Source organism: Pogoniulus pusillus, chromosome 23 (assembly GCF_015220805.1).
Source record: "Pogoniulus pusillus isolate bPogPus1 chromosome 23, bPogPus1.pri, whole genome shotgun sequence".
Lineage (NCBI taxonomy): Eukaryota > Metazoa > Chordata > Aves > Piciformes > Lybiidae > Pogoniulus > Pogoniulus pusillus.
The window spans coordinates 14958563-15030297 of NC_087286.1; the positions used below are offsets into that span (position 1 = coordinate 14958563).

The 71735-nt window shown below is 42.2% G+C and overlaps 1 protein-coding gene across 3 annotated transcripts; it reads left to right on the top strand.

Moving 5' to 3' along the window:
- Positions 1-9227: 9227 nt before the first annotated feature.
- ZNF438 (zinc finger protein 438) lies at positions 9228-55416 on the top strand. Of its 3 annotated transcripts, none has more exons than XM_064162638.1 (7): positions 9228-9300; positions 11451-11532; positions 16037-16140; positions 36582-36639; positions 45242-45346; positions 50032-51889; positions 53400-55416. In XM_064162638.1, exons 4-7 carry the CDS (start codon positions 36612-36614, stop codon positions 54010-54012), a joined length of 2604 nt encoding a protein of 867 aa, XP_064018708.1. In that variant the 5' UTR covers positions 9228-9300; positions 11451-11532; positions 16037-16140; positions 36582-36611; the 3' UTR covers positions 54013-55416. The 3 variants fall into 3 exon arrangements, with proteins under 3 accessions (XP_064018708.1, XP_064018710.1, XP_064018709.1); XM_064162639.1 differs by lacking the exon at positions 9228-9300 and adding an exon at positions 9329-9933; XM_064162640.1 differs by lacking the exon at positions 45242-45346.
- Positions 55417-71735: the final 16319 nt, after the last annotated feature.

Consider the following 71735-nt stretch of genomic DNA (forward strand, 5'->3'; position numbering starts at 1 on the left):
AACAGCAGAAGATCTGTGCCTCGCTAATCCTCACAGACAGACCTGCTCGCAGCAGAGAAGCTGACTATTCAAATCCAGCGGCAGAGCTGGGCTTTAGCTGTACGACTTGCAGGGCTCGATTCCTTTTGGCCTCGTCTTAATGTAGGAGCCAGAAAAGCTTTCCCTGTGAGACCTCGAGGTAGATCTTTGCCAAGGCCATGGGTCACTTGACTGCATCCAGAAGTTTCCTCTAACCTTAGCTGGTGATGTGTCAATGTGATGAGGTTTCAGCAGGTGATACTTGATAGTGACTGAAGCTGGTTCTCCTGATTTTTTTGTTAATTCAGTTGAGGGTAGGAGTATATAAAATCCAAATACAATGTCCAGGTTTTTATTCCATGTAACAGTTTCCCATGCAAGCATGTATGAGGACCTTTGATCACAGGCTCACAGGATGTCAGGGGTTGGAAGGGACCCAAAAAGATCATCTAGTCCAACCCCCCTGCCACAGCAGGACCATACAATCTAGCTCAGGTCACAGTGGAACACATCCAGACAGGCCTTGAAAGGCCCCAGAGAAGGAGACTCCACAACCGCTCTGGGCAGCCTGTGCCAGTGCTCTGTGGCACTTACAGTAAAGAAGTTCCCTCTTGTGTTGAGGTGGAAACTCCTGTGCTGCAGCTTGCATCCATTGCTCCTTGTCCTATCCCAGGGAGCAAGTGAGCAGAGTCTGCTCTCCTGACCCCCAGCCTTCAGATAGCTATAAACATTGATTAAATCCCCTCTCAGTCTTCTCTTCTCCAAACTAAACAGCCCCAGGGCCCTCAGCATCTCCTCATCAGGCAGTGCTCCAGTCCCCCAGTCATCCTCGCAGCCCTCCACTGAACTTTCTCCATCAGATCCCTGTCCCTTTTAAACTGGGGAGCCCAAAACTGATTTCTCAGTTCTATCTGCAGGCCACAGAGTTACTACTCATGGAATCAAAACCTAAAACTGCCATACAGATGCACTGCTATGAAAAAAAAAAATGACATGACTAATTAAATGTGGAGTGACTATGATAAAACCTCTTGGTAATGTGCCCAGCCACTGTGGGACAAGAGGTCATGCTTCACGTGCCAAGAATGACAGCGTGGTGCTAGTGGGGTTTGAGAACCAGTCAGAGAGACAGTTCTCTAGTTCAATGACCTTACTTCAGTGGGAGCTCTATAAACACAGAAATCAACCAAACAGCTTCAGATGTATTTATAACTCTCCTGTTTAGTGAAGTGCACTGAAGACAAGAGATGAAGAAATTACAGATTGCCAGTAATGGTAAAAGAAAACAACAATAAACACAACTTTAAATATGTACTATATAGAATAGACAAGAAAAAGCCCTCAAACTTTCCAGGAAAGACTGCCAAGAGCTGGTGACACTAGCTCTTCCACACTAGGATCCTTTTCCAGTCTGGTCTGCCTCCAAGAGGAGCCTCCATCTTATACAAGTCTGGGCAGAACAGATTGGCTGGGGTCCTCTGAGAAACCTTGCAGTAACTTTAAGGCTTCCTCACCTCAGAGTCTAACCAGAGAAAAAGAATACACTTTCCTCGTTGACTGGGTATCATATTGAGTGAGTATTCTAAAATGGGGGTGGTGGAACACTGCAACAGGTTGCTCAGGGAGGTAGTTGAGGCCCCATCCCTGGAGATACTCAAGGTCAGGCTCTCAGCAACCTAATCTAGTGAATGATGTCCCTGTTCACCGCAGGGATTTTGGACTAGATGACCAGTGGAGGTCTCTTCCAACCCAAGCCATTCTATGATTCTATGATCACTTGGTGTTGAAAGGAGGGTTGTGTATGCAGGGTCCCTGTTTCAGTCACTCTCTTGAAAGGTCTCTCTGTGAGCTGCAAGCTTTGTTCAATGCTTTTTTCCTTAGATGAAGCATCTTGTGATGGTTTAGGTATTACCTGCCCCTCCATTCTTACAAAATCACCCAGACCAGACTCAGCCGAGCTGGAAATTGAGAATGTAGCTATATTTACAGCTTAGCACAATATACAACCATATATACACAAATATATACACTTATATACAAATTTAAAGTAACACAGAAACACAGTACCCCTCCCAGAAACAACTGAAATCCCCAGGAGGGCTCCCGACCCAAACCTTCTTCCCCCTCCCTCTTTCCCTCCCTTCAGACATAACCAGATCAACCCATGTATATCTCATGTGATAAATCTGGAGATCTGAGGTGAGATGTGCAAAAAAAAATGATGACAAGGAGGTTAGAGGGAAAAGGGGTTAGATGGATTAGAGAGTTAAAGGCAGAGGTCAGCCACAAAGACCAGACTGCCAGAAAGAAGGCACAGCCAGAAGTGAGAGCTAAGAAGTGTGTGAGAAGTGACTGTCTCAGCTCTATTTTGGCTAGTTGTGTTTCTCAGTAGAAAACCGAGGGATATAGATTACTGTTTTTTTTTTTTCCTTTCTTCTCACAGCTAAGGATTTAATTTCTCTCAGTAAAAATTAGCCTCAAACCAGCACACATCTCTTTACAGTTGGCTTCATGAACTCTAAGCAAAACTAATGTCACCCTTCAGCCTCTGAAGCACAACATCCTCTCTGGCTAGACAGTATTTCTACAGTAAGATATATAGTAGTAAAGTATTATCTCCTGAACTGCAGCTAAAAAGGACATTCTGTGCTTTCTGTAGAAGAAGAGGCCATACTTGACTTTTCCCAGCCATCTAGTAGTTGTCCCTGTTTCCAGGCTCCATTGACAGTGCTACAGGAAGTGCCGTAGCCGATTCCCTTTCTCCCCTAGGATGTGGAGCAGCTGGGCTGGCTGATGAGACTTACAACTCTGCACATTTTCCCAGCGTTTCCTTCACTGCTTTTTAGGAACAGCTATTTTTATAAACCTTTTGTTACTTCTAAATTGCCCAACCTTTATGGAAACTTATTTCTCAATGAACACTAAACAGCCTCTGCACTGCTTCTGCATCATTCATTTCTGTCCTTCCCATTTAATCTCATGCTTAAGTTTGTTTTCTTCTTCCTCTTTATTCTGGTAGCAAAAAGTTACTTTCCCCATATTTTTAACTATCACTTCATTTTTTTTCTACCCTCTCATTTGAAAAATATATCTATTTATGTACTTGTATCTCTTATCTTTCCATTTCCAAAACATTCTGCCTTTTTTGGGTTTGCCTCCTTCTCCTCCCTTTCTCCTTCTCCTCCCTTTCTCCTTCTCCTCCTCCTTCTTTTCCTCCTTCTCCTTTTTCTTCTCCTCCTCCTTCTCCTTCCTCTTCTCCTTCACCTTCTCCTCTTCTCCCTCTCCTCTTCTTCTTCTCTTCCTTCTCCTTTCCCTTCCCCTTCTCCTCCTTCTTTCTCTTTCTTCTTCTCTCTCCTTCTTCTCCTTCTTTCCCTTTCTCCTTCTCTTTCTCCTTCTTTCTCCTTCTTCTCCTTCTCCTTTCTCCTTCTTCTCCTTCTCCTTTTCCTCCTGCTTCGCTTCTCCTTTTCCTCCTGCTTCTCCTTTTCCTCCTTCTCTTTCTCCCTCTACCATTCTCCTTCCCCTTCCCCTTCTCCTTCTTCTCCTCCTTCTCCTTCTCCTTCTCCCTCTACCCTTCTCCTTCCCCTTCTCCTCCTTCTCCTTCTCTTTCTCCTTCTTCTTCTCCTTCTCCTTTTCCTCCTCCTTCTCCTTCTCTTTCTCCCTCTACCATTCTCCTTCCCCTTCCCCTTCTCCTTCTTCTCCTTCACCTTCTCCCTCTACCCTTCTCCTCCTCCTTCTCTTTCTCCTTCTTCTCCTTCTCCTCCTTCTCCTTCCCCTCCTCCTTCTCCCTCTCCTCCTTCTTGTTGTTATTTTGCTTCCCATTACCACAGTTCTTTGTACAGCAGTAGTAAAAAAAAATCTCTGTGATGCTAAGAGAAGTGAATTTGCCTCTTCCTGCTTGCAAGCCTGCAGGTTTCCTCTCAGTCATGTGGGTTTCCTTGGCTTCTCATTAAGAAAAACAGACACACACACAAAGAGAGACAAGAACTATGTGTTCTCAGCTTGTCACAGTATTTTATTACCTCAAAGGACAGAGATCAACTTGTTGGGCATAAAATAAAAAACTTTAGAGCAAACAGCTTGTTTTTTTAAAGAATAATTTTCCTTTGGCATCAGCAGTCAGGCCTCTCACGTTGCTGAAATCTATTGCTGCCTTTGAAAAATCACTCATCCTAAGCTGCTACAAGATCAGCTCAAAAGAGAGATTTTTCTTGCTTTATGATTTCTTAGAAGCTTTTGCAAATGTCACCTCAAAAGAAGGGTAATAAATACTTAAAATATGTTCCTACCTTCTTCCATGAAGCAATAACAATGGATATAAATTCTGGCCTTCCACATATCACAACATAAAAGCTGTGCTGAAAGAATATTAGGAGGTTGAGAAATCACACCCTGAGAAGTCAGGAAATGCCACCCAGCACTATTTTGTCTTTTGTGCACTTAGGCCTAATCCTTAGTTATGTTGTGTCTACCTTTAAACAGAACAAAAGGTTCCCTAAGTCAGCGATTACTGTGTATTTGCTCTCTTCTTAGGGCTGGATGGTGATCTGCCATACAGACCTCTACAGTTTTGGCTGCTGAGCTGACCACTAGCAGTGGTGGCTTCCCATAGAATCAAAGAATGTCACGGGCTGGAAGGGACATGTGGTCCAGCCCCTCTGCCAGAGCAGGATCACCTAGAGCAGATCACACTGGAACACATCTACATGGTTCTTGAATATCTCCAGAGAGGGAGACTCCACAGCCTCCCTGGGCAGCCTGTTCCAGTGCTCTGTCACCCTCACAGTGAAAAAAATCTTCTTCCACTTCACATGGAACCTCCTATGCCTTAACTCCCACCCACTGCCCCTTGTCCTGTCACTGGGCATCACCAAGAAGAGGCTGGCTCCATCCTCCTGGCACTCATCCCTTCCATGCAGATGAAGCAGGTGTGTAGTTCTTACTTTTAGTCTGTAAATACATGTTAGGTGAAATATAAAAATTAAGCATCTTGGATCCACTGCAGGATTTGGATTGGGATGTACTCTTGTGTGCAAGCCTCCAAGTCTATCTTTTCACAGTTCAGCAGATCAAAGTCTATCACCTGCTTCACTTCGGGCCTTCTGCCCAGCCTTAGTCTTCTTGTGCAGTCAGTTCCAAGCTAAGATCAAAACTATTACCTGAAAACCTCCGTTCAGCCATCCCCTGACACTGGAGCTACCTGAATTCCGAACAGCTGAGATTCATCTGTTTGAGCTACTTGCTGTAAGCTCCACTCAACAGTCAGAGAAGAAACAAGAATTCACCAGGTGCCATAGATCCAGGTGAGACTTCAGTAGGTAAACTCCTGCCCAGACTTCTCCAACACATTGTCTTAACACCCATTTGCTCCGAACGCTATGCAAAGGTGTTTCCTAGTAACACACTGACTGCCCTTTCAATTGCTGGCAGCAGCTGTTTCGGAATTTATCCTAACGTTTTTCTCAACTCTACCTCTTTTTTTTTTCCAGATCTGCTCTGTTCCTTGAACTTTTTAACTCACATTTATTTTACTTTCTTGCCCTGCTTAGTTCATCTGGATCTTGACTTCTTTATTATCTTAACTGGCATTTCTGGTCTTCTTTTCCAAGAGCAGTGTTTCAGCATTTAAAGGTTTGACAGGTTAATGAAGACAAAAAGGAATATACTTAAACCTCATTATATTTTTTGACTTCAAAGAGTTTTCCTCATATTTATTAATGTATCCTCACAACATTTAAGTCAGAATTATCACCTCTGTTTCAAAGCTAGGGGTACTGAGATGCAGACATTAAAGCCTAACTATCTTCTATACTTAACAGGTATGGCTAGCCAGCAGGAGGCCTAATCTGTGGGAAGCAGGAGAAGCTGGGTCTTCAGAGGTTTTTCAAAGCTTGTGTTTGGTATTGTCCAAGTTTTTCAAACTCTTTTGAGTCAGTGCTCTGGTGCAGTGAATTTAAACATGGTAACCATCTTTTTAAAACCCCATAGCATTCTCAAGGGCTGCTGTAGTACTCCAAACAGAACTATAAACCAGAACTTAACCAAATCCTTTCTACGTGGGTCTAAACCAAACTTTACTATGAAGTAATATCTTACTACCCGAGCCTGGATGTAAATTCTTCCATGTACACCAAAGTGCAAGAGAGAACAGCAGACTAACAAATAATGCTCTAAACCCTCAGGGATTATGTGACGGAGGGAAGTATTACAGCTGTCTGTCCAAGCTGCTCTCCTCATAAAGGCTTCAGCTCAAAGCACCACCAAGGACAGTCGTTCACTACTTTATTGCCATGTATTGGCATTTCCACTTGTGCTGATGCATGGCAAAAGCATTACTGTGCAAACATCTCTATTGATCTGACTCTGAAAATATACTACGTTGCTAAACACAAAAAAATTAATGTGGGCTTTAATACTATGAAATATTTTTAGCCAGTTTATTACTCTGAACTACTAACACTGAAGTAGTGCATGTTAACACATCACAAAATCATTAACTATGAAGGCAAACTCTTCAGTTTATTCTACAGGACAGTCCACTACCGCTCTTAGAATTTACAGATGGTGAAGAATCATCTCCACATATTTAATCTATCAATATCTGAGGGGTAGGTGTTAAGTGGATGGGGTCAGTAGTGGTGCCCAGTAATAAGACATGGAACAAGGAACAATGGATATAAAATGGAACATAGAGAGTTTCACCTCAACATGAGGAGAAACTTCTTTACAGTGAGGGTGACAGAGCACTGCAGCAGGCTGCTCAGAGAGGTTGTGGAGTTTCCTTCTCTGGAGACGCTCAAAACCCAGCTGGATGCATTCCTGGGCAGACTACCCTAGGTGATCCTGCGCTGGCAGGAGGGTGGGACTTGATATCTGTAGGTCCCTTCCAACCTCCAGCATTCTGTGATTCTGTAACTGGCATCCTCACCAATGTCCCCAGCACAAGAAGGACATCAAACTGTTGGAGCCAGTCCAGAGGAGGCCATGAAGATGATCAGAGGGCTGCAGCAGCTCTGCTATGAGGACAGGCTACAAGAGTTGAGGCTCTGCAGCCTGGAGAAGAGAAGGCTTTGAGGAGACCTTGTAGTAGCCTTCCAGTATCTGAATGGGGCCTACAGGAGGGCTGGGGAGGGACTATGGACAACGTCTTGTAATGACAGGATGAGGAGTAATGGGTTTAAACTGACAGAGGGGAGATTTAAACTAGATGTTAAGAAAGGGTTCTTTCCAGTGAGGGTGGTGAGACACTGGCACAGGCTGCCCAGGGAGGCTGTGGCTGCTCCTTCCCTGAAGATGTTCAAGGCCAGGATAGATGAGGCCTTGAGCGACCTGTTCTAGTGGGAGGTGTCCCTGCCTATGGCAAGGCACTGGAACTGGATGATCTTTGAAGTCCCTTCCAACCTAAACCATTCTATGATTCTATGACCACTGCTACAAAGTTTCTATAGTTTACTGTGAATGAGGTTTGAGCAAAATTCATAAACTCTGTTTGAAATAAAACTGATCCTTCCTGAGAATACTGCAAACAAACTACAATGGAAGATTCTATTGCCAGCAAATCTCTCTTTTTTTTTTTTCACCACCTACTACATTCATTGTAGTATTTTACTGTATTCTTAAATGAAAACTAGTAGCTAGTAAAGGCACAAACAGATTTGCACACCAGAGAATTAATTCTGCATCTCTCCAAGTGGCATGAAAGCTATCAAGAACCATTGTATGCTAACCATGCCTCACCCATGGTTCCGAAACACAGTGTGCATACTGAGTACAGCAACGGAATGATAATTATTCAAAGCCACTTGGAGGATTCTCATTCAAAATAATTGTATTTCACAGGTTCTGTAACTGCAAAACACTTCAGCTTTAATAGGCACAAAAGGGCGAATGATAAGTATGTTTATTTTTAAACTTCAGCTCCTGCTGAAGTTTTAAATGACTTTTAAGTGAAGTATACTGAGCACACAGGCACTCTGGAGCGGGAGGGCCAGGCTACAGAAGTGAGGCTGGTCTTGGCCTCTTCTTCCCAAGTAACCAGCGATAGGGCCAGAGAAAGTGGGTTCGGGTTGTGCCAGGGGAGGTTTAGACTGGACATTAGGAAAAACTTCTTTACTCAGAGTGGTGAGGCGTTGGAACAGGATGCCCAGGGAGGTGTGGGGAGTTGTCATCCCTGGAGGTGTTCTAGAAGCTGGAGATGTGGTGCTTCAGGATATAGCGCCCGTGGCAGACGGGTTATGGCTAGACTCAATGATTTTAAAGGTCTTTTCCAACCTTAATGATTCTCTGATTCTATTCTACTTCTGTTCTGAAATAACCCATCTTGCCTGTCAAGAGGAAGTGCCTGTGCTCATAAACATTCCCCCTTCCCAGAATCACTGAGGTTGGAAAAGACCCTTGAGACTAACCTTTAACCTAACACATGTCCCTAACTGCCACATTGTCACATCTTTTAAGTACCTTCCTGCATGGTGACCCTACCACTTCCCCAGACGCCTTGTTCCAATGCTTGACAACCATTTTGGTCATGACTTCTTTTCTTAATACCCATTCTGCACCTTCTCTGATGCACCAAGGCCAATTCCTTTCATCCTATTGCCTGCTACTTGGGGAAAAAAGAGAGAGACTGACTCCCATCTGGCTACAACTCCTTTCAGATAGATGTAGGGAGCAGCTCTCCCTCAAGTCTCCTTATCCCCAGGCTAATAAACCTCAGCTCCCCCAGCTACTCCTCATATGACTTTTCTCCAGACTCTTCATCAGCACCGCTGCTGCTCTCTGGACCTGCTTCATGTTCGCCCAACTGCGCTTGGCTTTGATGCTTGCAGGTCCCTTACGGCCATTGCCCAGAACAATTCCTGTACTTTTCAGAGCCTCTTATTTCTAGTTTGCCTCCCTGAACCTGCTCTACAGTTGCGCTCTGTGTCAGGACGGGGTAGGAGCCCATCTACCCCCACACCACAGGCTAGTTGGGCAGGGAAGGAGACCTCACTAAAGCACAGCGGTCTGTGGAGACTCAGCCACGTAACCCTGCGTGCCAGGGGCAGAGGATCTGATGCCCAAGGGCAGCAACGGCAGCAGCTTTTCCCGCCCCACACCCGGCAACCCACCACAGCAACAGCAACCCCACCGCCGGCACCCCGGCCAGCAGCTCTGCGCCTGCGCCGCGGACGGCGCGGATCAAGCCGCCCCACGCACACTGCCTCCGCGGGTGTGACGCCACGCGGCGGCGGCGCCGTCGCCGTGACGTGGCGGAGGCGTGACGCGAGCACGCAGAGGGGCGCGTTCGTAAGTTCCCTTCCCCCCGCGGCGTGGGGGCTGCGGCCCGGGGCGGGCGCGGCTGATCTCGCTCCTTCCCTCCCTCCGGGTGGCGGAGCCGGGTTGGGGAGGCTGCCCCGCTAGCGGCCGGTAAAAAGGGGGCAGTAGGGCGGCGGCTCCTGGCGGCAGCGTCGGGAGGAAGCGGGCTCCATCCCTGGCGATGCCGAGGGGACCTTTGTAGGGCCCTGTGGCTAGGGATCCGCGCCGCAGAGGCCCCTGATTCACCCAGTCACGAGAAGAATGCTCTTCAGCCCCGCGGTTCAGCCGCGCTTAACGGCCGGCGGAGGGAAGCCTTGGTCCCTGCAGCGGGGCTGGCCGGCAGCCCGCTCGCTGGCCGGCCAGTTGCATGCAAGTCCCATTCCCTCCCCGCCGCCGGAGCCTGGGAGCGGCGGGGCGCGGCCTGCTGAGCGTCTGTGGCACCGGGCCTTGGGGGCCGTTGTGGCGGCGGCCCGACGCTGTGCGAGCCCCCTGCTGACACAGCCACCCGAGACCCCGGCTTCGCGTGGTGCCAGCCCTCTGCAAACGCAGCAGGAGCGAGCGGCTGTGACGGGAACTATCGAATGTTGTAATAAAGATCTGCGGAAAGGCTGCGTATTGCTGCAGGTCACAGAAGTTGCACAGTGCACTACACTTTTTCAGTACACGTGGCCATAAAACGTTGCATATGTGAGGGGTGGCAGCCCGCAGGGTTTGTGGAGACGCTGAAGCACTTGGCTGGTGTGAAATGCCCCTGCCAGCATGAGTCAGAGCTCTGTGTGGACCACAGCGTTGTTTCATAAACCTTGCTGCTGCTTCCATAAAAGTACAAATATTATGCACAGTCCTCTTGGGCTCCTTAGGTTCTGGAAGGAACCTGCGAGCCGAAGGGTGTTCATTTATTCTCTCCGCGGTACCGGAGTGTAATGTTCGTGCCTAAGTGGCGCGGGAGCCTGCCGGCTTGTGAACCCATTAGAGCATTTTGCGCCGCTGACAACGTATCGCAGATTCTCGATGATCTGATGCGGCTGGCCTTGGCAGAATCAGGAGCGAAGTGTTTGAAAGCAGAGTTTTGAGAAGACTTTAGTCATGTCTGCAGTGTGACACATGACAAACAATATCAGAGATAGGCTTCTTTCAATTTCTTTCGCCCCCAAATCATGCTTTATTAAATTACCTATGCCTGAATTAGAATAGCTGTGGTACATCTTACCTTTTATTGGTTGTCTTTTGCCCTTCACGTCATGCTGCCTTGTGCTCAGTTCCCTTTACTCCATGTTAACTGTGCAGCACTTAACTCTACAACGCATGCTTTTTAATGCATCTGTTGAAGCCTCAGTCTACAGTCTAACCTTTAAATGCTGTATAGTTTGGCTGGCTTAGTTTAGAAATTGTTGTCTTGAATTTACTTGCACTGATTTACTGAAACTTGCACCATTAAAATAGTCTTTAACATTATTATTCCTTAATAAGGAAAGAGGAGAATAACATAAGGTAAATGCACAGCTCCCTTGGATTGCAGCAGTTTCTATGGGTAGATCTTTTTCCCCAGGGCCATTCTGCAACTAAAATACTGCACTGCTTCTAATTTTGTTTAATCTTATTGGACATAGTTATTTTTAGTAATGATTTAAATTAAACTTTTTATAAAGTTATTTTTAGGCAAAGTACATAGTTCAGGGATGAATGTGTGATTTTTTTTCCTGCTTCAGCAGCTAGAAGAATAGGGTTTTGAATATTTTTTCTGGTCAAAAATCGAAGGAAAAAGAAGGAAATGAGCTTATGGCAGTTGTGTGTATTTAAAGGAATTTTTGTGGTGATCTGTTATGCTGTTTAAATTTAGAGTTGAATAAATACTGGGTAACTCTAGGATCAAAAGAAAAACTAGCACTATAGTATGGTTCAAATGTTTTTAAACTTTTGGGCAGCCTATTAAAGTAGTGGATTGTGAGCTAACTAAAATTTTGTAATTAAAATGTTTTTCAAAGCATCCATAAAGCAAATATTAGTTTCATGGATATCGTTTACATCTCATTTATGAGACCATCAGAACTAGCAGTGACAGTGACAGCATATGATGAGGTATTTCTGACATGGAAATTTAGATGCATGTAATGATTGCCATACATGTTTTTGATGTACAGGTTCAACGACTGTGCTGCATTAAACACAAGGAGTGTGCTTCATCTGAGGCATGGAACTTCTGGGGGATTGCTGTGTGCAGAGGTAATATGCTACTTGTGGAAGAGATTTGGTGTTTTAAATGTCTCTCTGAAACTGATGATGGTTTTATGTATTTGTTTTCACCTAACTGGTAGGTGTCAGATCAAAGTGAAATGGTCAAAGGGTTTGAGTACAACTTTGTTCTGAGGTTGCCTGTAGATATTACTGCAGTTCTCATTATTGCAACTTGAAGAGTTTTAAAAGTACATGGTAAAATCCAGAATGTGTGGTCTTTATCAGTTATTTTAACAATATTTATTCAGATGCAATTGCTATTTCACATCTGAAGTACTGTTAATGTATGGTAAGCCGCAGAGGAGATACCTTTGTACCCTGGATAAACATGTTTTTGTAGACTTCATTTTTATTTATCACTTTCTAAAATGCATGCCTCTGATTTTGCTTAATTTTCTGTCCTTTGCTACATACATTTCCTGACATATGGGGACTTTTTGTTTTGGTTTTGGTTTTTAATTTCATTTTCCTTGAAATAGGAATTAAAGTGGGCGGAAAGTTTTAATGCAGTGTGTTTGCATGATGTTGTTATCTAAGTTGTAGGAAATGCAAAGTTCTTCACAGTCTAATGATGAAAAAAATTGCATGTGGTACAGATTCTTAATGTTTTAAGTTTTTAAATTTGAAAATGAAGTTGTGAAAATGCTTTGATTTTTTGATTCTATGCCAGGGTTTTTTTTTTTTGCTTGTCTTATTTGCTCTGTGTTGCTATTGATCTTGTTACCTTTCAGGCAAACAGAGCAACTGGCTAAAGACCATCCTATTCTTCATGTGATATTTGCTAATTAAGTGTGGCTTTTACTTACTACAGTGCTATATTTGCAGATATTGCTTGGTCTTTAAGATGATTAGGCCTAATAGAAATAGTAGTCAAGTTTGTGGTTTTTTTTTAAGGACTGATTCCATGAGTATTTATAGTGTAATTAAATGTTGTAGGAAATGTTATCATGGCTTGTGCAGCAATACATCTTCATCTGATAATTCTTTCTAATTAATATAAAAATGTAATCAAAACACCATAAACCTAAATGTGGTACAACTGTAATGTGCATTAAACAAGGATGGGAAAGTGCATGAATTAAAGAGAGACTATTTTTGGTTTGTCACTTCAGTCTTTACTTCAGCTAAACTGTGAACTATTCTTTTTGTCATAGAACCTTTCTTACATCTTTCTGAGGGGCATGCAGTACTGAAAGCCTTGTTTGAAGGGAGGCTAGACAGTATCCTGGTGCCAGAACAGGCTTAGTATGCAGCTGTCAGGATACTCTCAACTGTTGCACAAATGGAAATGTAATATAATGTGTAGCTTGATGCAGCTTTCAGAGTTGTTATGCATTGTTGGTCACTTCATTTCTGCTTAAGCTTTTTATTAAACAGAATCATCAGGGCTTGGTTTTTTTTCATTAGATTATATTGTCCTGTGCAACTTGCTGTAAGTGAACCTGGTCTGGCAACAAGGTTGGGCTAGATGATCTCCAGAGATCCTTTCCAACTCCTGTCATTCTGAGTTATCCCCAGAGTGGGGTCATTTACCCAGTGTGCAGCAGTCAATGTACAGAGCAGAGAGGTTTTATTTATCTGGAGTTTGCTCGATGCTAGGAGCTAGGTGGCATTCCACAAAGCTAGCTTCAACCTAATTACAAAGTTTCATATATTTATACAAATTCATATACTGCTCCTTCCTTTGTGTATTTATTGTTATTCTGCTCGACTGACTTACAGCTTCTTCAGTTAAAACATCAGTGTCTACGAGGTCAATAGCACATGGCTCTGAGAAGGGTGGTGTTGTAGGCAAGGGGCTTCTCAGCTCAAGGAGCTGTATTTTATTAACAATGACGTGTTAATGACTAAAGTTCACTCTTTAGGAACAACAGTTTTACATCTTCAAGGTTTGCTGATAAAAGCTGCTTCTTCTGGCAGTTTCTTGTTTCTTTAGGTCTTGGCATCCTTGGTGTCTTCTTACAGCCTTTTTTTTAACTTTAATTGGAATTTCCAGTACAACCTAGGCATCATCAATCTGGGAACTCTTCTTTATGCATATGATCCCTAGCAAGGCATGTATTGTTTATGGAAAGTCACCAGCTTTACATTCCTTGGAAGACCAATGCAGTAGAGTTAAACCGGCTTAGGCATTTACTCAAATGGTTTCATGTAGATAACAGTGTAGGGAGTGAAATGATGCAGTATTGAGTAATGAACATGTTATTTTTTTAAAGAGAGATTTTTTATTTTAGAGGCTGCTATAGAGTATTAATTTCTCGGTTTGTGAGCTGTAGTTTTGTTTTGTGATTTAATCCTTTAGTGTTTTTCCAAAAGTCTAAGACCAAGATTTGTGGTTTGGTATAACTGTCATGGTAAATGCCAAGAAGCGGTCATGTGTGGAGATAAACTTTAGACCCAGACCATCCCAGCCCCACTGAAATGCCTTGTTCACAGCACTGAGGAGGCAGGGAGGTGGGAGTATTCTTGTGACTTGCTTGGGTATTTGCCAGGAGCAGCAGGTGCAAAAGAGACAGAAAGGCAGCTTGGAAAATCTATCTGATAGGTATAGTAGCTGTGGAGGGAAAAAACACTTCTGACAAGCTTACTAGGAGCTATCAGTGTAAGTGGTTTGAGCTATTAAGTGGCTTCTAGGTTCTGATTTTATGGAGAACTTTTGATGTTTGTTTAAGTTTGGCAAAACAAAGTGTTTCTGTACAGCCTAATGCATGAAGCCCTGTGTTATGAGTAACTGAAGATTGATATGTCTGTAGGAACTGTTCAAAGGTTTTACCTGACCCCAAAGCAGAAAACAAACCCTAAAGGTGCTTCAGTCATCTGTTGTAAGGGACAATTGCGAGGGACTCTTTGGTCTGTTCTGAAGACCTTTCTGTAGGGATGGTGTTCTGAGAATGATGCATGGTGACAATTTGCAGCTTAGACCGATGTGATTTCTGTTGTACTCATGCTTCTTTGCCACTTTTTCATATGGTTGGGGTTCTTTTGGATGAACCATGGAAAACAAGGATGTTCCTGATCTGTATAGTTTCACACTTCAGTCTTCCGCGTATCATTGATTTTAAACTGTAATGATACAAAACTGAACTTTTTTTTTTTTTTATGGCTATCCTTGACTGCTTAGCCTCCCTATGTGAGGTTGCTGAATAGGTGATGAAGAAATGAGGTAGATCTATGCTTTAGAAACCAAGATAGTAAACTTGAAGTACTAGCATTCAGTCCAGCATCAGTCACTGCTGGTAATAGGTGAAAAATGGGAACTCCAAAATACTTCTAGGGAATCCAAAAGGATCATAGTTCCATTATGTATATAGATGTGTTCTGTGTATGGTGAATAAAGATTGGACTAGATGATCCTTGAGGTCCCTTCCAACTTGGTATTCTATGAGTGGAAAGCACTTTGAATTTATCAGTCTATTAGTAAAATGTCCTGAAATAGTAATACAGATCTTCAGTGGGGTTTATCGCATCTGTCATTGCCACATTTTGAGGCTTTACTGAAAGAAGGGAAACAAATTGGTATTGGATTTAGACAGAAGGGACTGGTCTGTATTAGAGGACTGCAACTGAGACCACCCAAATGCCTTCAGCTGGTTTTTGTTATTTTCACAAATAGTTTGTTCTTTAGCAGAGTGTTAAAGAGCAGAAAGTTGGGTCAATCGCTCTGGCATGTTTTTCCCTACATGGCAATATTAAACTAACTTTGCAGTACTGTTCAGGGTTGAGAAAAAAAAATATCTTAGACTTTGGATTCTCTTGGGTTTTTTTTTTTTAGCTTCCAGGGGAAAATAATGATAAGCAATTGTGATTCAGACCTTCAAATGCACCTTTTTCTTGGAAACTTTAGTCTTGTTATGGCTGGGTGTTCCACCCCTTCAGGGTCAGTGTTGATTTCCAGTACCTGAAAAGGGCCTACAAGAAAGCCAGGAAGGGACGTTTTACAAGAGTTTGTAGTGATAGGAGGAGGGGCAACGGCTTTAAGCTTGAGGAAGACAGATTTAGACTAATTCTTAGGAAGAAATTATTTATAGGCTTTCTGTCCTGGGAGTCTGTGGATGCCCTCTTCCTGGAGGTGTTCAGTGCCAAGTTATGTGGGACTTTTAGCAGCCTGGTCTAGTGGAAGGTATCCCTGCCCAAGGCCAAAGGGCTGGAACTAGATGATCTTTAAGGTGCTTTCCAACCTAAACCATTCTATGATTCTATAAATGTGTCATATTCACAATATTTTAGTCAGTTTATTCAGGCATGGTTTAGATTTTTCTGTTGTCTATGCAGGATAAGCAGAATGTAGAATGTTCTTGCCTTCCATAGGTAGATGCATTATGTTCTCTAGTGAAGCCTTAGTTTTACAGAGGGCAGATGTGCTGTATTACATCACAGACTTGTTCTGCTGAGGCATACTTGGAACTTCATTGAAGGTGAAAGGTCCACATATCTGCAGGTTAGGGCAGTTACTTTTGCTTGTTTTAAACCAATGATTTTATTTATTTTCTAGCACAATACCCTGATGTTTATATGAGAAAGACTTGCAGATGCTAATGGGTGAGATACAAGGAAGTCCAGAAGTACAAAAAAGCAAAGACTACCTGGCCTGAAATGGTAAGTCTTCATGTATTCAAAGTAGGGTGGCTGTGTGTTGTGAGTCTTAATTCTGAGAGCGCTGTTAATTTCTGATACCTGTGTCTGTACTTGCAGTCAGAGTGAGCAAAGTGTGGCGGAGAATAGCATGAGAAATAAAAGGCTATGGAAAAAGTCAGTGCCATCCCAATGTGTGTGGTGCTGGATGCCTTCTCTGTAGAAGAGGAGATTTGGAAAAAAGCCTAAAAGTGGTCTAAGGGGTTGGGAATTTGCTTGTATAAAGAAAAAGTCAGATTGTGTAGGCTTTGAAAAGTAGAAAATATGAAGTATAACACAAGTACACAGAATGCTGAGTGCACTGAGAAAAGCAAGAGCTTTTGTGTTGTTGGTTCTGTTCTGTTGGCTGTAAGAGGAAGGGGACATTCTGTGAAGTTAGAGTGGCAAACTGGGTGTATTTTATAGGGGAGCACAGCTCACTGTCTTAGCAACAAGTCTAGAAGTAATTTAGGAATGTTTGAATGGAAATTGGATAATTTACAGTGCAATAGTGTTTACACAGCCTTGGGTTACCTTTTATCCTGCAGGCTGCCTTCGTTCCTGAGACAATATAATCCCTCAGCTTTTTTGTCATTTCAGTTTTTTTAAAATAACGATTTTTAATAAAGCTCAACTAAAAAATATATTGACGGTGAGAGTAAAGAAATCTGAGTTTGTTCCTAGTTTGTTTGTGAGCAAAACAGGCTCATGAATTTGTTTGCTGTCTGTCCCTGTGTTAGGATAAATCTAGGTGAAATACCCACTGAGTACTGTGTCTAGTTGTTTTGGGAATATCCTCTGACTTTTTCTTGTAAGTGGGAACACTGAGGAAGAAATTTTGAGGAGTAACATCAGGGTCCTTCTCAACTTGGAGAGAAATGACATAGGGTGGTTGGTTTTATGATTTGCTGCCAGTAAGACACTTCATAAGCCCTATGAGGAGAGGCTGGGGGAGCTGGGGTTATTCCGCCTGGAGAAGAAGAAACTCAGAGTAGACCTCATTGCTGTCTACAACTACGTGAAGGGAGGCTGTAGCCAGGTGGGGGTTGGTCTCTTCTGCCAGGCATCCAGCAACAGAACAAGGGAACACAGTCTCAAGTTGTGCCAGGGGAGGTCTAGGCTGGATGTTAGGAGGAAGTTCTTCTCAGAGAGAGTGATTGGCATTGGAGTGGGCCGCCCAGGGAGGTGGTGGAGTCACTGTCCCTGGAGGTGTTGAAGCAAAGACTGGATGAGGCACTTAGTGCCATGGTCTAGTCAATTGGATAGGGCTGAGTGATAGGTTGGACTGGATGAGCTTGGAGGTCTCTTCCAACCTGGTTGATTCTGTGATTCAGCTTTGATTTTTGTTGCCTGGGCTCATGTTAGGTGTTCCTACACTAATTTAATCCAAATCAGTACACAAGTTTGTTCTGTACCTAGAGCAATGGAATATTTAAGGAGAGTGGGATGAGCTAACACTGGCCTTCAGTGTCATCCAGCTTGCTTCCAGCAAATACATGCAAAGTCATAAAATAGCAGTGGGGGGATATCAATTAAATGAGCATGCTTGTCGCTTTGCCAGGCTTTCCTCTTGGCACAGTGGATCTCTTAGAAACAGTTTCTTTCAGTCTCTATCAAACTGAAATAGACAACTCTGTGATAAAAGCCTCAAAAACAGTGTTCAGCAGGAAGAGACTACAGAATCAGCTTTTGCCCATTCCCACTCAAATGGCCTTTTCATTCCAGTTTATGGAGGCTGCAGTTTTTACTTTCGGTGTGTTTAGCAACAGATTGACTTAAATTTGTTGTATTTGGCTCTAGAGCAGCGAAGAGCAGATGTCAGGGAGGTGCTGTGACAGGAATAAAAAGATTCAGAAGCCTTGTGGGAATTGGGGAGTGAGGGGGAAATCTTCCTCCTATTTTTTTCCCTGCTAAGATAGAAATTACAATATTTAGAGTTGGCATTCAGCTCAAAACTTGCTGTGTGCAAGGGCTGGTACATTGACGCAGGCGTTCTTTCCCACAGCTCAAATTGTGGCAACAGAGTTTATTTATAAAATAAAATATGCCTGTGAAATTATAATTGATACCTTAATTATGGAGAGAGCTTGCCTGAAGGATGGTAGCTTGGTGACCTGCGGGATGCTTTCCTCACTTTATGGTTTAGAGCAAAGCATTTTCTCTGTACGAGTCTCAAAAATGGAATTCCCCTCTCAAGGCAGGAAAACTTCAGTAAGGTCTACTCTGTCAGGGATGATAAGCCTAAAATAATGGTCAACTTCTAGATGTTATTTAGAGTTGGAATATGTAAATAGTAAGCTTTGCTGTTCAGGGATTGTCCCTACTTGGAAAATAGGCATTTTAAGAGCCACCACTACACGTTACCAGCCTTTACATGAGCAGGTGGGTGCTAGATGTATGTGGAATCCTGGAGAAGTTTCTTTCTTTTCACTTTTGTAATGAGCAGAATGCTTCAAGTATCTGTGGGGTTTAAAAAATCTTAATTTGTTTTTTAAAGGCCAGAAATCTTTTATCTTTGCCTTGATTAAAGGGCCATTTCTGGAAACACCCTTGTCACCTGAGTGACAGGGTGGAAGATGTGAAGCTGAAGTGCTGGTGTGAAGATGCGCTGCAAATGCAGATTGTGATGACACTGTTTTGATGTGTAAGTTTAAGAACAATGGAAGGAGCATGTTACTTAAGTGAATGTGGCCATTTGTTGACTTTTTTATCATAAAAGTACTTTCTGTGTCATTTTTGCTTAGGTCAGATATGCATGGATATTTTAGGGGAGCTTATTCTTGTTTGCTATAATTCATCAACAAATTAATGAAAGCATTGATGTTTGCTTCATTGCTCACCTCTCCTCTGTTCAGGGGTTTGTGCTAACAATTTGCTGTGTGAGCTCTTGGTAGATCCAAAGGAACATAGTTTTCCTTAGTGGGGAGCTTTTTAAAAGATGTCTCTTGCTTCATTTAAATGATTGCCAGGTCTGTGTGAAGAGCGTGCATGTATGAGCACTGTTCACTTCTCCACGTGGCACTTGAAGGCTTTATAACTAGGTTGAACTGCAGTCAAATAACTCAAATTCCCTCCTTATGTCCCTAGAGAATCAAAATTGCTTCACCAACAAGTACACAGGGTGGCTTGAGCCCATTTTGTTAAGCTGTGGGTTTTATTTCAGAATTTGGGAGCTTCATTTTTATGGAAGAGATAACCGAGAGAGTTAGCATTCTTGCTGGGATAATCTGCTATTTATTTTGGAAGGAAGCTTCCCAGGACTTAAATAAGAACAAGATGTTTAACCACCTTCTAGGGAGGAGACCGTTTGGTCAGCGTAAAATGAAAAGAAAAGAACTCAGAAGAGACAAGTGAGCATTCTAACGTGGTGTTTGAAATGTTTTCATGTTTCTTCTGGGCTCTAATTATGCTGCAAGAAAAAAAGGCCAGAGGTTTTGTTCTTTTCTTGGAAGTACAGCTTTATCACATCGTTGGGAATTTATAGCCTAGTAATATGTAGTGTTTTTTCCATTCCTGCATTTTGCAGTTGGTTTGTACAGCCTCATAGTTTGGCAGCTGAGAGCTCTCTCTTTTTTTTTTTCCTTCATGATTTTTTTGGCATGAAAGGGTTACTGTTCACATTTCCTGTGTAATTCCTTCTGATCTTGCTGGGCTGTAATTACTTTCTTGATGTTAAACATTCCCAGGCTCCTATAACCTTCTAGCCTGCTTGCACTGGCCAAGTTTGTCCCAGGTGATCATGTGGGCGAAACTCCTGTTTCTAAGGATAAAAATCTCCCCTTCCTGTGTAAGATAGGCTACATACTCTTCCCTTTGCTGTGCAATCCCACAAAAAATCCTAAAAGAAATAACAATAAGGCAACACATCACTCTTTAGGAGTCAGATTTAGCAGCCAAATAGATGACAAATCAAGTGTGTGGGCTTAGGATTTGCTGAATCTTGGTTGAATGACTGCAAGTTCACATTAAAGATTATCTTTTCTTAATGCATTTGGAAAAATGAGTTATAATACAAAAAAAAAGACAGATTTTGACTGTAGCTTCTTACTTTTGCCCATATGATTGGCATATCATTTTAAGTTTGCTTGAATGTAGAACTGCTTAGTTGAGCCTTCAGGATTTTTTTCCAATTGAGTTATTTTCAGTAGCTACATATCTTAGAAAAAACAAGAGGATGTTGCTCAATTCTGTCTTTCCCACGTAGCTCACTTGTCCTGTATTTCTTCTGACTTTTGGTTCGTGCTATATAAGCAGTAAACACGAGGTCTTATTTTGTTTTTAAATAGAAGTGATTGCATACTGCTGAAAAATGTTGGCTTTGGAGGTGTGGGAACTGAAGTGTTCAGTTCTGCAGTGGCACTGAAAAGTTCTACATGAAACCACTCAGCTGCTCTTCGGCTTTAATCTGGAGGAGCCACCTGTAAGAATGCAACTGAAGTTTGCTTTCCATGACCCTTATGCTGTTTTCTCACAGTGCCAGAAAAGATGTAAGGTGATGATGGCAGTTTTTTAAGGTGTGGAAGAGTTGTACCATGCTGATATATTGACATTGTTGCATGGCTTTTTATTGTTACTGACTATATCAAAGAAATTACCTGGAAATTCTCTGCACCACTAGTTCAAGAAGTAGCCCAGATTTTGATTCTTCATTCAAGAGTGATCTCCTTAGCTTATTATCCTGTTACAGATAATATTTTTTTCAGAATTCTAGTCAGTACTACTTCATGCATTCAGTCAGCTGCTTTGTCAAATTCTCAGGCTGCGAGTAATTCTCTTTTGTTTGACTGTGATATTGTGCGTGCAACTCAGATGCTCTGAAGTCTTCCCCATAATTGACTGACTAAAGTCTTGTGAATGTGTGACTGTCTTTGAGCTCAGTGGGATTATACTTGGGAGAAAATATTATGGCGGTAATAAATTGCAGCAGTTTGAGCCCTTCTCTTAGTTTAATTCGCATGCATACCAATGCTTGTTCTTTTACTATATAAATAGAAGTTAGAGCAGTTGGTGTGCATGATAAGGAGAATATATTTTAATGAAAGTATCTTTTTAATTTTTATCAGAAATCTTGAATCTGATGGTTTGGTTATAATTGGAATGCAGTCAGTATGCTGCCCAGTTCTTAATTGCATACTCTGTTATGTAACTGGAAATGTGGCTGCTGTCGGATATGCCTAGTTGTGTTGTAGAACTCAGAGGTTCTTGCTAGGATATTACTCTTTTGGCCCCTTGTGGCCAAGAGAACCAATGTCATCCTGGGGTGCATCAGGAAAAGTGTGGCCAGCAGGTCTAGAGAGGTTCTTCTCCCCCTCTACTCTCCCCTCGTGACACCACACATGGAATGCTATGTCCAGTTTTGGCCTCCCCAGTTCGAGATAGGGACCTGATGGAAAGAGTCCAGTGGAGAGCCATGAGGATAACTGGGGGACTTGAGCATCTCCCCTTGGAAGAGAGACTGAGAGCCCTTGGGCTGTTCAGTCTGGAGAAAAGAAGACTGAGAGAAGATCTGATGAATGTGTACAAATACCTGAGGGGTGGGTGCCAAGTGGATTGAGCCAGTCTCTTTTTAGTGGTCAGCCCCAGTAAGACAAGAAGCAATGGCTACAAATTGGAACCTAGAAGATTTCACCGCAACATGAGGAGAAACTTCTTTACAGCGAGGGTGACAGAGCACTGGAACAGGCTGCCCAGAGAGGCTGTGGAGTCTCCTTCTCTGGAGACTTTCAAAACCCACCTGGATGCATTTCTGAGTGAACTACTGTGGGTAATCCTGCCTTGGCAGGGAGGTTGGACTCGATGATCTTTGGAGGTCCCTTCCAACCTCTAAAGTTCTGTGATTCTGTGATTCAACACACAAAAATCTGGTCCTGGCATAAAATATTTCTGTAGCAGTCATGAGAAAAGCCACGAAGCACCAGGTGAGTATAACTAAAGGAGACACTGCTGATACATTGAAATGAGACTGTTCTTTTGTCACTTTATCATGGCCTGCATGTGATCTCCAAGTACTTGACATTTTGTAGGAGACTTCTTAGAAAGACCTAAACACATGCACTTGGGTCTGCATTAAAGGCACTGCAAGCGTTCCAGGTTTCCCATGCAGCGAAGTGCAGCAGGGTAGTGATTTGCTTAAAGCTTTCTTCAAAAGAGCTTTCTTTTGACTTTAGATTATGAAAACACTGCTGAATTTTGGGTTAGAAAGTGAAGACAACTGTACTGAAGCCTGCTTTGTGTCTAATAAGACATAGAGATCATCTTTCCGTTTTCGTTTCCTGTTTAATTTTGCTCCTGCTCAGATGAAGAGAGTGAGGAATTGCAAGTTAGGGTGTAATTAAAGGTAGCCTGGTTTGAATTTACTTTATAAAGTGCTTAGAGTGTAACTGACCTGACTCTCCATTATACCTTTCACCTTTGCAGTGGAAAATAGCCTAAGTGGTAATGAAAATCTGTGAAAAATCTGTGGTTTCAGAGTCCTTTGCAAATTAGCTCCTGGTTGTTTTGTGCAGAATGCATGTTACAGGATGGAAGCTGGTGCTGATGATCTTGTGTGTGTGTGCCTGTTGATCTTCTAGTGGTTCAACTTAATACTGTTTTGCATTGAGATGTCTCTAGTGTCTGATTCTATGGTCCTGATTTGACAGAGGGGTTGGACTCTTAAAATCTCCAGAGGTCCCTTCCAACCTCTGACATACTCTGATCCTGTAATGTACTGAAGGCAAGGCAATGTCTGTAGCTGTGATGCAGGGAAGAACAGGATCTAGCCTTAAATGTATTTACTCTAAAGAAAGAAGCTGTTTGGTTTTAACAAGCTACTATAAAATTAAGGAGTAATTTGAATTAGGTGAGCTTTTAAGCTTTCAGACAATATAGTCAAGTGTGTTTTCATGTTCAGAGTTCTACAAGTTCTCTCTTCTTTGAGAAGACATGTAAATTGCTGTTATGACAAAATGCATAAATATGTCTAGGATTTGATAGTAATTAATTCTTTTCACTTATCTAAAGGAAGATTAAGTGCCTTAGTTTGAAACTGGCTATAAAAGGTACCATGTAAACAGATCTAACACTCCTCAGGTGTATTAGCGTGTTTTGTGGAGCTGCAGACACTTTTGTTTTTAAATGCAGTGGTTTCTCACTTTCAGCATTCACAAACTGAAGTTCAGTCACACAGTGCCTCTTGACTAGATTTTTAAAGGTGTGGGGGTTTTTATGTTGCAGCCTTTCTGGAGTGCTTTGAGCTATATATAACAGAGAAATAAGTACCGCTAAGAAGCTGATCATCGCGGTGACAGAATTCTGTTATTTACTAGTGGTGTGCAAAAAGAGTGGTAGCCTCTGGTGGGAGAACCTCAGAACACCTGCTCTTTGTGCAGCTGTTTTTCAGGATCTTCTATTCTAGATACTGGATTTGATGTGGACTGCTTACATGAGTTCCACAGCCCTGACTTCCAAGTACATTTGTGTTGAATATCAGCTTTTGTGTGGGTTAGATTTCAGCTTTGCTTCTTTGTATTTGCACACATATTGCATACATATTGATATATATGTGTAGTAACATTGGTATTTTTATAGGAATTGGCTATGGGCTTTGTTCTGAGATAAGCATTAAGCATGCATAAGTTCTTTAAATTATGGCAATCATGTGTACAACAACTATGTATGTACTGCATTGTAATTCCATCTGCTTCTTGTGTGTAGTAATGCTTGCTGATTCAATTCACATAATTTTACTGTTATGTATTATGTAATTTATTTACATGCTTCGTTCCTAGAGTTCTACAGTGATGCTCTGGGAAGAAAGAGAGGTGAAACAGAGTAGCGATCCCAAAGAGGGAGGAGATGTGAAGATACTGTGGTAGCACAGGAAGAGGTTTTAGAAATCAGTAATGTTGAAGTTAATTTGTCTCTGGAGACTTTCAGGTTCCATCTGGATGCACTCCTCTGTGACCTGAGCTATGCTATATAGTCCTGCTCTGGCAGGGGGGTTGGACTTAGTGCCATGGTCTAATTGATTGGACAGGGCTGGCTGATAGGTTGGACTGGATGAGCTTGGAGGTCTCTTCCAACCTGGTTGATTCTATGATTCTATGACTTAATGATCTCTTTGGGTCCCTTCCAACCCCTGTGATCCTGTGAACACATATATATTGGAAAACAAAATGAGTAAGTTTATGAGGATGTGCCAAAAGTAATGTGTTCTTGTGGATGTACATTATGGCATCACAGAAAAGATGACTTTGAAAAAGACCACTGAAGGTCATCTGCTCAAATGGCCAGCTCAGAACAATGCTGCTTTCATAGTCCAGTGAGGTTGTCCAAAGTTTTGTTAGATTGAGTCTTGATTATCTCCATGGATGGATACTACACAGCCCCTGGACACCCTCTTCCAGTGTTTGACCACTTTTGCTGTGATTTGGTTTTGTTGTTTTCTAATATCTGGATTTCCCACATGACAGCTTATGATACATGAGAGTATTTAGTTCCCTCCAGTTGCTCTTTTATACCTATGGAAGCCTTTCTTGGCCTCTCACATGCCTTACTAGTTGAGATTCCAAAATATCTTTGTTTTATTAATTCTATGTATGTGCCACAAGGTGCTGTTTCTTTATTCTTCCAGTTAGCTGCTACTGCTTCTACCTTGTGTATGCTGCATTTGTCTTGAAGCTCAGTTAGGAGTTCTCTCTCTGTGCTGGCTGCTTCATGTCAAAATGTTGGACTATTCTTGCACTTTGAAGAGGTTGAACTTGAATATCAACCAGTTCTCCAGGCCTCACTTATGTTTCAGGATGGCCTCTTCAAAGAGCAAGCAGCTTTCTGAAGAAACAGAAACATATCCTGAGATCCAAGACTGCAATTTTGCAATTAGCCTTCTTGCTTTTCTCAGGTTCTTAAAGAGATACCATCTCCTACAGCTAAGGCTGCCATTTACTTCCACATTACTGACTAGGTCTTTAGCTTTCTCCTTGTTCATTTTAGAAGGCTGTGTTAAATCATCACCTTATTTTAATTCTCAAAAGGTTTAAGCCTTGCTATAAAATACTGGCAATATATAGAAGGATAGAATGTTGAAAAGCGGGGCAGTGCAGCTACATTTTTCTGCTCTTGATAGGAAAGTAAGTTTTGTACAACCCAGATTTTAGAAGCCTCCTGTTGTTTGAAAATGTTAGGCACAAAATCTTAAAAATGGTCTTAATAGAAATAAATTTCCTAGTTTGTTGGAAATGTGTATGAGGAAGAAAAAAGAAACAGATCAGTTTGCCAGACAGCATAGTCACTACTTGAGGCAAAAATCTCTCTTCTGTTACACTGCCCACTTATAATTCCTTGGTTTGAGCACTGCTTGTGAGAAGGAAAAAACAGGTATCCTGGGTGAAACTGCCATCTCTTGTTTGGAGATTGAAATGGGCCTGATTTCTGTCACTTAAAATGGGATGATGCTCAGCTGACAAGAATAACTGTGCATTAAAGATTTGGCAGTGAAAATGGTAGTTTCAGATTAGATGAGATTCTGTAGAACTTTTGGAGTTAGTTGGTAGACAGTTGTCTTGGACTTGATCTGCATAACATTTTTTGCTTTCTGAATTACACCTGTTGTGAAAAAAACCCCAATTGGTTGTTTATCTGAAATAAACTAATGTGCATGCTCATATTTGTGAATGAATTTCAGGTTCTGGAATGGGAAACAAAGATTGAGGTACCAAGGTGATAGTTTTCCCACTTACACCTAATAGTTAACAGCTCCATTTTTTGTTGCTGGACCATTCAGGTATTTTTGCATGCATCTCTTTTCAAAGGTTATAAAGCATGCATCCAGCTCATTCACTGGATTTTTACTAAATGAAGTAGGCAGTGGTTTTCTTAAGGGATAAAACTCTCTAAACACTTTGCTTTATGCTATTTATTGATGTTTGCAGAAGTGTTAACAAGCAAGATTCCAGGTGTCTGTTGCTTTTGACCATTTACAGAAAGTATGCAGTGTCAGTGATGGCAGTAGCTCTTACTGACAAGTTAAACATTTTCTGTGCCACAGAGGAGCAAAAGATGCCCAACAGGCTTAACTAATGTTAAGTTTTACTGCCCAGTTTTCCCTATTTAGAGGCTGCAATTTAGCAACTGAAGAAACGTGGATGAAGTATAGTGGTGGACATGCTGGCTTTTTTTTGTCTGTGCCAAGAGAAGATGAACCATCATAACATTTTCAACATTTCAGATTAAGTATTCCCCAGAATTTCTTAGAGTTCTGTCTATGTTTTTAAGGCTTTTTGATTGTATGCTTTTAGATTAACAGTCACGAAAGCAGATAACTTTAAAAGACATTTTATAACTTGGAAAGATTTAGGAAACAGGAATACACTGCACCTTTCTTACACAGGTGTTTCTCCTATGTAGAAAGGATTCTGTTCTTGCCATCTTGCTCATAGTACTTTTACACTTTCTATGTGGTCTCTTAAGTGTATCTGTAGTATGGAATCTGTTAGTTTGGGGGGTTTCTTTTAAAAATCCTATCCCAGACATCACATTTTGTGTACCTAAAGCTCACTCTTCCACCTGCATAGAATGAATTTGGTTTCCAGTCTGTGGATTTTCATAATCTTTAAATACAGTAGATGCTTGTAGCTAGCGAGGTGGACAGTTTCCTAGATCCTATTTTTTTAGATTAATCAGGGGACTGTGAATTTGAATGGAACTCTTTGTCATTGCCCTTTGGTGTTTCTTTGTTAGGGTTAATTCAGTTCAAGCTTGTAGCATGATCATTGACATTTACATGCTATGGATCATAAGGCTTCTATACAGTAAGCAAATTCACACAGATTGGAAATACTTGTAGAAGAAAAGTAGAAAATGTCTTTGACACTTAATATCATTTTTTCTCTCTTTTCCTCTTCCCCAGTGCTCTAAAAAATGTAATTGGGATGGATACATGAATGTTGGAAGCTGAAGAAGATGCAGGTTGTTGGCATTCAACCAGTGTGTGCGTGTAAAAAAGTATAGCATTTACATCACAGATCAGAAGTAGTTTCACTTTCAATGAAAGGCCTTTGCAGAGAGAAGGTGAATATGGTAAAAATAATATGCAGGGTTTTCTGCTTTGCTGCAAGGGCAAAGAAATGCAATTACTAATATTCTTTCCATAGTAAAACTCTTACCTAAATTTTATGCTATGTCATGTTCTTTGTCCAGGCTCACATATTTCTGCTCCTTAGTGCTAGGTTTTGAGATAAAGTGAAATGATAGATTAAAGGGAAAAAAAGGTAAAAAATCACAGCTTTGTAATGAAAATTTAGTGGACTCACATAACTTGTATATTAACATGTATTGGAGAACCTCTGTGAAAACTAAAATGGCACAAGAAAACCTTACAGACTTTTCTGTGGTCTTGTATGTTAAACATTTTATTACCTACTTTAGTGGTTCTCAAAATTCAGAAGATGAGCAGAGTCATCTCTGCCAGTGTTCTGACTGACTAAATGTGTTGGAGCCTTAAATCAGTCAGATTGTAGAAACCTGGGTAGCTCCTTAAAATTCATTCTGTATTAAATAAGTGAAAATTGGGATAATTCAAACTGGTGCTTGTCAAAGGAGTTTGTGCTGGTAAATCAAGTGGCCACTGCTAATTTCTGAAGCTTCTAAAATATCTCTTCTTATATATATATTCAAACAAATAAAAGCCACATTATTCTGCTTAATTCTACACAGGCTTTCTTTATGATCCACGTGGAATAGTGTAGATATGTTAGGAATTGTGACCTAACTTTGCATATTAGGAGCCAAGAACAAGTTCTACCTACACACATCTCCTGCTTCAGTCTTTAAAAGAGTAAACTTTAAAAGCAAGGAATACTTGAGCATAGGAGTTTGACTAACTCGACAATTACCTGCTCATTTAGATATTCCCAAGGCAATTCCTCTTCTCTTGGGAAATATGATATATTTGGTTAAAACAAGGTAAGAAAGGGAGTGAAGTTAGCAATATAGTTTAAAGAATGAGGAGCAGGTGATGGCCAGCACCACATGGCTTGCAGACGGTTCGTTAAGGAGGTAAGGATATTAATAAAAATCTGTGGGCAGTAGAGTACAATAGAGTTCTTTAAATATAGAGGCTGTTCTTTAAGGGTACAAAAGCTGAGTTAATGATAAAAGTCCAATAACAGGCAAGGATGATAGATTTCTGCTGTGCAGAAGGTGGCATAAATATTCAATAAATATTATGTTCTGTATTCAGAAAGAGGCTGGATTATACTTTTACATCTCACCTCCTCCATCATTAGTGATGGAAAGAATGTATTATCACTCTACCAGCAACTATTAACATTAAATGTTTTTAAATCTGCTGTACTGACACCTACAGATACTAAAAAAAAAAAAAAAAAAAGCTGAGAAGCTATATGAATTATTAATTCTGAGTTTTAACAAATCACAGAACAGTGGAGAAATTCAAGAAGGCTGGAGAGGAAGGAGAATTAATGTGCCTGAATTTGGAAAGCATAATGTGAGCACCTTGAAAAGGCAGATAGTATGCCCTCAGTGAAGATTTAAAGAATTGCCTAATTACTGACTATCAGAATGGACAAGCCAGACCCTGCCTTGTACTGCTGCATGGAGTGACACCATAGGAAGGTGCTTGTGTTCACCTTCACCCTTGTTGAGTTTCACAGATTCTTGATAGTTCTTTTCCTCCAGCCTATGCAGGTCCTTCTGAACAGAGGTCCTGCTCCCCACATCCCAGTGTCATATCAGTTGCACCCAGACTAGAAGTGCACTCTACTCAGTCATTAATGCAGGTGTTAAACAGTGTTGGCCCCAGGGTCGTTCCCAAAGGAGTACCACTGGTAACTGGCTGCCAGTTGAACTTTATACCACTGATTACCTTTACCCTGACACTCTGGCCAGTTTTCCATGCACTTTGTCATTCTCTTTCCAGTACGTATCTCACCATGGGTATGGGTATGAGGATGCTGTGAGTGGCCATGTCAAAGACCTTTCATAAAGTCAAGATGAATAGCAAATGCAGGCTGCCCTCACAGTATCCACAGGACTAGTCATCTCATCACACAAAGTAGTTGAGTTAGTTGATTATGATAGAACCTTGATAAATCTGTGCTGGCCATTGTGGTGTGCTGTTCCCAGCCTCCTCCCTGTCCTTCACATGGTTGAAAATGGCTTCAGGGAGGCTTTGCTCCGTAACTTTTCTCTGGACTGAGATTAGGTTGGCTGGCCTCTAGCTCCTCAGATCCTCTTTCTTGCCTGCTTTGAAGATGGGTGTGCTGTGTGCTGCTTTCCAATCTTTGGGAATCTCACTTGATGCCATGACTTAAAAATATATTAGAGTACATCCTTGCAGTGGCAGCAACCATCTCCCTCAGCACTCTTGGATGCATTGTTCTGATCCTATGTCTTTGTATGTGTCCAGTTGTATTCTCTTACCGATCCATGTCTTCAGCTGCTGTTGGTAATGCTGTAATGTCAGCATCTTCAGTGCTGTCACCTGGTTCTTCTCTCAGGCACAGAGACCACGTTTTCCTTGGCCTTTTTTTTATTGCCAATGTACTGGGAGAAGTCTTGTCACCTTTCCTGTCCCTTGCTAGTTGCACTTGCAGGGTGAACTTTGCCTTTAACTCTGGGCATGTTTGAGTAGTGCCTCAAAAAGTTAAAACTCTGCTGACATTTAGAGACACTGAACATAGCTACCAAGGCTTGAATTTGGCCATCATGTAGGAATTAGTGCCACTATTCAAAACCATACATGGAAAGTTATTTAATTACCCTAAGTGAGAAGAACTTCAGTGTTAGAATGTGAAGAGTTAACAGGACTCAAGCAGTACAGGTGTCCCATGACATGGTTTTTGTGGGAAGTGAAAAGGTAGTGTATGTCAAGCCACAATAGCTTAGTTGTTTTAAAAGCTTAGTTATGCTTAATTGGTTAGTTCTTGAAGTACTAATTTGGTTTGGTCTTGGTTAGTTTGAGATATAACTGAATGAAATTAGAAATACAAATATCCTTAGGAACAGAAGGCAAAGCTGGAGGCCCATAGAGAAAGAAGAATGTTCCCAGGGTTAGCATAGTCTGTGTACCACAGCTGGTTGCTGGACAATGGCCAGAAATAATTTTGGCATGTTTATTTCACTTTTTTTTTTCCATGAACATGTTTTGAGGACACTTCATTAAGTATGTCCTGTAGTCTTTGAAGCTCTGTGCCTTTAAACGTTTTTCAAACAACAAACAGGGTGGTAGATACAAAAATGAAAATTCCATTGGCAAGGACAGTTGGCATGATGAGAACACCACAAGATAAGTGAGTGAAGGCAGTAAACTAGGACAGGTTAGACTTTGATGTATTCTTTTTTTGGTAAGTTTAAATGTGTGAAGGTTTTTTAATAAGAAGGTATGTTTCATCTGTAATGCTGTGCTGACACCGTAATAAATACTGCAAAAAAAGGTAGCATTTAAGGAAATCACAGGCTATGGATATACACTTTGTCTTGCAAATGCCCTCTGTGCTGCATGGTGAATGGCATACCAGTGTGAATCACAGCCACGGTGTTATGCTGCCTCTGGATGCTAATCAGTCAGGCACTGTCACCAAAGCTAGATTCGTAGGTTCATAGAATGGTTCAGGTTGGAAGGGACCTTGAAGATCATCTAGTCCCAGACCCCTGCCATAGGCAGGGATGCCTCCCACTAGCCCAGATTGCTCAAGGTCTCAACCAACCTGGCTTTGGACACCTCCAGGGAGAGGGTATCCATGACCTCCCTGGGGAACCTGTGCCAGTGTCTCACCACCCTCACTGTAAAGAATTTCTTCCTAATCTCCAGTTTGTATCTCCCCTCCTCAAGCTTAAAACCATTGCCACTTGTCCTATCTCTACAAGACCTTGTGAAAAGTTCCTTCCTAGCTTTCTCATAGCTCCCTTTCAGGTACTGGAAAGCTGCTCTAAGGTCTCCCAAAAGCCTTCTTTCTTCCAGGCTCAGCAGCCTCAACTCTGTGCCCATAGGGGAGGTTCTCCAACCCTCTGATCATCTTTGTGACTGTCCTTTTGACCCGCTCCAGCAGCTCCATGTCCCTCATGTCTGTGAAATATTTTTGTCTATCTAAATTTTACAGTTGGTATTAATAAATGTGTTTATACCGGACTGACTAGAAAATATACTGGGTCAGACCTCTGGGAGCTTCCAACCAGGAACTGGGGCACTCCATGCAGCACAGTCCACTAAAGCAGTGACAGTCCTTTCCCAGAAGATGAGAGGGATGTGACTGCTTGAGCAAAAAATGCAGGCTAATATCTGAACTTCTCTGCTGGAGTCGTGTGTGAAGTAATCGGGGCACAGCAGTAGCAGGGAGGGAGGATGCTGCATTGTTTGCATGTGCTCAGTACACAGCTGGGCAATTGCTTCTCGTACTGCAGTTTTCACAAGGGTTCTGTAGTTGTAGTCCACTCCTTGGGCTGTTGAATTTAAACTGCCCTCAGTTTTGCAAAATAATTTTGACTACATTGTTTGAATGTTGGAAATTCCTTTCATCTACAACATATGGAATCAATACAATATTCTTTAACACTTAAGGTACTTAATGTCACAGAACTCAAAATGTGACCTTTTAATTTTTGCACTAAACTTGGAACCGAGCTTTATGAGGATGTTCCAGTGAGATTAGTTTCTAACTTATAAACTTAATATTTTATGATTCTTCCACTATAGAATAATTTATTATGTAGTTAGGAGGCAGTAAACGTGGACATCACATAGGATTTAAGTTGCTTATGCCAGTCATTAGATGATTATGTGTCTTTTAAGCTGTTAAGTACATAGTCCTTTCTGGTGGGTAGGAGCATCTTTGGGAAACAAAGGATACAATTCATAGCTGGGCAGCGTTTTTAATGTTCAACATCATTAAGCCTGTGTTTACATCACTGATTTTAAAGCTAGTGCCTTAGAAATCTATGTGCTACAGGTAAGCCCTTTTGGAGGGGCTCTCTCTGAGAAGTCATTAATTGATAGGTAATTTGAACTTCAATGTCCTGGTAATCCAGACCGTCTTGTCCTAGGTCATTTCCTGCTCATTTTAAGCTGACTGTTGAAGTTGCCCTATGTGGTTTCATAAATAAGCTGTTATTATCAACAGCACCTTACTGGAAGCAGCATAGAACCTGTCGTGTAGGCACAGTTCCACTCTGACAGATGGGCACAACGTGGGCATGCCAGCCAACCGTTCTGCACATCACCTAACAGGCTATGAAGGGAAGAATTTTTGTCCAAGGTTGCCACCGTGGCATTCACTGCTTCTAAGGCTGGAAGATCAGGAAATGCACTCAGACTGGTCCATCTCACAGGAAGACTAACAATTTTAAAGTAGCCTGGGTTTTAGAGTCTGCTGGCTTTGTTCTGGGAAAAGTGGCTGGTTGCAGTGAAGCTTCTGTTTCTTTTTGGCTGTCTGCTGTTATCACCTAATGGGCACAGTCAAAAAGGATTCTGCCACAAACACACATTTCTCCCTGATTAATTACCTGAGCGTGGAAGCGTAAGCAGTGTGTAATTTCCCTTGTAAGAAAGCTGCTGTTTGTGACTCCATGCATTTCACTTTGGATGTAGAATATGAGGATGAGGATCTCCTGATGTAGGATGAAATCCTACTATGAAAATGTGATTAAAATAGGAAGTCTTGAATAAGAATAAACTTGACTTCTGTGACTGAAGGTTTGGATAGTGAAATGCATCTTATTTTTTCAGCTTTTCAGACATGCAAATCAGTTGTTGCTTGGTTATTGGGGCTTGGGGGGGTTGGAGGCTTTTAAATGTGCTGAAACAAGTTGGCTTAATATTTTGTGCTTGATTTTATAAAGAAGCCAGGCACTGCAGGCTTCTGGCAACTATACTTGCTTGAACAAATCCTTTTATGTGCTATGCTAGTCAGCCTTTGTGTCTCTCATTTTTATACTTTGCTCAGTATTTTAGCATAGCCTCAGTGTTCTAATAATGTATTTCAAGTCCAACTCAGCCCTTCAGTACCAGTGGATTGTGCTAACTTTCCTGGAAGTTATGCTGGTGCAATTCATTCATATTTTTGGGGCAACTTGGTTTCTGTTAAGAAGTTTCTAAATAATGAAAAATAGTGGCTGCATGGCACTGTCATTTCCAAGAGAGCACATGAAAGAACAGGTGTGAAAAACAGAGTGACTAAAATTGCTTTTGAAATAGAAATTGCCATTTCACGGGTTTCTGCTAGGAGAATGTCTTTTATGACTGTACTAAGTAACTTTTCATGTTGGCTGTGTGTTTTTCTTCTGAGCTGAAATTACATAATATTTAAGTAACACTTCTTTACATGCCTAGTTTCAAATTAAACTTTGCAATTAAGCCTAATGTGAAATTACAAGATTTGATTTAATGCCTCCCTTCAGTACCTGAACTAATGGTCACTGCATTAGAAGGTGCAGTCATCACTGAGAAGCTTTGTTCTTTTAACAAAAGCTACCAAAAATAAATTCACTTAGGGTCAGCGCGGTTTAGTTTAATACTGTTATGATAATGAGTACTATAATTACTTTCAGAGAGTTCTTCCTTCCCAGAGGATGAGATTTTTTTTTGTTTTGATGTCTGCTTAAAGCACGAGAATGACAGTAAAATTAATGTCATAACCTTTACAGCCTATTTATCCTTTTCTCTGTAGTATCTTGAAGGTTTTTGTGTAACATCTGAAATAAATGTCTTAGTATGGACAAGCATCAAATTAGGTTAATTGGGTTCACCTGATACTCAGATTCAGTCTGTCTGTCGGGACACCAATTTCATATAAAAGACCTGTGGGTATCTTTGTGCAGATTGCTTTTAAATTATTCCATGTATATGCTCTGCTTCCTTTGATTGCTAAAAACCAACTTACAGGGTAGGTTTTTATTTCATATTTTTGCTTCTTCTGGTTGAAAATTCATTTATCCCTTTTATTCTGTGGCAACCTAATGAGTAGTGTAAGGATGATAGAACTTATTTTGTGGCATTAAGATAACTTTTACTTTTCTTCTGTCTTATTTCAACTGCACTTCACACAAGTTTCTTGTAATAGATTTCTTTTCATCTCTGACCAGCCAGCAGCGGAGTATGAGATCTGCTTTGAGTTCTGGAGTCCTGTATCTTGAATGACATTACTTATTGTTCAAAAGTAATGTTACAAACTGAGGAAAACAGATTTCAAGATTATATAGAATATAATAGGCTGCAGATTTGATACATGTCTTAGCATTAATATATGTAGATAGTAAATATCTGTTGAGCTGCTCAGCTTTTCCGAAAAACGAAGGTTACTCGATTAAAGATCTGCAAAAATAAAGGCCAGTCAGAGGTTCTTAAGTATAACAGCTGTAAAAAAAAAAAGACATAAATGTTCAGAAGTTAAAAAATTAATTTGAGACATTATAGCTTTTTTTCTTTCTTATTGACAGTAGCTGCTCAGTTCACTACTCAGTCAGATAAGCACTGCATTTTCTAGATCAGGACTAGCTCTGCACTTTATCTTTGTGCACATTAATCTTTTTCAAATCAGAGTTGTCTGTTCAAAGTGTTTGGATTTTTATGGTCCCATTTTCTGTCACAGCATTAGTGTTTGTGAGTGATTAGAAGAAGATGTGGAGCTTGTGTTCCCACCTGGTATTCTAAGAATTACTGATCTTTATCCTGGAGTCTGGTTTGTGTGCTATAATTCTAAGAGGAAGTGGTCTACATAAGTAGGGCACCCTTTGAAATGATTTAATGCTCCTTACAACTGGGAAGGATGATGAATGCATATAAAAATATGATTTCAGAGTAATAATTTTGAGAACTTTCATTTGAACATAATTTCTTTGTTTCTTACAAGAACATATGTTGCTTTAACTGCTTCAGTATGCTTTCAAGTGTTGAAAACCCTAAAGTGGATCCTAAAGAAAAAACTTCTGCCTTTGTGTCTGTGAATAGCTCTGTTGAGCAGTATGGTCTTGATGAAGGATGTCTCACACTCTGGGGGGGAAGTTGAAAATCTACACTGGTTCCTAAAAGCATTTTACCATTCTAAAGTTATATCAATGTGGCCTGATCTATTCTTGTATGTTAAGGGGGAGTTGTCTATGTGCAACCACAATGTGAAACTACACATAGAGGATCCAACATGTGTGTGTCCCGAGTCTGACAGATCAGAGGTTGACTGGTTAAGTACCACGGACAGAGGCTCTTGGAGGCAGCCTAGGATGTGCTGATAGGCATTGGCAAACCTGCCCCAGGAGGTGCTGGTTGACATGCAAGAGCTCCTTGTTATGTATGGCTCAGCACAGAAGATAGAGGTCCCAAAGAGCCTCACCTGTTTGCTGCTCCTCACAGCAGCCACACTAAGTTTTAGTTTACACTTTGCTGTTGAACTTCTTGGAAATGGAATTGGTTTTGCCTCTTTTATACTTCACTGCTCGCCATAGAACCATCTTCCTGGAGTCTGTCCATTGCATTCAAGAATGTTCTTTGTGTAGGATTCTACCAACTGTTAAATTGGTCAGGAAATTAAGCAAACTGCACATCTGCACAGCTGGCCCTGCTCATGGGAAATGTTATAGATAGGCACTGGTATGAAAGCCTAGATCCAAGTAAAACCCCCAGGTAATTGGATTTCCATGTGTTGGTCAGTGGACTCAACATGTACTTTCCCAAAGTCTCCAACTGCATCAGGAGAAGAGTTTTACAGCCTGTGCAACTATTAATGTGTTAATGGTGGTCAGCTTAAGCAAACTATTATGCAACCATTCAAAAAACTAGATCATTTTATGGTAATCTAAGTGGGTAAAAACACAGTTTTGTATTGTCTTTCTTACTTGACTGTTGAATCACACTTGACCAAAGCTCAAGCAACACAGTGACTGCATTAGAAAGAAATAGCAAGCTCTTAAACTACTGAGTGGCCACTTGATGTGATTCTACTTTATATCAAACATTATGCATCAAATTTTGCAGTAAGTTCCAGAATCAGGAGAGGTGGCAGTGTAATGTTTGCTTCACAAATGCAAGCTAACATCTCTGTTGTGGCATCCATGGAAGACCGTGCTTGCCAGTTACATGGGATCCATGCAGTCAGATGTTTGAAGGAAAGTGTTTGTTTATCCCTGCATTGTCTGTGATTCTGTAGAGTGCATTTTCACATTGGAATTGATACTGGCCTCATTTCTGGCTGTAACGGGGTTTTCAATGACACAAAGCAGTTGTACCCAGTCTTGGAATGGGAGAGTACACGTAAGGGCGTGTGTGAGCCAGAGAAATGGTTTAAAACTCCAGTGGTGTTTGGCAGGCAGTATGTGCATGCTGGGAACCATTCTGATACATAATTTTGGAGAATTATTGCCTTTGGTCTGCCTTTTTTTATTTTTTAGTTTATGAAGAATTACCAGAATGTCTAAGTGTCTTTGGTTCTTTTTTGCAGGCACATTTGTTGTGACTATTAAAGGGCATAATGCAGAATCCTTTAACTTTCTCTGCAGGTATAGTATACTTTCTGTACTTATTTGGAGAAATTAGTTGTTTGTGATACAAACCATGGAAGAAATATCATCATTAATAAATCACTGTATGACTCATGTCTGCTATTCTGTCCTAACATGGTTTTTAAAAGCCATTATACCACAACATTTATCACATTGAAGAATTGCAATAGCTAGCTAAGATTGTTTTCTTCTTTAGGACATTGCTAATTACTGTTACCACATAAAGTTGAAACTTGAAATAGATGAATGTGCTTCTTGTTTGATTCTGCAGAATTAAGTGTTCAGGTCTTATTAAATGTATTTAATCCTCAGATATTGGAAATTAGTTGTCATATTTGATCTTTATGTAACTGGGGATCAAACTTTAACAGTTACTTTCAGGCTATGCTACAAACAAAAAAATAGATATTTCTAAATATAACCTTAGATTTTTAGATTTTAAATGCCTTTTCTCCAGCATTTCTGTTCTTACTAACATATTTTAAGTCTCAACTATATTTCTCTTATGTTTTGGCTCTTCAGAAGTCATCTTTTTGGATATAGTTTTCAGTGGGGTTAGCATCTTGAATTTTTCCCTCTAGTATTACTGAGGGTGTTTGTGCTGCACCTGTGTATTCCCAAGCCTCTAAACGTGCAGCAGTAGCTTTAATTTCCTTGTCACAACGCTTATGTTTAAATATGATTTTTAACTTCAGTGTCTTTTTTAATGATACTTTTAAATGTGAGTAAATGTTTGATGGCTATGATGATGGTCTAATGCACCTTTCAGAACCATTGCAGGTTGTCTGTTAAGTCTCCATTGTTAATATTTATGTTAATTAAGAAAAGCACTATATGTTACTTAACTTGAAGCCATGAGCTTTTACTGTCATGCGAGTTTATACTTTACCTGTTTTGTGAAGAGTAGTTTTATGATGCTGATGTAATTCTGAGGAAGCTGTTCCAGACAGACATCATGCAAATGGAGCGTAGTTGATGAGTTCTGTGTCTAATGGGACCATTCTTTCAAGGGAGACAGTACTTAGTGTAGTGCAAAGCTCCTCCCTGCAGCATGCTCTATACAGCTATGTGCTTATGAGTGAAATACTGAAGGCTTTTAAGCATTAGAATTAATTTTTCCTTTAACAGGATTTGACAACTGTTGTAGTCCAATTGATTGTGTTATAGAATCATAGAATAGTTCAGGTTGGAAGGGACCTCAAAGCTCATCTAGTTCCAGCTCCCCACCATATCTTTATGTTAAAGCCGTTTCTGAATAACAGGAGGAGAACATAGACTGCAAAGCTGTTTGCAAAGTTGAAATTGATGAATCATTTACTTGGAGATTATTTTAATGCCTTTTCTTAAAGAAAATTCCATTCCAGTCAGTATTCTATCTGTTACCAAATTGCACAGAAAGTGGATTATAAGAGCCATGTTGTAAACTTTGGAAGTGAGGGTTCATGTTAAAAAATCATAACCATATCCTGACCAAGAGGTATATCCATGTGAAATCCTGATAATCTGCACCTGTACTCCTCGCAGCATGGTGTTTGTATGCTTTTACTATCAGCCTTTTTTTTTGTTGTTGTCACTTAAATGTGTTATGGCACTTGGAAAATATTGAAGCTTTTAGCAATTTATAATGATTTACATACAACTGTAGCATTGGTGCAATTTCTTACCATTTATTTTCAACCCTTTTATTTGTATTGGAAGTAGAATGTATCCATCAGTTCCTTTCAATGTGGCATTTCTGTCAGTCTTTCTATACTTTGCAAATTCTTGTTATTTTTCAGTTGAGTGTGGAAGCAACAGTTAGTGCAAGTTCTTTGAGTGGCAACATAAACTCTTCCCTGCAACCATTTGTCACACAATAGCAGGAGATCTATATTTTGATTTGTACTCTCTCAGGTGTGTTTTTCATCAGTTTAAAATATTTTGTAAGACAGGCAATTATCATTTATATAACAAGCAACTGTAACTCTGTGTTCAAATAGATGCACTTTAATGACAAATATTTCACATCTCAGATTTTACTTTTTTCCCTAGGAATTACAAAATTATTGTTGAAGCATCATATTCTTTCACACTCATGTTAGTATTTGCTGTTGAGAAGGTGCTGGGGTATTTTTTTATAGTCCTCCACAATGACATCAAATACCAATGCACCATATAGGACTGAAGCATCTTTACCTGTGGGGGTTATGAAATGTTGTTAAATAGCTCTAATGTGAAATACTTGTGCATCAAATACCAGTGCACCATATAGGACTGAAGCATCTTTGCCTGTGGGGGTTATGAAATGTTGTTAAATGGCTCTAATGTGAAATACTTGTGCATCAAATACCAATGCACCATATAGGACTGAAGCATCTTTGCCTGTGGGGGTTATGAAATGTTAAATGGCTCTAATGTGAAATACTTGTGCATCGAATACCAATGCACCATATAGGACTGAAGCATCTTTGCCTGTGGGGGTAATGAAATGTTGTTGTTAAATGACTCTAACATGAAATACTTGTGCATCTTATACATCTGTTGTGCAAAATATAAGGAAGTCCTGGTTTATCATAGAATCAACCAGGTTGGAAGAGACCTCCAAGATTATGCAGCCAGCCCTATCCAGTCACCCAGCCCTATCCAATCAGTTAGACCATGGCACTAAGTGCCCCATCCAGGCTTTTCTTGAACACCTCCCTGGGCAGCCCATTCCAATGCCAATCACTCTCTCTGTGAAGAACTTCCTCCTAACATCCAGCCTATACCTCCCCTGGCACAACTTGAGTCTGCGTCCCCTTGTTCTGCTGCTGGTTGCCTGGGAGGAGAGACCAACCTCCACCTGACTTATCTAGGAATTTATTTAATACTTTCTAAAATACACATTTAAAAAGCATATCACAGGTTGCAATCGTGGGTTTGTTTCTTGAGTATGATTATTTTTAATTAAATATATATATATATATATATATAGTTGTGGGTTTTTTTGGTAAAAGTTGTTCTATGGTTTTGTGCATTTTGTGCCTATGTTGCTGTGGTCATTTGGTGCTGGGAGATCCCAAACTTCAATTAGCCATGCAAATGTGTTTCTTAGCATCAGCTCTGACTTTTGCTGAACCCCTGCTGCCTTTATGCCATTAACATAAATGCAGGTGCAAATAGCATTTATGTACTTTGATAGAAAGCAGTTGGAGACATTTCACTGTGGGACACGACACTTTCAGATTGTGTACATCTGTTCAAATAATGTATCCGAGCCAGTGACATGAATGTGAGGATAAAAACATCTGCCCCTGAGACCATTTGCCGTGGAGCAGATGCTTACATCTTTATTTATGCAGATGGTTTGTGTGATGAGCTGAGCAGTGATGAAAGCAAGAAAGTTTGACAAAGAATTCAGGGTATTGCTTGGGATGGGAAAATAATGTTGGTAACAGGGCTTCGTTTTCAGATGTCAACCAGAAGAACATCTGTTCTAAATACTCATGGTTTTAGTGACATGGACGTGTTATTTGGGACATAAACTGCATTAACTCAAAATCAGTGAAGGATGTGGGTTTGGTAGTTTCTTCTCTCTCTCTCTCTCACCAAACCTCCCTGTGCTGCAGTTACAGACAGTGGGGAGGTTAAGGGAAATAGTTGTGACAAAGAAGGGTCAGCTGCTTTGCTTCAAGGGTTTCTCAGGTTATGTAAAGCACTGCATTGGCTCAGAAGTTTGCAGGGGTAGGGTGTTTTGCATAACCAGTCGTGAGGGTCGGAGGCGGCGTGCGGCGCTGGGAAGCATTTCCTGACTTCGGGGAGTTCTCAGTGGAAATATTTGTCGTTACAGAATTATTAGACAAGTAGTTCAGCCATTCAGCGCTTTGAAAGCCGCTGTGGGGTAGTCGATGCAAGGCACACGTGTAAACTGAGCTGACGTTTTACAGGGAGGCAGAAAGCCCCCAGCGCGGCCTGCCCGGCGGCCCCGCGGCCCGCACTGCGCCGCGGGGCCTGGTGGCTGCGGCGGCGGCGGCCAGCGGCGGCGGTGACGGACACCTGACTCCCCCTGCTGGACTCTGCGCCCGGGGGCTCCTTTGTCTGCCGCGGCAGGCCAGGGACGCGCGGGTTCGGTTGAAAATGCCGCTGTTTGGGCAGATGGCAGCTTGGGGATGGCATCTCCGGCCTGCCTTCCTGCTGTAGGACCTGGTATGCTGGCACCCAGCAGAACCGTTATCAGCAGGGCGCTCACAGCACATCCAGTACCTCCTTCTGAGAGCCAGTGCTGCCTTTGAGCAGTACAGTGGCCAGCGTGGGCAAACTTAGCAGTGCCACTTAGCGTTGCAAATAATCATCATTATACCCAGAGGAAGAAAACCCATGGAAATACTATAATTTAAATTGTTTGCTGCTACATCCTGCTGCCAGAAGAGCCCTGGCTGTGTTCGGGTTCAGCTGTCAGTGACAATTTTATGTTCTGAAAGCTGAAATCTCCCTAACCAATATCACAGTCTTCTTCAAGAGAGTTTACTTTTCCTGTGCCATGCAGGGCTAGACCTGCCTTTGAAAAAATGCCCACAGCCATTTGAAGTACTGTGGAGATGCTTCTAATCTTTGTTTTTGTTTTAATCCCTACTGGCACTGACTACAGGTGGCAATGTTTTGTGTATCTCAGCCAGAGCTGTAGTCTTTTTCTGAAGAAATTTGGGTCACAAAGAAAGAAAAGGGGATACAGGGCAAACAAAACCCCTGCATAGACATCCCCCATTTAAAAGTTAGATAACTTCAGGCAATTCTCAAAAGACATGAGCTATTTGCAAAGCCCCTCCAAAAATACTCTCTAAACTGTCATCCAAGTTGAACAGTGTGCCTCCTTGTTCTGGCCCTTTCTTTGGGAAGCGATAAACACTGCACAGTGCATCTTAGAAGACTCAAAATAGGCCATGCCAAGGCTGGCAGCCTTCTGATCCTCTTCTCGTCTTTAACAACGGAGCACTTTCCAAGAGTTGTGGTACAGAAATCATCGTACAGATGGTTTTCATGCTTTGATTAAAATACATGTGCTGCATTGAGCCAGAGTGGCGAATCAGTTGTTTCTCATACATACAGGCTTTCATCAGAAAGAAGTGCTCTCATTTTCAGCAAAAAAAGAGGAGATTCTTTATAAAAGGAATACCAATCTTGTTTGGCTGTTGTGCTTATTTGCATGACAGTAGTTGCAAACATTAAAATAAGAGGCGTCATTTCCTTAGTGCAGTCAGTCGTACATGTTTCTGGTTGAACTCTCGGTTAGATGAAGACAGGTTCTGTTCTCAGCTTGTTTGAAAAGGGAGCGAGAGTCTGGTCAGAAAATAAGTCATGATTTATTCATAAAATGGTTCTACTCGACCTTTCTGTGCTGCCTAGCTCCTGAGGAATTCTGCCGTCGTATTTGTAGCAGGCCCAGTCATTATCGTTTCCTGCACTTAAAATAAGTCTATTAATTACCATTTATATTAGGCATATCAAGAGTTTGTCCTGGTTGATGTGATCCTGGTAGACCTTTTTAAAAAGTTTTTTGTGTGTGTGTGTGTTGACATTTGGCTTTACAGTGAATGAGTTACTGTTTAGGCCCGTATCTTTCTTGAGGTTCGATAAAAGAAATGTCAGCTGGCAGTTCTCCCAGAAAATAATTGTTAAAAATCCAATTGCAACCTTTTCTTTTGAATCTTTTGTTTGTTCCCGCCTTCTAAGGTACCTAATTTATGTTTGTAATGCTGTTGAAGGTCTATGAATTATGAGCTTGTGACCAGGCCTTCCATCACCTGCCTGCATCTATTTTTTATTAGTTCTCCCAAGCAGCTGCGTCACTGCAGCCTTGCTTCTCAGATCTCCAGGGATGATATCCTCTCCTGAAGAGAAGCACTGGGCAAAACTGACAGAGATAAACCACTGGATTTGCAGTGATACCAGAATAATTCCTGTTCTTCTCAACTGAGTGCTGTCAGAGCAGTGTGGTTTCTAGATTAATGCCTGCTTGTCATGGTTGGTTCCTGTACAGAAGCTGAAACAGAGTCTTTGATGTATCTAACAGTCTCTGAGACAAGTTCCATGCTTAAACAGAAAAGAAACGGTGGTTTCATCTTTAATAATGATTTGCGTGGTTGCAGAGGCCAGGCACCATCTGGAGCCCATAGATTTGTCTGCATAAACCTTATTCATAAGTTCCCTATTGCCATAGTGAAATTTTTTTTCAGCTGTAAAGATGTTATGTCTGTCTCTCTTTAAGTCACTTGTAATTTCTTGATAGGAGAATGTTTTGGTCTGCTTAAAAACCTATTAATTATGTTGACCCTAATATGAAATTAGTAGCTTATAATTTGAAAGATTATGCCTTAAAAAAAACCAACACCACAAAAAACCAAAACAAGGAAAGCTTTTAAAGTTCACAAACATTGCATGAGAATTGTTAAGAGAACATGTTGATCTGTAGTTTAAATTCATTGCAAAAGAATGCTGAACAATCTCTTACGCATGTACATTCCGGGCTTTAGGAAAGATTTCTAAGACTCTTTTCCTTTTTAGAGTAGCACAGAAATGGGTTAAGCCCTGCATTGCCCACATTTTGGGTAAGGTGTTGCTTTTGAATATTGATTTATCCGCATGCAGCTAATACATTTGATATACAACTTATAAAGGTTACCTGAACGCTGTTGGCCACTTGTTATCCCCTTTAGAAACAGAATTTCAAACACATTTTGAAGTCATTTGTGTAAGATAATATATCATAAGTTAGTATGGTGTCTATATATACTGTTTTCTAGATGTGTTGACTTCTGTTCAACAGCTCTGCTTTGGCATGGGTATTGTTTTATGTTACATTTTTTTCTCTGAGGATAGACACTGGAGCCAAGATTATATTGGGGAAAAAAAAAAGAAATTGCAGAAAGAAACTTTAAATAGAATCATAGACTCATAGAGTGGTTTGGTTGGAAGGACATCACTTGCCACTGACCTCCATCTGGGCATTGAGTCATTGATCATTGCCCTTTGGATGTGACCACTTAACCAATTCCTCATCCACCAAATAATCCTCTCATCAAATCAATATCCCTTCAGTTTAACAAGAAGATTATTGTGGGGTTCTGTGTCAAAAGCTTTTCAGAAGTCCAGATAGATGATGACATGATAATGAAGCTCATGTGTATACTTTCCAACAACAAAGGAAAGCAGTTCAGAAAACTGAAAAAGTAGTTTTACTTAATGGAGTTTGGGGAGGAGGGGTTCTCCTTTTTTTAACCCACAAAATGCTATTTTTATGGGAAGTAGCTCTGTATAAACTTGGACATGTATCAGTGTATTATAAGTATATATTTGATAGTGCAATAAGAGTGTTCCAAGAAAATAAAATTTTAAGAGGCTGTATTAGGAAACTGAAGCATTTCCCTAAATATGAACTGTGTACCATGATCTTGGATTACTGTTTGGGTTCTATCTGTTTATGCCAGAAATAGTTTTCCCACACTGAAAAACATTTAGGAATTTTAAGGTCGAGTATCTGCTTTAGTGGAGTCTATTTAATGTCAAACCCCACTGTTTCTATTATACAACTTTGTGGCTGTAATGCTCTCTTCTGCTAAGAAGAACCTTTTGAAGACTGTTTAAGGAACCCAGGAAGCATCCCACCGCTCAGAGAATTTCTTAGTGTGCACTGTAAGTCCTAACACCTTGAGATAATCTTGCACAGACAACAAGGAAGACCTTTCTGAATGATAAAATGCCCAGTGCACAGCTAGTAAATCACAGAATTAATTGTGTGTAGCTTTAAAGAGCTCTAATATTCCTTTTTAGAATGTTAAGGAGCTGTTTTGATCTTGTTTCCCCTGTGATATACCAGGACACATTTTCTAAGCATGTTTGTACATTCCCTAAGTGTTTGTGTGAATGATGTACTGTCATTTTCCAATCTTGAACAAGAACGCTTTCTTACACTGATTGTTTTTCTAATCTATTTTAAATTACACAAAAGGATTCCTATGTAGACATAATTAAGTGACTCTTTAAAACTCAACTACTAAAAGGGTAAGAAATCCAAGATATGAGGGTATCCCTGTGGCTTAAATGCTTCTCCTTCCACAGTCACACATAATGGTAATGTTCATTACCAATCTTAATCCTGCATTTCATTCTAATAACCCACCCTGGCTTTTTGACCTAGACACTTTCCAAGTCTCATTTATAGTTCTTTTGTCCTTTTCCTGTTTGCCCTGGATATCACATAGAATTTAGGCTCCATTTTTGAAAGCCTCACTAAAGCTACTGAACCTTCATTTTTCTGAGCTCTTCTCTTTGGTGCTGTTGCCTGTCTGCCATACACTGAAGCCAGAGCATCCCATCTGTTTACCACATTAACTAGCTTTACTCAGTTATTAAGCTATCACCTTTCATTTGGTGTGTAATATATTAGATTTTAAGACTGTTCTTGAGAGAAAAATGGGAAAAAGCAAGTAACAGCAGCTTTCTTAACGCATGAATTGGAAGTTAATGTTTTTATATTGTCATTTTTTATTGCATTTTTCTGGGGTTTGGTTGTTTGGGGAGTTGTTTGGTTTGTTTTTTTTTTCATCCTGAGATCTACTTATAACTGACTGAAGCACTTTTGCAGGTGGTGACTTTTTGCATGCTAATCCTGCAGAGAAACATTGTGTCCGACAAAGTATGCTGGGTCAGCAAAAGCAAGAAACTTGTGCTGGAAAGACAGTATCCACAGGTATTTAGTGTGTATGGAGGTTTGGCAAAACGAGTGATTAACTGTCACCCATGGAAATAAATCCAGTACTGGCTGTTAGAATACTCTGCATTTTTCTCTTTCCCATAATCCAGATATTCTTCCTTTCAAAGTCAGCCAAAGACTCAGCGATGTAAGCGTCCATTTAATAAAATAATTCATTCATCTTTTTCATCTATATTGTACCTTTTCCTCCAAAACAAGATAGTCCTTTTTTTTCTGTCACTTGTCCAGGCATACACAAATTAATTATGTACTTAACGTAAGTTGAGGTGGTGCTGCAAGGATTGTTTGTAAAAGTTAGCACTGTTACACAGTGGTTTCTGGTCTTTTGGTGGTTTAGTTTCATGTTCAAAATAGACCAGATTAGTGGGGAAAATTAAATTGCTTCTGATGCTTTTAGCAGTGTCTGAGTTCAGTACTGTTACACAGTTAACATAGAGAACAAACTGAAGGAGGTGCAAAAAGAGTGCAGAAAAGACTGGAGTAGACTAGACTTGAATGATGTGGGAAGAACAGGGAGCCGTGAATGAACAGGAGCATTGTAGAAGGCTTTGATCCCTCCAGAAGACCCTCCCCAGCATGGCCACATCAGAGACTTTGATGCATCAGTGATTCGGGTGTTTTTGTGGGTGTAGCTCTGTCCAGTTCCGTATGATTTTAAGGTTATTTAGAAGGGGTGAAAGCTTATGACAGCCTGCAGATTTCCAAGTGATTTAATACTTGCTGGTACTAGCATGGTAACCATTAATCTTTTAACAGAGACTTTGAAAGTAAATGGATTGAATTGCATTTGATTTAACCTTGGCTTAATTATTTAAAAGTGTCGACCTGTTGCCCCAGCTCCATTGAGAACACAGCAGTTAAAAGTGAGCTTCCTGTCGTTCTAATATTAAATCTGTTTTCATTCATTTCCTTAATTCTTAATGAAAATTTTAGAGAAAGTATAAAAATGGTTGCCTTCCAGTGAAAGTAATCTGACTTGTGGAAAGAAATGTCTGCACCCAAAGACCATCCTCAAAAATCCTGTTGCAGAGCCTCCTTTAGTGGAAAATTCCCCTTCTTAGATGCAAGACTTCATCAGTTTGCATAGGCGTGAAGGCTTTTTCTCAAGTTACAACTGAGAAGTCAAAATGAATCCTTTGAAATGGAGACAGAAATAATTTGGAAGAAGATGTGAAATAAAAGTTCACTATCCCTAAGATGCATCTTAGTTTTCCAAGTGGCCTTCTGGTAGCCAGAGCATGCTCAAGTCCTTCAGTGTCGGGTGGGGCAGAGACTTGAATTACTTGTAGTGATCTCTGTGTCCAGAGGGGACTGTTGCAACTTTTAGCCAAGTGTAAATGAAAAATTGGAGTAGGTTTGGTCACTGATAATACTTGCATACTCTGGATGGGGTCAGTAGGAGTCTCAGCCTGTCAGCTGAATGGTTTCTTTTTCCTGATCCAAGATGCTAAATAGTCTTCTACCAGTTGTTCCAATTAACTTCCCAATCCTTATGCAGAATCTTACCCGAGTCTGAAGGATGTTCAGCCAGCTAGTCCGCATCTGGCCCAGCTCTATATTTAGACACTGTCTAAGCTGCTTAACTACAGCAGCTGTGTTGGCAGAAAGGGAAGTACAGAGCTGAGTATCCTCAGCTTACCAGAGGCATTGCAGTGAATAGTTCTGAACTGTCTAATGTAAACTTAGGAGAAAGAAAGGAAGGAATTTGGAATGAAGGAATGAATTTGGAAGGAAGGGAACTGAAGAAAAGGAAGGAAGGAAGGAAGGAAGGAAGGAAGGAAGGAAGGAAGGAAGGAAGGAAGGAAGGAAGGAAGGAAGGAAGGAAGGAAGGAAGGAAGGAAGGAAGGAAGGAAGGAAAGAAGGAAGGAAGGAAGGAAGGAAGGAAGGAAGGAAGGAAGGAAGGAAGGAAGGAAGGAAGGAAGGAAGGAAGGAAGGAAGGAAGGAAGGAAGGAAGGAAGGAAGGAAGGAAGGAAGGAAGGAAGGAAGGAAAGGGAAAGGGAGGGAGGGAGGGAATACAGCTTGTGCTTGCCACAAAGACTTATTTCCGATAAAATGACACTAGTTGGAGAAAGTGTTAAAAGCCTTTCTCACACAGTTACATCAATGCATAGTATTGTGCTAACTGCATAAGGAGAATATTGATCTAAATGGACCTCATTTCAAAGAGCATTTCGTGGCTGATGTTCATGAAGGTCTTGGCTTCTAGAATGATACTTGCTTCTGGAATGTTGAGAAAATATGTGGAGATACTTTCTTTAAAGAAAAGCAATTTCCTAATTTTGTGCTTGGCAAATCAATGTATTTGAGAAGAATATGCTTATTTTCAAAGCTGATGTTTTGCATTGCTGTACAGATATTGCTTCCTAACCTCAAATTAACCTTTCTTTTGTGGTGCTTTGGTTGCCATTTCTGCACTGATGGTAGAGGTGGCATGTCCATGGCAACGCTTCCATCTTGTCCTGAACTCACATCATTTGCTGTTGTTCGTTGGAGAGTGCATGCCTTAGAACTTGGAGTGTTGTGTAGCATGGGCAGAAGTCTGCTGAAGTATCTGCTGTCTCAAAAGATTTTATGCAGATCAGTGAATGGGAGTTTGGAATAAAAAGGGAAAGAGGTACAAGCCAAATGTGAGAGAGAATGGAAAGTGCCATGTGTTGAGCATTGTGGCATGCTGAATAGCTGCTGACCTGGAAGAAGTCTTTAATAATCTGGAAAAATAAAAATACAATTGTTCTGTCATCTACTGTAGCCAACCTGTACCATATGACCTGTAAGTAGCATTGAAGTTCAGGGCTGGGTTGGTTAATGCTTACAATACCTTATGTCATTTTATTGTACTTCTCAAAAGCTCTTAGAAGTGTTTCCTTGAAAGCAAGGAGATAGCCTGCAGGAAACAAAAAATAATCCAAGTATTATGAGCAATCTTACCAGTTGCAAAGATACAGGTTTCTCTATATTTAGCAATTGTAGATTACCAAAAAAATGGAAGTTCATAGTATTAAATAGTGCCTGCTCCTACCTTTGGGAGAACAAAAAAGGGCTGTAGGGAAACAGATTTTTAAACTTAGCATATTTCTGCTTTTTCCAGGTTGCACAAGCTCTGTAGGCCTGGATTTACGCTTGAGTATAGGGATTGAGATAACTTCCTGATGTTTCCAGGGTTGGTGGTAATTCACAGTTACCTCTTGAAGTCCATAATGATGCATAAATGTGTTTTTAATACAAGGCTTTAGAAGGGCAAGGAACAGAATTGCCTTACTGCAGTACCTCAGAGTCCCAGCAGTCATCTTTACATCTTCAAAAGTGACTCTTCTCTCAGTTTTTTCTTAGGTTGCTGGCTCTCCAAATTGCATTTTGACTTGGGATCTTGCAGTTTTCAGTGACTGAGATTATTGGGAATCTTGTTGGATTTTTTTGGATGAAACCTATGCCAGTTTTTGAGAGCTGGAATCATCAGTAGCTGCATTTGGGATTGGGTAGTGCGGCTGCTATGTGAAATGGTAGTGATACAATTAATACCAAATCTTTTTTGTGGGGTGTTTAAAGTCAGCATATACCTCTGCTCTTCAAAGCAGATAATCTCTTATACATTTTACCTTTTTCCTTTGATTTTACTTAATTATCCTCACATTCTCCTTTACGGAAAACATCTGCAACATTTGCCAACACAAGCAGAAGCAGGAAGGAACTGAGATATAACTTTAATAAATTACATCTTTGAAGTAACTTCTAGTCACTTACTGGGGTAGTTCTGTTGTGCATTGCATTGAAGGCACATAAACAATGTGTGTAACTGGGTAGTTAACAGTGGTACATCTTCTCTCGAGGTCTCTTTGATTTTATTACACATTATTGGCATGTTTTATAGCAGTAATTGAAGACTTTATCAGGTAAGCTTTGGTCTGTATCTGTATCTAAATGGTATAGAAACTCTGAAAGATAACATGACTCTGGTTGGGAGATGTGATCACAGCAGGTGCTTATAAAAGTTTTTGCATCATAGAATCATTCAGGTTGGAAAAGACCCTTGAGATCATCAGGTCCAACCACTAACCTTGCTCTACCAAGTTCAACACTAAACCATATTGCTAAGCACTGCATCTAAACCACCCTTAAACACATCCAGAGCTGGTGACTCAACCAGCTCCCTGGGCAGCCTGTTCCAATGCTTGACCACTGTTCTGGTGAATTTTTTCTTCCTAATGTCTAATCTAAACCTCCACTGGTGCAGTTTGAGGCCATTCCCTCTTGTTCTATCACTAATTAACCTGTGAGAAGAGACCAGCACCTACCTCTCTGTGTTGTCCTTTTAGGTTCTTCCGGCTGAATATTGCCAGCATGCTAGTGCTGCTTTTCCAGGGTGTAAGTGTATTTGTTCTGCAAGGTTTTGTAGTTTCTAATCTAGAATGAAACATTAATTTAAGATTAGATTGAAGGTTGGGGTACTTTGCATATCTATATTCAAGCACAATGCTTCAGAGAGCATTTTTCTTTAGTCCATGAAACCTCTCCAATTTTAAACTCAGTGCACATTTAAATACCTAAATCTTTCTAATAACTTTGTGGGTAACAGAATCCTTTCTAAGCAGTTATACTTTTGATACAGTAATTTTTTTTAAAAAGAAAAATTATATTACCTCTTTCTTGTGTTGTTATTACAGATAAACATAAATCCCCTTCAGATATAATACAGAGTTTTCAGAAGAGAAGTCAATTTAGGACCATTGCTCCAAAAATGGTACCGAAACTTTTAACATCTGGGGTAGTCTCTTGTCTTCAGTCATCTTCATCTGAGCAAAATACACCAATTCCAGTTGCAAGTTCTAAACCACTGGTGGTACCAACTCAAAACTATGCTGTCATGCAGGTGGCTGGTCACAAAGGAACTTTTTCTTTGTTGGCCTTGCCATGTGTTGCCCCTGCCCTGACGCAGCAAGTCCAGCAGTCAAGTGTGACCCCTTCTGAAAACCTAAAGCTGCCAATCCCTAGGTACCAATCCATAAGAAGTAAATTGCTGAGTGACAAAAAGCCAGCACAAACCTCTGTGTTGGGTGCACATAACAAGATTCCTGCCAAAGCATCAATCTCATCACAGACTTCCCATGTGACTACTTCAACTGAAGACCGTCCTGAAACTCGTAGTTCAGATTCAACTGAGCAAGCAGTGCTAACAGAGAATGTCTCAGCTAGGATTACAGTTACCACATCAGTTAATAAAAGCAATTGTATGGAATCTGTGTCTCCTATAGTGAAGAAAACTGAAATTGCCAACAGTAATACTTCTGGACCATCTGTAGTTAAAGACTCCTTACCTAAGCCTACAAGTCCAATTAATCTCACAAAACGAAGTCTACGCTCAGCGAAGACAGCATCTGAAACCACAAGAGAGCCAAGCATAATGTCTGAGAAGCTAAAGGAAAAGCCCACAAGTTCTGCAAATTCTGTTGCTGTGCTGTCACCAGCAGTTTTTGGCAGTACAGTACAGATGACTCCATCGGCACCAAAAGGAAAACTTCCTATTTTGCCTTACTCAAGGATGAAAAATTCAGCATTCTGTAAAGCTAAGCAGAGTCCTGATGTTACAAATGCATCTGGTCCTTCACTGAGGTCGCAGTGTGAGAAGATGCCAGCTTGGACAAAAGCTGCTCATGTTCCTACTGAAGCATCTGATAAGCGATCAGCTGTATCTTCTACACAAGGCCCTAAGCAAACCACTCGAGATACCTTCTCTCCCTCCAATAAAGTGGATGCTGACAGTCTTAAAAAATTGAACAGTGCAGCCTCTAAAAGAAGGAGAGGGAAAAGAAGATCCCCAGATGATGTATTGGCTTTTCAGAGCAAGCGAAGGAAGTGTATCATTAATAAGTTCAGGGAAGGAAGGGAGAGGGTGAAAGCTGATCTTCAGCCACCTGAAGACAAAAAAGCAGAGGCAGTGAAAAAATATCGTAGCATTAGACCAAAACCAGTGGTAGTTGTGCAGGCTTTTGCCCCACTGACCTCCGCAACACTTGTCAAGGCACCGTCTCCTGACTGCTTAGACCAAGATGGCTTTTTAAACACTTCACTTCCCGGTAAATATTTAACCTACAAACACAGTGATGCTCCATCAGTTAAACTGAGTGATCTAAGCAGAAGTGCCAGTTCAACCATACCTAAGCCATCCCATAAATGCCATGTTTGTAGCCGCATCTTCCAGTTCAAACACCACCTTCGGGACCACATGAACACACACACAAACCGGCGGCCCTACAGCTGCCGCGTGTGCCGCAAGGCCTACATTCATTCTGGGAGCCTCAGCACGCACATGAAACTTCACCACAACGAGGGCAAACCCAGAAAGCTTGTGTGCTGTGAGTTCTGTGCTAAAGTTTTTGGCCATGCAAAGGTGTATTTTGGCCACCTCAGAGAAGTGCATAGGGTTGTTATCAACACAGAGCCTTCTCCCGGCGAGCAGCAGCTGCAAGATGCTTTAAAGAAGAAAGAATCAAATATAAAAGAGATAGAAGAAGTCACAGAGAGGTGAGTGTCTTCATTAATTAAAGTGGGAATTCAGGTTTTCAGTAGAAATTCATAAGCATCATTTTGAAAGTGGTTGGGATTCCTAATGGTTTCAATATTTTGTTAAGGGATATAGTCAGTCTCTTAGACCGTCCTCTGTAATTCAGCTGATGTACTGAATCTAAGTTATTAGTGACACCTGACTATCTGATGAAATAGTGATACCCAGTACAGTGCCACTGGAGCTGGTTTGGTCAGTTGATTTCTCACAGCTAACACTTTCTCTTTTTAACCTGTGCCATCTTCTGTGTCCTACCCATGTCGGGTAGAACTGCAGTAAGTGAAAAGCAATTCATATTTCAGCATTAGCTTGTAGTTTGGTTACCCTATTAAATATCATTATCCTTCTCTGGAGTGCTGTGAGCTAATCTGTCTTGTGTGCTGATTGCTGTTGCTTTTGTGAGCACTTAGCCAAGCAGAAAAGGTAACATTTACCATATTAAGATGGATAGAACATGCTTTTGTCTCTGCATTGTGATTTTCAGGTGAAATTTCTTGACACAGTGTGAATGTTGGCTTTTGTGTTAGCTCCACTGTGCATTCACTTCCATTGAAATACACTTTATTAAGCCCAGGGCTTTAACTTGATGCCTCACTTCTCCACTGCAGTTCCATTTTACATGTTTTGCTTTTCACAACTCAGTTCCCCAGGGCATCAGTTAGAGATTTGTAAGATACCAAACAAAAAAAGAAAACACTGCTCTTTTCTCAGCCTTACTAGCTGTTACACAATGGCTCACTCAGATAGTCTGTTGTATTGGTTAGTCCATCTAATGTATAGAAATCCATAGTGTTGTGTGACCCTTTTCATAGACACTTTGCGGTTTCTGGGGAGATCTTCTTACAATCTGCTTAACTTTGACTTGCAACTTGCTAGCTCTGTGTGTGTTTCCCTTTCTACTGCAGCACTGTCTTAAGTCAGTGAGAGGGGCTGGCCAATTGTAGATTAGGTATTTAAAGGTTTTAAAGGTGTGTTACAAGCTGCTAAGGGGGGGAAAAAAAGAAAAGAAACATTGAAGTTTCAGTGTTTCCATCTTGGAGTGGCAGGTGGGTTTGCCTTAAACTGACCTTAGATTACTCAGTGTTGTAAATGAGTTAGTTTCTTTTAGTAGTGTGCTATAGGTAATGTTATATTTCACTGCTCCAGCACAGAGCTAGAAGTGTTTGGACTGGCTTCACTACATCAGGAACTTAAAAAGTAATGAGTGCTTTTGTTAAAAGTTTATTTCTACCTATGCTCATTTTGGAAGCATTTCCTATATTCAGCACTGTTGAATAACATTTGGTTTCAGTTGTAACCTGATCAGCTTTATTATTTTATTTCTCTTATTTATCTTTTTTTTTTTCTGTTCCAAGTAGCTCCTGGTTTTGATTAAAAATATGTTTCATGAGTGTCCTCTCTTCTTGGAACTTAAAAGCACATGTTCTGTGCATGGTCAATACTGAAATGGTTTGTATTTCCTTTTAACAGGGGAAATAAATGCAATTTGGAGGACCTATTCCATAACCCAGGAGAAGTGAAGCTGCAGATAAAATGTGGTCGATGCCAGTTTATTGCACAGTCTTTTGGTGAAATGAAGTTTCATTTATTGTGCTCTCATGGAGAAGAGATCCAAGGACGAGTAAAGGAAGGAGGTTTGCAAGGAAGTAGAGGAGCTAAGGGGGAACTGATCAAACATACAACTCATTTCTGGAAACAGCACAGTGAGAGGAGGCATTTAGTCAAGGGCAATGCCCACGAGGAAGAATTTTATGCTTTCCCAAAGCTAAAAAGACAGATATACTTCAACCATCAAAATAATGTCAACATGCTATCTCAAATGGAACTGACTCAGCCAGAAAGCAGCGAAGCAGCCAAAGAGATGCAAAATGTAGCTTTGGGTACACCAAGCAAAAAAACAGAGATGTGGTCTAGAGCAGGCTATAACTGCATTCTGTGCAAACACTTGTTTGGAAGAAAAGAGGATCTCTGTCACCACTGGCAGAGTCACCACAACTGTGAAGACCCTTCCACTTTATGGACAATTTTTAGTTTGTTATCCAAACAAGGAGTTATTGAATTTTCTAATAATGGTGAATATTGAAGCTCAGCTCTGCAATGCTACCAAAAAACATCAACTAAACTGTTCCCAAATTGTTAATAATTTGTTTTGGGTCGTGTCACCTCAGAGGTTTGTTTGGTGGCTTTGTTGGGTTGTGGGTTTTTAAGTTATACTGACCTCTATTTGTTAAACAGAAAATGCATTTATCCAGTATCATTTCAAATGGGTACAGCAAGCTGATTACAAAACACTGCACTTAAAAGTCATGCTTAAAGAACTTAATGGCAGCAAATAGTACCAATGGTTAACAAAAAGGAAAAAGACTGTCAAGTGAAATTATACTATACACACAAAATTAAATCAGTTTATGTGAATGAAATGACAACCACCAGGCTGGATGTGTGATTTCAGTCCCTGTGCCTCCAGATTTTACAGTAAATAAATAGTTTGATGCAGTTCTCTGGATCATCTGAACATGCATACAAGCAGCCAGCATTCAGGAGCTTTGTAATCTAGGATTTAAGAGCATTTAATTCTTGTTCAACCATTGCTTGCAGGTTTGTTATTGGCAGGTCCTTCAGGTGGTATATTCTGCCCTAGTAACAGCAGAGGATCAAATTTTAGGTGAAAAACCTACAAATCTTTTTTTGCCTGTAGTTCTTGAGGCTGAAGGCCAGTTAGTTGGCACCCATGAGGATGTGGAACACTCAAAGCTTGGCTGCTTTATGAAAAAAACCAAACCAAGTTTGTTTTAAAAAAGTAACCTGAGTTGGTTCCACCTGGGGAGTTTGACATCCTGCAATAGACTACATGTTTTAGTGTATTTCTTGCACCCTCTGTGACAGCAGCACTACTTCTGCCAGCACCATTAGCACTCTAACGCTCTTGGTATACAACTTTTGTACCTTTGCAGTTGATTCAGTCTTTGGCTTCAAAGGGAAATTGTTCCTTCACTTCTCAGTCTATGGTACACTTAATGAGGTTTTTACACTTGTGTTGTCAGATTTACTGTACTAGAGGAACTGCATGCAGCACCTTAGCATTCCAGGACCAGTTACCTCACCGAGATGCAAAGCTGTAGCAGCCCATAACGCAGGCACAGTGTGTTCTGTGTGTCCCTGCTACAGAGCAGGTGTGGCAAGTGACCATTTCAGCACATCTCCAAGGGGCTGTAAGGAGATGCAGTTCTGGAGCTCAGTTTTGATGAAAAGGTCACTGAAACCATTGAATCTAGCTTGAAATAGGTGTTTAAACTACTGTTACTTAAAGCCTTATGAAGCTGGCATTCCTAAAATGTCTCGGGTCACCTCTCACTGTTTTGCAAAGAATGTGGTGATGAGAACATGAGAAAAGATCTAAAAATGTTTTCTGAGTGAGATTCCTGTTGCAATATTTTATGTGTGTGTTTTGCTTTCAATTAGTAAAGGCAGTTTTGATGGGCTAATAGTTTTGAATGTAGTTTCTTGTTGTGTGGTGCTTTGCCCTGGGGTTGAACTATGAGGGTGATGCCAATTAAAGCAGAAGACAACAGAAAAATGTTCACAGAGCTTGGTAAGCTGAAAGGACTCCTGTGGATGTTCTAAACTTCCTTCCTACTATCTGTTGCTTCCTGTGTTGAGAGCTCCAGAGCTGGATGCAGTACTCCAAGTGAGGTCTCCCCAGAGCAGAGGGACAGAATTCCCTCTCTCCATCTCTGGCCATGCTGCTTTTGATGCAGCCCGGGATGCCATTGGCCTTCTGAGCTGTTAGTACACACTGTTGGCTCATGTCCAGATTCTCATCCACCAGCACCCCAAAGTCCTTTACCTGCAGGGTTGCTCTCAATTTTGTCACCCCTAAACTGTGTTGATATTTCAGGTGTTGCATACAAAAGAAGGGAGATGCACAATGGGCATCAGTGGAAGAAAGTTTGGGATGAGGGAGCAGGTTACTTTATTTAGATGGAAATTTTAATGCAGCCTTTTCATCATGTTTTTGTGCTTCTCTCCCTAGTCCAGGCCAAATGGGTGAAGGGGTCTCTGCTTTCAGCAAGTTAAAACCCGAGAACATGTTTAAAGATTGGCTCTAGGTCACTTCTCAGTGTCCTCATAACCATTAATTTTTTTTTCCTGAGCTTGAAAGCATTCTTATGTTTCAGGCTGTTAGGATTATGGTAGATATGAAAGGCTGGGTTTTTTGAAGACAGCTTTGCATTAAATACAGATGTGGCCTTTGTTTCAAATGTGTTTGTTCTATAGTTGTGTTCATTTTGCTAACATTTGGAAGTATGAAGTGAGCCTTATTTGCAACAGCAACATTAAATAGCACGTTTGTTGCCCAGCAGAAGGGTTGTTAGGAGTACAGTTTGCTGTTTACCTTGAAGCTGGATGAGCTAACATCTGGGTTTGCACATAAATTGTATTTTGAAATGGTTGATGTTACTGTTTTTGTAGCTGTAGTTTTGTTCCCCTCTGATTTTTCATTAAAATCTCTGGTTCAGCTTCACTGTTCAACTTTAAAGCTGTTCCTCACATGGAAAGTTGTTCCTTCATCATCACACCATAAATAATCAAAGCTGGAGGAGTTCCATCACCTCTCTGGCTTACAGAGCATTGCCCTTCTCCAGCTGCAGAGCTACAGTTTCCTATGGCTAACCTGACATAGTTGCTGGCAGCAAATGTTTTACTTCATTTATTTATTGGAATTTAGAACTCTGCTGTTTAGCTCCATCAGAGTTGCTGTCATAGCTCATTAGTTACTTATTTTATCTACTACTCACTGAGCTCTTCAGAGAAGCTGTCATAAGAAGGATGAACAGGTACTTAAGAGAGCAGATTTCACCCCTAACTTTGTGCAGGTGCTGCTGACGTTTGAGAATCTCCAGCTTAGCTGGGCTCAGCCATGTAGTATATTATATTTCTACAACACAGCCACCTACATGTGCATCTATTCTGGAACCAAAAGTATGCTGCCAGTTATTATTATCAAACCTGTACAATGTAGGGTTGTGATTACTATGCATAAAGATTAAAATGCTATTAGCTGTACTAGGTTTACTTGTCAAAATCCCTTATGGCTCTGGAAAATGAAAATCTCTGCATGCTGAGTGTGACACACAAAAAATCTGGGCTCATGAAGAAAATTCTGAGGGCTTATAAGTTTGTCCTCATTTCAGTGTGTGCTTTTATAGCTGATCTGTCACAGGGGAAGATTTTCTACACCTTTTATTAAATTGTCATCATTTTTCTTCGCTCTTTCCCTTCCCTCTTCCCCATTCTTCTCCCTTCCTCATCCTCTCCTCTTCCTTGTTTTACTTTTTCTGTTTCTCTTTCTGGCCACTCCACCTTTTCGGCATCCTGTGTGAGCTCTGCTGGCTGAATGCACTTTATGAATGTTTTGATTAACCAACGTCAGCGTTGTGTCTGCCACCTTAGCTCTTAGCCAAAATCCTGGGCTTCAGAAACTGGGAATGCTGTTTTGCAGAATGCCTCCCTAAAGCATTGGTTGCAGGGACACTGCAGGGCAGCCAGGACAGCCTCCTGCCCAAAGCAGGGCTTAGCACCAGTCTGGGAGCACAGCAACATTTGGCTTCTTGGAAACTGAGGGATGACCTCATTCATGTTTATAAATATGTGAAGGGTGAATGCCCAGAGGGCAGAGCCAGGCTCTGCTCAGTGATGCCTGATGACAGCACAAGGGGCAATGGGTGGAAGCTGAGGCATAGGAAGTTCCATGGAAACATGAGGAAAACTGTTTTCACTGTGAGGGTGACAGAACACTGGACCAGGCTGGCTGGGGAATCATGGAGCCTCACTTTCTGGACATATTCAAGGCCCACTTGGATGCATTCCTGTGTGATCTGCTCTGGGAGATCCTGCTCTGGCAAGGGGGTTGGACTGGATGAGCTTCTGAAGTCCCTTCCAGCCCCTGACACTCTGTGATTCTGCGAAATCATTTCTATTGCTATTCCTACTGGTCCACCACCAGTAGTGGAGTTGCAAGTGTAAACAAGGCGCTGGTGTGGTACCTGAGCCTTTAAACACTGTCAGAGGGAGTTTTATGACATTTGTAAAGAAAGCACTGAACTTGGCTAAAAAAATCCCCTCCCCAAACCCAAATAAAGTTATGGCTTGAGCTGGTGATTCTTAGAGCACAAAACCCTGTCATTTTTGTGCCTGCAGACCATGGCCAAGCCTCCTGCCTGCTTGTGGGAAGCAGCTCAATGCTCCTTTACTCTGCTTTGTCCAGGGCTTCAGGCTCTCTGCCTTTCCTGTGCAATGCTGGTTTCTATCTGCAGTTGATTTAGGACAAAAGAGAAAGCATTTTATTTCCTCTGTGCTAAGTAATTTTGCACAGCTTCACGTTTAATCTGACTTTTGAACATGCACCCAATCAAGGAGATCAATTTACTTTCCCATTGCTAGAGGCAACTGCCAGGATGAGGGAGACAAGCAGTAAATATCCCTGTGCCCACACCTGTGAAGCAATGCAGTTGCTTTCCACTGGAAGTTTAATTTCTTCACGTTTTTAGCTAAAAGCTTTTATTAATTTTAACTGAAGTAAATACACTGCTATACTTTGCTATTCAAATAAATCCTTTTTCAACTCTTGAGTCCTTGGAGTTTGAATCCTGTCCAGCCATTTTCTGCTATCCGCCAATTCCTTACTAAGTGCAAACCTGGCACCCTTGCCAATAAATCCACCTTGGTGCCATTAAAAGTCATCTGCTGTCTTTTCTCTGCAGCTAATCAAAGTTTGCAAGAGGAACTTCTTTTTAAAGGGAACCTGCTCTAGAATTCAGGGTATTTAAATTTTGCAAGTTAATTACAAGAAATTGTAGCAAGCTGTGAAACAGAGAAGTGTTGCAAGTTGCTTAAAAGCTCACTGATTTTTATTCTTTTCCATGAATAATTGCAGAGGAATTTTTCCAGGAAAGAATTTGGTGGCTTAGGCTGCCGTATGGGCTACTCTCCTCATCCATTCTGTAGGTTGTCCTGAGTGCAACTCAGCAGAGCCTGGCTGTGGTTCCCCTGCCCACAGCAGGGGGGCTGGACTAGATGATCTCTAAGGTCCCTTCCAAACGAAGCCATTCTATGATTCTGTGATTGCTAAGCTGCCTTGAGCCCGTTACACATGAAGCACTGTTCTATTTTTACCTTGGGGAGACAGCTGGGCTGGCCAATGGATGGGACACCAGCATGCCAGGAGACAACCACAATGCCTGCACAGTTTAACAGTCTCATGTCTTTCATGAGCAGCATCTCCAGTGTCTTTATACATGCATCACACATACAGGATTCATAGATCAGAGAATGGTTTAGATTGGAAGATAATCCAGTTCCAAGCCCTCTACCATGGCAGGGACACCTCCCCCCCAACTGCAGATGGGGCTGCTCAAGGCCTCATCCAACCTGGCCCTGAACACCTCTGGGGAGGGGACATCCGTGACCTCCCTGGGCAACCTGTGCCAGGATCACACACAAAATACCAAAAGGATTAAGTGGATGGGACATTTGGAACTTGTGCTTTAGTGTCACACTGCAGTGTCTTATCTTTTGCTTTATTACAATGCAGTAACAGTCTCACAGTGATACTGCTGACCTACCTGTGGCTCATCTGAACCCTGAAATACACAGTGGCCACCCGAGTTCTTCCAGGAAATTGGATTAATTATGAGTTGTTGGAGTTCCTTCTGCAAAACGTGCTACTCCTGCTGGTTAGCACCACGTGTAGGGCTTAAACTGTATTTCCCAGACTGATTTATTGGTCCAGCAGAAAAGTCTGGTGCTAAACCTTTCCACTGGGATTTGCTTACGTTAGGAAGCAATGCAGGTGGCAGTCTCTTGCAGCATGGAATGGATTTCCCCCCCTTTCTTTCTGATAAATGAAGTGCTTATGGAAGGTGAGAGATGGGGAAAGAAAGAGAAGCATGAAGCCCTTACAAGATCCCTTTGAAAGCTCCACAGGTGGCAGGTTAAATCCGAAGCAGTTTACCTGCTTACCCCAAGCATGATGAAGGCCTCCCTGCTGCACCTTGTCCAGCCAATCTGGGCAGGGTGTTCATCAAAAGCTCCTCACCACAGCCAGGAGTTTGCATCTGGAGACAATGCAGCATCAGGTGCAGCACAAGGATGTTTTGACACCAAACTCATCTGTCATTTGATAGCAATCACTCCCATCTCTTCTTGATAGGCATCCTTAATGCTTTGAGCTTTTGTCTCGTGTTTTCATTTTGTGCACATTAGTCAGGATGTGGGTCTGAATTAGTGCTCAAGGAATTCTCTCTTCTGAAGCTTTATTGCATGTGAGGTTGCTCCCTTCGGCTACCACTGCTGCCTATACTCTTTCTCCCAAGTGGTTCATTTGGTGTCACTTAATGACAAACATTTGCTGGTTTTTACTGTCAAGCATGATATGTAAATCTCCTAACAGTGTCATATTCTTAAATTATTGTAGCACTTGATTAAATTAGCCCTTCTAAAAGAGATCCAGGTTCACTAATAGTGTTTCCTGCAATGTGCATCTCTGGAGAGAACTGAGATCTGACTTTTATAGTCAGAACCAATTAGGCTCATCCTTCCCCCCCCCCCCCCCCTTCTCTCCGCAGCGTTCAGATGAATTGCATTTTTCAGGCACAGTTCAAGCAGACTGTCAGGTCTCTGGGGCTCTCTGCCTCCTGGGCTCCACATTCCCACTGTCAGCTGTGAAAAATAATTCCCCTTTTGCAGTTGTGTCCATGGAAAGTAAGATGATAAATCCACAAGTTAGGTTTCAGCACGGGGAAGTGCATTGTTGTTTACTCAGCACTGAATCAGGTTTTTGCTCTAAGGGACAGGGCTGCTGAGAGGTGTTCTCTAGTTTAAAGCTTTCTAGCTCATCAGGTTGTTTGGATTCTTTCTCACTTAGAAGAAAATTTAGGGGTTTGCTCTTAATAAAAATCTTTTCAGAGAACCTGAAGTACAGCAGTGGTTTGGAAGAACAGCAGGCTGAAAAAAAAAAAGGAGAGTGAACTTTAAACAGCATAATGAAGCCTGGAGAAAAACGCCAGCAGAACATCCCCACCGTGTGCAGGCTACCTGAGAGTAAACAGCTCCCCTCGGATAAAATTCATCACTTGCTGTTCAGTTGCTCTCTTGGAACTGCAATACAATTGAAGAGAACTTTCAGACCTGAGGGAAGCATTAGATCTTTTGGCTTTGGAGGAGTGAAAAAAAGAAGTTCTCCCCAAGCTGAGGAGAGGTGCAGGTATGAAGTTTGTCACTTGGAATCGTGGCTCGTTTCTCTGCACAGCATTTGTTTACAATGTTCACAGTTTACAGTGTTCTCTTCTTTGCCATAATGCCTCAGTGGTGCTTTGCTGTGGAGAACAGATACTTGAGCTTTAATCACTGCTAAGGCTGCAAAGCCGTTGAATCTTCACTTTATAATGGCAGAAAATTCCAGTGTGAAAAAAAAGCGCCATTCTAATGAAGCTTTAAGTCTATTGCCATTCACCTTTTCACCTTTCAAGTTTCCTGCCCCTCATTATATCACTGCTAGATTTAATGCACATCGGTATCAATTCAGCCCAGCCATCCAGCATCCGTGCTCTGTACAGGCAAACCCTGTCACTGTTCTAATAAACCTTTAAACGTATCCAAATCCTTCTCAGGGCTTTCAGACGGTGCTGCAAGCAGTGCTTTGCTTGCTGTCAGATGGAAGTGATTAGTTTATTTCTAAATGCCAAGCTTCTGAGAAATCAAGCAGCACAGTAAATGCAGCCACCTTCCTTCTTGGACTTGGTTTTCAGAGCTCGCTGTACTCATGGCCAGGACTGTAACTGGGTGGGAGAACGTCTTGCTGCTCCATATTTCAACTGGTGGATTATTAATACTATATATTGGGAACATTGTCATAGACACAAAAGGCTGATATGTCTCAGGAGTCAGATTCCTTCAGGAGTGGCCAAGGACATCATGCATCTTAGCTTGTCTGCTCCCAGGTACACCAAGCACAGAGCCAGGTGTGTTGAGACCTGTGCCTCACAGTCCCCTGTTCCAGCCACTGTGACTCCCCTGGAACAGAGTGCTGGAGCTGCACAGGGCTTGATGTGCTCAGCTACCCACTCAGTACCAGGTCACAGCATGGGCAGAGGCCATGGTGCTGCCTCCAGCCAGAGGAACCTGTGGATGGAGCTGCCAGTGGAGAGGCAGGCACCTAGCGAGCAGAACAAGTCCTACATGTTTTTAGACAGCTTGGGTATTTCTGTGGCAGTTGATAATGTCCTTATTGCAAGCCTCAGTAGGGCTGACACCCAAAATATGATATCTATGACATCCAGCCCTTTCTGGCATGAGGTGGTCACCTGTTAGCCAACAGCCCTGGCACTGGGTGAGTGTACAACAAAATGAGAGAATTAATTTGCATTAGAGATCAGTGTATCTTACATCTAATTAATTAATGAGAAAATTATATGGTGTGTGTAACAAGAAAAATCCTGTTCCTTCTGCTGATGACAGCAGCCCAGACAACTGAAGAAACTCCAGTACAAGAACCTGACTTGGACTTCAGTGACGATCCTTGCTGCTAGGTTATTATCCTGTGAGTATTAGAGATTACAGGATGGAGAGTGAACTTCTGTCAAGAAGCTTAAACTGAGAGAAAGGAAAACTAAGCAGTAGTTTTGATTAGTTGCAAAGAAAGAGGCTGCAATCTGTGGATCTGCATCTGTGAATCTGAAAGGGGCAGGAGAGAAAGAGAGAAGGGAAAGGGAAAGCATGAGAACCTTCCAAAAATGTCATGGGAGATTCCAGAGCACAAGAGAGAGAAAATGTTTGGTGATATGTGGATGTCCCCTCCCTTGAGGTGTTCAAGGACAGGCTGGATAATGTCTTGAGCAACCTGCTCTAGCGGAAGGTGTCTCTGCCCATGGCAGGGAGGTTGGAACTGGATAATATTTAGGGTCCCTTCCAACCCAAACTATTCCGTGATTCTAGGGTTCTGTAACTGCTGTACACAGCTATAATACAAACTGGAATCAGCCGGTCTGAACTTACCCAGCAAATTACAGTTTGCAGAAGGGTCCAAACCAGGGCAAGGAGAGCTGGAGAGAAGCTGAAGAAATTCAAAAGTATTTCCAGAGCTGGGTGTTTGGTAAGAGCTAAGGCAAAGAAGGGTAACTGGGAAAGTATGTAATGATTTTTATATCTGCCGAAGCTACTGCAAGGGAATTAAAGGAAAGAATATTTGGTGCCTTGTTTCAAGTTAAATGCCCTGGGGAGCTTTTCCTTCCCCTCGTTTGCTCTTTCACACGTGGCCACACCCCCCATGGGAGGCTCTGCACAGGTACAAGTGCACAGGCAGCTGTGCTGCTGCTGCTGCTGCTGACAGCAGGGGCAGGGGTTGCCAGCTTAGGTGGGAAGCAGAAAAAAATCCCTTATTGTGATCATCTTCACTACAGCTTGTAAAAATTCTCAGTTTCTCCAAAGAACATCAGTACCTAAAGCTAAGTAGAAGTTCCTGATTAAAAAGACTGGCTGGGGATGTGATTTCTTTCTCATAGACATAAAAAGTACTTTGTTTGTTTTAGATTTTTCTCCTCCCCACAGTCTTCTTACCTGTGGCATTGATGATTGGTTTGTGTTTTACAGACAGCATCGGAGAGGCAATTAACAGGACAAGCAGATGTGGAAGTCTTTTCAGAGGGTTCAGAAAGAGACAGACTGACAGAGACTTGGAGAAATAGCCTTGACCATGTCACAACTGTCTGGGCTTGAGATGTGCTGTGGCAAGAGGTTGGACTTGATGATCTCAAAGGTCTCTTCCATGCTCAGCAGTTCCATGATTCTAGCTGTAGCTGCCTCCTGTCTGCACACAGCAGCCCTGCCCAGCACAATCCCTTTTAGTCATTCAGCATATAGGAAAATGGTAAAGAATGTTAGAAATGAACAAACAAAACCCCAGGTGACTTTTCCCAAGTGGACTGAAATGATTCCATGTAGCAGAATCCCTTTGCCTTTGGAGAGGCAGCTGCCAGGGAAGGGGAGACGTGGCAGCGCTCTGAGCCCACCACTGTGATTTCAGCACTGCCAATCGCTGCTGAGCTGCAGGCTTCCCAGCGCCAGCGGTGCCCACATGGGAGCTGCCCTCAGGCTCCATCACTCTCCAAGAAAGAAAAAGGTGAATTGTTGCTGGGAACAGAATACTTTCTATCCCCTGTGAAATGCTTTCCCAGTGAAATCTGACACAGGCTTCATGTTAAAACGATCATTGTAAAGTGCATTTTGCTGCACTCTGAGACTTCAGCAGTCCAAAGCTTTGGTCAGTGATGGGGAGCGGGAAGCATGCAACTCTCTGCTTCACCCCTGAGCCAGGGGGTGCTGGTGGCAGAGAGGAGAAGGGTTTTGGAGATGGTGACGGGTTGGGAAGAGTGGCCCCATCACTTTCACTGCTCAGCTGAAAGGGTGGCTTGCAGAGTCAGCCAAGCTTCAGAGGCAGTACACATGGGTTTATTTTGTTGTCTCTCAAGGTGCGAATGCCCTGAGCTAGCACTGTAGCAGAGACTGACCCTACCCCTGCAAACAGCCCCCAAAGCTCTGCCACTGCCCAGTCCGAGGGTTAGAGCAGCTCCCAAGGAGGGCATAGAAAGGAGGGGAAAACAGGGCTGTTCCAGCCTCTGGTGGAAGAAAGCCTGAGTGATTGTCGATGAGGCTCAGAGCAATAGGAATAAACTTCTCAGGTCATAAAGTTTGATCTCCTTCCTTACTGCCTCATTGCTCTGGTAGCTCGTAATCATCTTGTGAGCTAATAGCCCTCCTCTTTTGCTGTCAAAGCCAAATAACAAGTCCCCATGTGAAAGCTACAATTTCATTTAGCAGTCTCCAGGTGCACAATGTGGAGTTGGTGCAATCAAATTTAATCCATTCCTAATATTCCAACCCACAGTGTCATCATACCAAATACTCCAGTATTCCCATCACCCTTGCAATGCCAACTAACTCTACCAGATCCACAGATTTCATTAGGATTCTCCTACCTTAGAAATAAAATGTAAGAATTTGAAATGCTGAGCCTTTAAAAATGGTAGAGTCATCTTCACCTCATGGATCCCATCTCAGCACAGCCCTCAGTCATCTTCCTCTCATCCAGCTTCTGCCACAACAAAATGACCTGCTTAAATAACCACCTTGTAGATGAGGTGCAGATAACTTATACCCAACACAACCCACTGAGCAACTGATCATCTTACTGAAGAGTGGTGTGAGATTAGGGTGTGGGCAGGCCACTTTGGGGACTGCACACAGACCTTCACGTCTCTCATTATCTTTTGCTTTCATAAATGTCTCCAAATCCATGGTTCAGTGTTGTTGAGATTGCTCAGATTTCCCTCTTCATGATGCAGTTTGGGCTCACCTACTGATGCTCTTGGTCTGATGGATGGTTTGCAGCAGAGACCAGATGGTCATACCCAGTTTTATGTGCAACAAAATCTTTTTCAAGTGGGATATGGGCACATGCAGTTTTGTATTCACATTCCCACTTGATTTCCTTCACAAGGTCTAACTATGTTCATCCACATCTCTGCACCTTCTTACCTGTAAGAGTTAACTTTGCTTTGCTGACCAGTTTTTAGTACCTTATTCAGTGCTTACTCCTGCTACCCTCTCTGAGAGAACAGGATCAGGCTTAGAAGCTTTTACTTCTTGTTTTGGGATGCTGGTTTTTAAATAGGGACTTGGTGTTTATGGAGATAAGTATACTTGTCCCACACTTGAGCTCTTCAGTTGGTGTCATTAACCTGAATTGTTAGAGCTGGACATTAGAGATTGAAAATGTGACTCTGATAGTTACCTCAGCTGCATTTTTTTTTTTTCTTTTAAAATGTCATAAGGAAGTGGCATCAATGCCTTACCTAGACAGACATCAGCTAAGATAGTTTAGCTCAATTCCATCATGGGTTTTGGCATATGGAGCAACAAGTGGCCAGGCTCAGTATCAGGTGGGTGCAGAGATCCCTACCATGGGCAGGGAAACCACAGAGCAGAAGGAAAACATTAAGTGTTTTGAAACAGTTGTGAGAGGCTTTGCACAATTTATGGCCTTCAGGGGCCCATGAGAGGTTTACGAGGCCAGAAGGTTTCTGGGGAACACTTTTGTGTGGGCTTTTGCAGATGGCTCCCCAAGATCATATGTCTGTGTTAGCTGGAATTGCCCTGTTGCTGGCACTGGTGCTGCTTTGGCTCTTCTGAACAGCTCATCAGGTCCTCTTGGGGACAGGGGCAATTCTGCAGAACAGTGATTGGGTTCTCAGATCCTCTGCATCACCAGAAGGACAGGCAGGCTCCTGGCATCAGGATCAGTAATGGGTGAAGAGAGATAAACTGCTTTGGAAAGCAGTTGTTTGTAAAATATCTGTGCAGGGTCAGAAGGCAATAAAGCTTCATGTTCAGGGCAGCTTTTCCCAAAGAACTTTATTCCTCTGGGATGAAGGTTACTCTGATTTCTCCGGGATTGCCTCAGTGCCTTCCCCTGCCGCCTTCCAGACATGTTGGTGTTCTGCTGCCTTTGTTGTCTAACATGGCTTAAATCCCACTTCTTACAGCTTTGTCTGGGAAGGAAAACGATGCAGAGGGAGGCTTCTGCCATGTGCTGATATGCTAGAGCCTGGTACCATGGGGATTCTCCAATGCTTCCCAAGCCAGAGCACATCCTACTGCATGTCCCACCTGCAAGCTGTGTGCTGCTGAGGTGACCTCAAGCTTTTTCTCAGCTTCCAGAAATAATCCCTGCCGGGTCTGAGAGCCAAGGGTATTGATAGTATTTCACTGAAGCTTTTCTTTACACAACTGGTGCAAGTATTGTGGAAGGCTTGTCGCAGAGGGGTAGGTGAGGGCTGTTTAAAGTGGATTTGGGGAAGAACACAGGACTTGGTAGCTCAGTTTTGTGAATGAGAAAATCAGGCAGCTAAAACTTGAACAAGGAGCTATTTGGTGCCCTGTAGCATAACTCACCATATAATGGTATTATCCATCCTTGAAGAGGTTTCTCTAAGCTGTATATTAAGGATATAGCTGAATGTAGTTATTTCTCCTGGGTTTTGCCCTCCTGCAGGGCCAGCAGCTGCAGAGCATGCTTTCTGATCAGATTTAGCTCTAATTTTTAATTCATTTCCCCCACCTTACAGTATCCATCAGCTGCTGTAACTTGTTGTTTCAGACAGCTGCTAGATCCTAGCTGATGGAGTTCATTGATTTCTGAGTCTGATCTTGCAAACCTTATTTCAAATTCATCACCTGCCAGGGCTGTACTGGGAGCCTAAGCTGAACTGCAGCATCTTAGAGAGGAGAGAGCTGCCTGCCGAGCTTTCTAGTGCCACCAGCTGCGAAGCCCCCATGCATCCCCTCCTCTGGAGCAGCCCACCCTGATGCTCTGAGAGGCCTCGGAGCAAAACCTGTCCCCTTCTCCTCCTGCAGCCCATGCACAGTGTGCCTGACACAACGCCGTGCAGCGCCGCGCCGCAGAAGAGGGGAGCTTGAGCTGCTGTGCACAGCAAGCGCCGGGCAGCCTCAGCTGGGTGGGTGGCGAGCCCCCAGCGCGCTTCCAGACCCGCTCTCCTCACACACCTCCCCCTGCCACCCCCCCGCCGCTGCAGTGGGGACCCTGGAAACCTGAACCAGGTGCGAAGTCTCACCTGAGTTTACAGCCAGCCTGGAAGCAATGGCTCCGAGCGGCCTGAGCTGCTCCTTTCATCACAAGAGGATGTTAACGGGACAGTCTCACCGCTCCTGCTAGCGCCGCCGCCGCTGCTGGCAGAGGGAGACCTGCTGGATCACAGGCTCACAGGACGTCAGGGGATGGAAGGGACCCAGAGAGATCATCGAGTCCAACCCCTCTGCCACAGCAGGACCATCCAATCTAGCTCGTGTCGCAGAGGAACACGTCCAGACAGGCCTTGAATGTCTCCAGAGAAGGAGACTCCACAACCTCTCTGGGCAGCCTGTGCCAGTGCTCTGACCCTTAAGGGAGTTCCCCCTTGTGTTGCGGTGGAACCTCCTGTGCTGCAGCTTACACCCATTGCTCCTTGTCCTATCCCAGGGAGCAAAGGCTGTCCTCTCCCTCCTGACCCCCAGCCCTCAGTTACAAACATTTATCTAATGCCCTCAGTCTTCTCCTCTCCAGACGAAAGGGCCCCAGGTTCCTCCAGCCTCTCCTCATAACGCATGTGTTCCAGTCCCTGACCGCTTCCTACAACGCCCACCCCTCTGCCCACGGCTCAGGGGCTGCATTTCACATGTCCCTGGCAATACAGTTCTGACCCCAGGGGCAGAGGGTGCCTCGGCATGCTCTCTGCACAGCTCAGAGTGCCCCAGATCCCATGGTCTTCTGTGCCAGCTGTGGGCAGCAGCACCCAGAGCTCCTTGGAGGGCTGAACTAAACATCTGTTTGCCATTGCTTTGGGTTGTTTATAGCATTTTGATGCTCTCTCCTGCAACTTTTTATTTTAAAGAGCCTGCTGATACTCTCATGCTGAGTGTGCCAGAAGGGCAGCTTGCTCCTGGCTTATGTATATTAGCTTGGGCTGAGTCATACTTTGCAAAGTACACAGGCAGACTCTCCTCTGATGCAGGACCAGGCACAAGAGCATCATCCCCTGCCCACATTGCTGCTTGCCAGCTGAGCTGCTGTGCTCTGCCCCACGCTTCCTATGGGAAGGGATGTTTGGGCAGAACCACACTGGCTTGAATTAAAGCATTATAGTGCAACTTTGGAAGCCAGGCTGCACTTTCTCACGGTCAGGAGAGCAAAATCAGGCAGTGCCTTCCTCTGCAGCACTGTGGCTCTTTGGTTTTCAGTTGTGGGAAGTCCACGCATGTGGTTGTCCCAGTTTGGGCCATGAGTGTGCCCAGGACTGGGGGACAGAAATGACTCCTACCCCTCTCCAGGACCAAGAATGAGGACACTGCACACTGACTGGGAGTGTAAAGAGAAACTCTATTTCCAAGAGCATATGTGCAAAAGGCAGTCAGGTAGAGTAAATGCCGCTGAGCCCGAACTGGCCTTCTAGAGTCCTCCACCCCTTCCACCCTCAGTCGGCCTGAGGGAAGGCCGAAACTGCCCTCCCGAGCTGGGCCTACAGGGCCTGGGTGGGCTGCAGTGACGCAGCTCAATTCCCTGCCAGCCGTGAGGTAAGAGTGCACTGTGCCCAGAGAAGGGAAGGGAAGGAAGGCAGGGAAGAGAAGGGAAGGAGGTCAGTCAGGCACTGCCTTTGAAGCTGTGGTACCAGAAGATGGAATAGAAGGACAATATCCTGGGATGAGCAAGTCCATCCCCCCATGATAGGCCTCTGTCGCTGCGGTTTTGCTAAGGGAGGCTTAGGATCCCTCAAACTACCACAGTGGGCAGCAGTAAGGTGAAGAGGACCGGAGAGGTAATGCATTTTCTGTTGGGCAACCTTATCTGCTCTGATCGTGCTGGATTTTCAGCTAAATGTGACTGTGAAGGGTAATTGCCATCATGTGTTACCTGAGATTACAGGCTTGCTTTCCGACTAATGACACTAGGAGAACCAAGCAGTTGTTAATATTTAATCAGACTCTTGGCTTAACAATTGGATAAATGAGGTGTGTAATTACACAATTATAGACGACATTTCAGATAGGGGCTGTGCTGTTATTCACAGTGAAGGTGAAAGCTGGTGAGCATACACCGTTCGGTCCCGTCGAGCACGTCATTAAAAACCAGCCCCGGCGCAAGAGTCTAACAGCATGTCCTACGAGATGGCAAACAAAGGCTTCAGCTGCTTCTGAGAGGAAAAATCCTGCTTGGCCAAGAGGTTTCAACATAAGAAAAATACCAGCCCAGATGTTTTGTTGATGTGGCAAGCTGCAATCAGGAGTAACTAGGGAACACGTAAATACGTGCGCAGAGTGTACCACACGGTCCTGGTCCTATCGTTTCTCAGCAGTCAGGCAATTACTTTCACTAGGTTATTAAATTTAAGTTCTGTAGGAAACAGAGAAGTACCTTTTAATTCAGTGCAGTACCTACCTGCTCAGTGGAACATTTCTTTAAAATCACAGTATCACAGTATCATCAGGGTTGGAAGAGACCTCACAGATCATCAAGTCCAACCCTTTACCACAGAGCTCAAGGCTAGACCATGGCACCAAGTGCCACGTCCAATCTTGCCTTGAAGAGCTCCAGGGACGGCGACTCCACCACCTCCCCGGGCAGCCCATTCCAGTGTCCAATGACTCTCTCAGTGAAGAACTTTCTCCTCACCTCCAGCCTAAATTTCCCCTGGCGCAGCCTGAGGCTGTGTCCTCTTGTTCTGGTGCTGGCCACCTGAGAGAAGAGAGCAACCTCCCCCTGGCCACAACCACCCCGCAGGTAGTTGTAGACAGCAATAAGGTCTCCCCTGAGCCTCCTCTTCTCCAGGCTAACCAATCCCAGCTCCCTCAGCCTCTCCTCGTAGGGCTGTGCTCAAGGCTTCTCCCCAGCCTCGTTGCCCTTCTCTGGACACGCTCAAGCATCTTAATGTCCCTCCTAAACTGAGGGGCCCAGAACTGAACACAGTACTCAAGGTGTAGTCTAACCAGTGCAGAGTACAGGGGCAGAATGACCTCCCTGCTCCTGCTGACCACACCATTCCTGATGCAGGCCAGGATGCCACTGGCTCTCTTGGCCACCTGGGCACACTGCCCAGGTGGCCAAGTGCTTGTCAGGTAGTACAGGCAAAGTGTTGTGCCTGATTGCAAAGCCCCAGTCAGAATGAAAACACAGAAGCTGTCTATAAATTATTTTGTTAGTCTGTTCTTTTATTCCTGTGCTTTATCTCAGCTCCTTGAAAATATCTCATTTTTTTCAAGTGATCTTGATTTGAAAAGATTGCACTAGCAGCAGTTCTTTTGTGCTCCACTACAGTGAGCATAAACTATAACTCTCTCTGGAGTCAGTTAGTGGGATGCTGGAAAGTGAACATTAAGCCCACAGAACTTATTGACCAGCACGACTGCAGGTTAGTGATATGGATCTGAATAATGCATGAAATTAGACCTTAGAAATGCTTTGCCCAGTGCAATGAGGCAGCATTCAGGTGTCCATGTGGTTTCTCAAATGAGAGGCTGTAAAAACAAGAAACCACTTTTGTTGGCAGATGCAAGAGGCAATAGTGTTTTGATCCCCTTCTCTTCCCAGCTAGCATTCCTGAAAAGTTTGTAGTTACCCAGATCTGGATCACAGGTCAATTTCTCAGTGTCCAGTTCTAACTGTGGCTAGATTTCAACACCTTTGGAGCATGCTTTGAGATTAGGAGAAGAAATGTTTTGTCAAAATCATGTTCATGTATTTCTCTAAGGGATATTTCTATGAAGAAATTCTGTGATGAGAGAAGCTGCCTGCACGCTCACTGCTCAGCTGAGTGCTGGGTCTGTGCCAGCAGCTGAGCTGCACCATGAGCTGTCAGGTCCTCCTGGCATGTGCTTGCACATCAGTTCCTCTTTAACAATTTGTACTTAGTGTTGAGCTCATGCTGTGAAAAGAGCAGAACCTTTAATTACAGTGATGCAGAGCCAACAGAGATAATTAGGAAAATAATCTCTCAGCCCCAGCAAGGTTAAGCTTTACCTATATGACATGTTGGCATAGGATTGTAAAGGAGATGTAAAGAAGTGCACAGCCAGAATAATTTCCTGTGGCAGTTACCTTGTGATCCAGTTTAGTGCAACCTGTTTCTTCATCCTCTTTCTCCTCTGTCTCACCTTAAGTCTGCCAATCCTGTCTTGCCCATGCTGGTCCTACTGAAATAT

Excerpts from the sequence above, each read along its gene's own strand:
- ZNF438 (XM_064162638.1), top strand. The coding sequence starts at position 36,612 with ATGCAGAATCCTTTAACTTTCTCTGCAG. Across the intron at positions 36,640-45,241 it reads TCCTTTAACTTTCTCTGCAG|GTGGTGACTTTTTGCATGCT; the intron begins GTATAGTATACT and ends GCACTTTTGCAG. Across the intron at positions 45,347-50,031 it reads TGGAAAGACAGTATCCACAG|ATAAACATAAATCCCCTTCA; the intron begins GTATTTAGTGTG and ends TTGTTATTACAG.